Below are 71,939 nucleotides of genomic sequence, written 5' to 3' on the forward strand. Positions count from 1 at the left end.
AGGATCAGTCATTTTCTCATTTCTCCCTTTTCCTTTTAGTTGAGTCTTGTCATTTTTGTCCCTTCCCTAAACATAACTTGTAATAAGGTGACATAGCAAAGTGATGAAAGTATAGATGGTTTGTTTTAATCCTGGGTTTTTGCCATCTACTTACTGTGCGACATTGGACAGGCTCTTTAACCTCTCTGGGCCTCAGTTTCAAAAAAATAAGTCAGTATTATAAATAATACCTACCTAAGATTGCAATTGTGAGGATTAAATGGGCTTAAGCACTTGCTAAGCACTTAAAATAGTACTTGTTGTAGTGTAAGCACTGTAATTGTGCTTGCTAATAATCATAAGTGCAATTCCCAGCACATAACTTACTCAACTTTCTGTCATCACTTTGAGGTATGTATTTGATGAAATCAGTAAAATCATTCTGTTTCAAGGGGAACAGAAAAGTATTTTTGAGCAATTGTCCATGTGGCTATTTCACCACATTTAGTGTTTTCAGATTTCTGTACAACAGCCTGGGCTAGTCCAGCAGCAAATTAAAAATGGACAGAGCTTATGTTTTGCACCCTTTATCTCACTGTCCCCCCGCCTCCCCCACACACATCCCCATCTCTTTGGACATAAGCTTTCATTTTTCCTCCATGTTCTGAAAACCTACTTCTAAGAAAGTGTCTCGGTTCATCCATGTCGCCACAAAGTAGCATTGGCATATAGACACTATCACGTGTGAAATAGCTACTAGTGGGAAGCTGCCGGATAACCCGGAGAGCCCAGCCTGGTACTCTGTGATGGCCTGGAGGGGAGTGAGGGGAGGGCTGAGGTAGGCTCAAGAGGAAGGGGAGATACAGATATAGATAATTATATGTTTATATTATATATAACGTATATATTATATATGTATATATAATTATGACTGATTTGCTTTGTTGTATGGCATAAACCAACACAACATTGTAAAACAAGTATCTGCCAGTTTAAAAACCAAAGGTGTGTGATCTCCAACTTAGCGTGAATTTAAGACAATAGTGCCACTTGTCTCAGAGAGACAACTTTTCAAGCCTGGTTCTGTTTCTCAAGCTTGTTCTGTTTTTCTGTCTCTCCTAGCCTTTCCACCTTGGGCAAATACGGGAGGTCCACATTGTGGCTCCAACACTTAGCACCCGCGGCGTTCTCCAGGCCTGAGAGGAGCGTCTGAGGGCGGCACCCCTGTCCCGGGGCTGCTGAGGGACCGCGCCCGGCTCCGTCTCACGTGAGGCGTCAGCTGCTGCTCAGGCAGCCCCTCGCCTCTCGTCACCCTGGGTGACGGCAGCGCCCGGTCCAGGGAGGGCCTGGGTGGGCTCAGCATAGGCAAGGGTGTTTCTGGATCTCTGAGAAGAAAATATCGGCGACAAGAAAGACATGCATTCATGAGTCTGGGATTCTCAAATCTTCCACAAGCCGCCTGCTAATTCTTGAGAGGTATATGTGGGGAAAATGCCCTGCTTGATAATAACGAGAGTTTTAGCCTGAAGTTCCACACAAAATTTCTAATCTTAAGAAATGTAAGAGGCCCTAGGTGAGATCTCACTCGTGGCCTAGACCAGTATTGGGCACAGTATGGAATAAGGACTACCTGGCTCATAATGACCTGAAGTACTGGTTGAAATCCAGATTGTTAACTCTCCCACAAGGCAAGGAAATTAGGAGTGATGGGGCCAGAATTATGCCGTTTTCATGATCAGTAACTAGTGGTTATTTCCAGTCTAACCTGAAAGCAATTTGGTCTCTTTTCTTTCAGGGTCTTATGCTTCCTTTGGTCTTAGAGCTTCAAACTGAGGAGGGGGAGGGGCAAGGGTTCTGAAAGAGGAGGGGATCCAGGCAAGGAAACAGTGTTGCCTTTGAACATTTTAAAAATAGTTTATTCTGGGGAAATGGTTCAAGAGAACAAAAGAAGGTGGGTCAGATTTTAGGAGAAGTGATGACATTTTGTGAGAAAATAGCAGTTGAAGGAAAAAGCAAACTGAAATACAGCATGAGTTTAAACAGTTGATGATAGAGACAGAAGTAGGAGCATCATGCCTACAGAGAGGGAAATACAGTTCTACCATTCTGTTGTCCCCAGGACCGAGCAGAACTTAGTTAATTTAACTTACTGGTTTTCAACCCATAGCATCAACCTGTAAATAAAACACAGGACACTTTGTTGTGTTTGCATAACAAATTATAAATATTATCATCACAGGTAAAGCAAACATGCTATTGCCCAAAGGTGAGCTGTACAAGGGGAAAGACAGAACTGGGGGCACAAGCAGTCTCAGGCATAAAGAAAATGATGAGATTAGAGTGAAAGTGAGTACTGTAGCTATGTCCTATAGCTAATATTTCTTGAGAGCTTCCGTGTGTTGGACATTGAAGGCTGCAGATGTGTTATTATTTGCATCATCACGAGCAACTCCACGCAGTGGTGGTTATCATCCAGTTCCTCATCATACAGGTGAGGAAACAGAGGCCCAGGAAGGTTGAGTAAATTGCTCAGGATTGCAGAGCTAATAATATACTGAAGAACAAAGCTTCCAAGCCAAGTGGTCCATCTCCAGAACCAAGGCTTTTAGCCACTAGACTACTACTTCTCCCTTCAATAAAAGCCAGCAAAAATTGCATGGCATTACAGAAGAGAGGCAGCAGAAGTGATGAAATGAATATGATGTATTGGAGGGAAGAGGGATGAGAAGTAGTGGGGGTAGGAGTTTATCTTCCTGCCTCATGCTAGGGTGCTAAAATGGATCTACAATGGATACAGCAGATAAACATAATGTCTAGAATTATGGGGGCAACATTCCTGTGGCCAAAAACTGTCTCTGGAGAGGGGAACTGGGGTTAGAAAAGTTGAATTTCTGTATTTGAGATGCTATCATGTCCACATAGTATTTTCATAACAATATTTCCATTTATTTAGATGTAGCTTCAACTGTGTAAATGCATTAAAACATGAAATTCAAAAAAAAAAAAAAAACATGAAATTCAAAATCATCTTTATATCTCATACATTTGCTAAGTGCTTGCCTTATCAGAATTGTTGTTTTCAGCTTTGAAGGATTTTTGTTTTTTAATGAAAAGCATTATAAATTTTAAAAGTTAAAAATTGTCCCTGGTGATGTTGTCCTGCATGGCCGAGAGAAGGTGTGGAACTATTAGAAGCAAAGTGTATTTCAGCCCTGCTTCTGGTAGGGAAGGAGAGTGTCTGAAGTCAGGCAACAGGAGCTTTGATCCTCTGGAGTCGGAAGGAACAACTTGGAGTAAATGAATCAGGCGGCAGGGTGCCGGGAGGAGGCTGTCGGCCTCTCTGTGATGGTGTTCTTTGTTTTGCAGGACTAATCTCAGAAATGTTGCATTAGGCTCAGTGCTGTGCATTTTTAGGCTGCAGTATTTTTCCATCTGTATACTTCATGAAAGCAAGCACTTTTATTCCTTTAAAATGGGAATCTCCTATTTGAATTGCCTGGTGAGGACATTTGAAGTAATTCATTAAGCATACATACGCATGCTCTATCTCCATCTATGTAGCTATCAGTTATCCTTTCCCTACTCACCTGCCTGTATTAGTCTGCTCAGGCTGCTATAACAGAATAGCATAGACTAAGTGGCTTAAACAAGAGACATTTCACACTTCTGGGAAGTCTTAAGAGCAAGGTAGAAACACTTCCAGGTGAGTCCTCCATTTTTGGCTTGTAGATGGCCATCTCCTTGCTGTGTCCTCCTCACATGGTGGAGAGAGAAAGCTTTCGTGTTTTTTCTGTTTCTTATAAGAGCTAATCCTATCATGACAGCTCTACCCTCATGGCCTCTTCTAAACCTAGTTACCTCCTAAAAACTCCATCTCCTAATTCCATCACACATAAGGGGATAGGGCTTCAATATATGAATCTGTGGAGGGGGACAAAAAAATTGTCTTAACTCTCTATATCTGTCTGTCTATCTGTCTTTATGTGTAGAATAATAACAGTGGCTTATAATTCATTTCCCTGTGTTATTTTATACTTCCAAACTCGTGTGAGGTAAATTGGCCATAGGAAAATCACTGATTTCACTGAAACGTTTGAAGGTTGGATTAACTTTGTGATCACACAATCAATAAATGATGATGCCACAATTCAATCCACATCTTCTCCATCCTCCTTTCCTCTTCTCTTCTCCCTTCCCACTTTCTGACTTTCTTCCAGCCGCATTATTTACTAGCTTTTCCCTTAGGGCATTGGTGTCCTTCTTCTGGGCTTTGGAGAGGTTATTCCCATTATCTGGAATGCTTTTTCCTCAGGTATCTGACTCAGTTCCCTCCCGCTACACTGTTCAAACTCCACCTTCCCAGTAAGACTTATCCTGTTCTACTGTTTAACTGGAACACCTTGTTTCTCTGCCCATACACTGCTCAATCTCTGTTGCGTTTGTTACTAGGCTTCCCTGGAGGCTCAGTCAGTAAAGAATCCACCTGTAATGCAGGAGACCTGGCCCGATCTCTGGGTCAGGAAGACCCCCTGGAGAAGGAAATGGCAACCCACTCCAGTATCCTTGCCTGGAAAATCCTGTGGACAGAGGAGCCTACAGGTGGGCTACAGTCCCTGGGGTTGCAAAGAGTCTGACACAACTTAGCAACTAAACCACACCACCAGCTTGTCAGATAATTTACACTGATTTCTGTTCTCCCCTCTGACTACAGGATAGGCTACAGAGAGTCAGGAGTTTTGCCTTTATTGAACCTCCTGGAGGCCCAGCAAAACTCTAGGGTCTGCAAGAACTGGACACAGTTATACCTCTTATATTTGGTATTTTAGCAGCCTATCTCAGAGCCAAGCCAGTTATTGAAGAGAATCTTTTCTGATACTTTAAGCAGTATGATCAACTTGAAGTAAACTTAAATTTTCAACAATTACAGAGCAGGCATGGACTCTTCCTTTGTTTCTCCAGACACATGAACCTGGATACAAAGTCCATCCTCTCTGGGTGAAGTGGGAACATACAAAGATGACTGGCCTAAGTTTCAATTGGATCAGAAGATGCACAAAAGAGACATTTAAACGTTTTCAAAAACGAAAACCATAAAGTGTGTTTCCTCTTCACACATCAGGGATTGTCTGGCCTCTGGTGTGGTTCGAGTGGTGCAGGGGGAGAGAGAGAGACATAGAGAAGTAAGGATGAGCTGCCCTGTCTCTGCCTCCTCTGGACCTTAGTTCTTCCTGGACTGTCACTCCTTACACTCAAAGCAGATTTCAGAAGTCAGCACACATGGTCATAATGTATGCCTAGCTCCACAACCCAGTCACTGGGACCCAGAAAATTTTGCAACCTTAAGTCTGCCTCAACACATCATGACTCATATATATCAATGGGTAAAGACACACAAACAGTAGTAGATTAACAGGAATAAGTTTTTACTTATATATAAATTACCTATATACATATTTGCCCATAAAGCTGGGAAAGATAAGTGTCCATTGAGGCAAATGGGTAGGGGGAGAGGAAGCAGCTAAAGACAGCTGTAGAACTTGCCAGTTCCAAGTGTAGGGAAAATATCCAGAAGTTTGGGTCGGCCAAGTTTACAGTCAAACCAGGGATGGCATAGTGGATGATACATGCAGATTACTTTCCATCCTCCACATGGAACTTCTCAATTCTGGTATGTAGTTCTGAACTGGGCTCAGATACTTCTCAGCCTGCACGACACACACACCCACCTTCCTCACCCATGCACATACAACACACACCTACCCGTGCATATCGCTGAGCGTGTGGTCCTTTGGCTCATTGCTGCTAAAGGCAACATCGTGCTCCTCCAAAGTCAGAGGGGTGCCCTGAGTTGGGGTCCCAGGAGTTCTGAGTGCAGACGTTCCTCTCTAAATATATATGGTGCTATCCCCCATCGTACTACGTGGGTTTGGGCTGGGGAGGCCTGGGTGCTTTGTGTGAATGGGACAGCAGAAGTGTACCCAGTCACAGCGGGTGAGGTGCTGGCCCCCGTCACCTGCTCTGTGCTTTGCATATATGAGTTCCGAGCCCAGTGGCAGGTGCTGACACTGGGGCCTCCCATCCGAGATGAGATGTGGCTCCTTCCATGTGTTCACCCATGGTGTATTGGCCAGGTGGGTCCCAGTTGTACTGATGGGAAGTGTGGCTACCAGGTCCTCCATTCCTGGGAATGATGACGTTCCCTCCTATACCACCACCACTTGGATGTTGGACAGGTGGACCCCTTGTGTTTGGAAGTCAGGTGGAACTTCTAGTGGGTTTCAAGCCAGGGGTGGGTCTCACAGTTGCAAATCCAATGGATGCAGTGTTGTTCTAGTGAAAAGTTGAAATTGACTTGTCCCTTGACACAAATTTCTTCTTCATGGTGATGGGATTTGTAACTGTAGATTGTCTACACTCATGTGGGTCCTGGGTGCAGTGATGGGAAGTGGTAACACCCCGACCTCTAACCATAAGGATGGTGGTTTCCCCTGCCGTGACTCTACCACCTGGACTTGGCTGAAGGAGACCCCAGGCGTTTGGATTCAAGTTGGAACCAGATACGTGCCCGGATGCTGGGATGGGGGCTTGCTGTTCCTACTGCAGCAGCCAGCTGCAATGAGATGAGCCCAAGGTGATCTGGCCACAGTAGGAACACAGGTGGTGCTGGGTGTCCCACACAGTTCTGTGCAAAAGTGAGGTGGGCCAGATGCTTCTGAATAAGTGAGGCCTAGGGCATTCACACCAACCCAAAACTCCCACCAGCCATAGAGGCTGCAGCCCCATCAACAGTGGGCCTCATGTGGTACTAGCAAGACAGCAAGCTACTGTCTCCAGGACTGGGCACTGTGGTATCCATTCCAAAACCAGAAGTAGCAGATACATCCCTGGGGAAAATACCTGAGCTGTAGACAGAGGGCGGCTGCATGTTGATGGTGGTGGTGGAAGACAGGGGATCTGGTAAACCCGAATCCATTATCCTTCCTCTGGGTGGCTGGACTGCAGAAGAGGTTAGCTTTTCATCTTGTGCTAGGGCTAATGGGTTTCCCAGTGGAATAGACTTGTTAGGCTTCTTCCTATTGTTGGCCCCAGATGTGGGTTCAATGGTGAGTTCTGGGTTTCAAGCTTCACTTGAAACATGGGTACCTCTGTTGACCACGTCCACAGGTAAATAAGTCGAGGCTCGGGTCCAGGCATCGCTGCCACTGGGTGCTGTGTTCTCAGAACCAGGAAGAGCCATGTGGTATGAGTAGTGGTTGTCCTTGGAGTCAGAGGTAGACTAGAAAGTAAAGTCTGAGGAGGAGGTGCATCCATAGCTTTGATGTCAAAGACTGGTTTGACATCTGTAGAGATGCTGACTGCTGAAGCATAGATAACTGCCGAAGCCATAGGTGGGGGGCTGGGGGAGGCAGGAGCCGAAGCCATAGATGGGGTTTGGGGAAAACAGGAGCTGAAGCAATAGATGGGGGGCTGGGGGAGGCAGGACCTAAAGCCATAATTTGGGGACTGAGGGAAAGAGCCAAAGCCCTAGAGAGGGGGCCAGGGAAGACAGGACCAAAAGCTGTAGATGGGGGGCTAGGGGAGAGAGTGGGCAGAACCCTAGATGGAGGGATGGGGAAGACACTGGCTGGAGTCCTACACAGTGGGGCCGGGGAAGACAGGACCCAAGGCCGTAGATGGGGTTCCAAGGGAGACATTAACCAGAGTCCCAGGTGGGGGCCCGGGGAAGGCGCCAGCCGGAGCCCCAGATGAGGGCCCGGGAAAGGTAGCAGCCTGACCCCCAGGTGGGGGCCCGGGAAAGGCGGCAGCCGGAGGCCCAGGTGGGGGCCCGGGAAAGGCGGCAGCCTGATACCCAGGTGGGGGCCCGGGGAAGGCGCCAGCCGGAGCCCCAGGTGGGGGCCTGGGAAAGGCAGCAGCCTGATACCCAGGTGGGGGCCCGGGGAAGGCGCCAGCCGGAGCCCCAGATGAGGGCCTGGGAAAGGCAGCAGCCTGATACCCAGGTGGTGGCCCGGGGAAGGCGGCAGCCGGAGCCCCAGGTGGGGGCCCGGGGAAGGCGCTAGCCGGAGCCCCAGATGAGGGCCCGGGAAAGGCAGCAGCCTGACCCCCAGGTGGGGGCCCGGGGAAGGCGCCAGCCGGAGCCCCAGATGAGGTCCCGGGAACCGCAGCAGCCTGACCCCCAGGTGGGGGCCCGGGGAAGGCGGCAGCCGGAGCCCCAGATGGGGGCCCGGGAAAGGCGGCAGCCTGACCTCCGAGTGGGGGCCCGGGGAAGACGACAGCCTGACCCCCAGGTGCGGGCCCGGGGAGGGCGCCAGCGGGAGCCCCAGATGAGGGCCTGGGAAAGGCAGCAGCCTGACCCCCAGGTGGGGTCCCGGGGAAGGCGGCAGCCGGAGCCCCAGATGGGGGCCCGGGAAAGGCGGCAGCCTGATATCCAGGTGATGGCCCGGGGAAGACGGCAGCCGGAGCCCCAGATGAGGGCCCGGGAAAGGCGGCAGCCTGATAACCATGTGGGGGCCCAGGGAAGGCGGCAGCCGGAGCCCCAGATGAGGGCTCGGGAATGGCGGCAGCCTGACCTCCGGGTGGGGGCCCGCGGAAGACGACAGCCTGACCCCCAGGTGGGGGCCCGGGGAAGACAGCAGCCGGAGCCCCAGATGGGGGCTTGGGAAAAACAGAGGCTCTCTGCTGCCCATCAGTGGCTGCAGATGTAGGGTGAGGGTTGGTTTGGGAGTGAAAGGCATAGTTAAAGATTGAAGCAGGGCAGGAGACCGTTGGCACAAATGGCGCTGGTGGTGTCTGGTCTCCCTGCAGTGCGTGTCTGCTCCACCCCAATACCTGGGGGAGACTGAAAGGTTACAGCATGAGCCGGGGGAGTAGTGTCCATGTCAGTGACGTCCTGATCTGAAGGAGACAGGAAGGTTACACTTGGAGATGCTGTGACTGTGGTGGTAAAAGGGACTCCAGTAGAAGTTGTAGCAGGGGGAGCGATGGGGCGGTCTGGAAGAGGGGTGAGTAAGTATGAGGGAGGGGGAGAATCTACACACATGGGTGTTGGGGGTTCATTTTTGTCGGAGGGTGGCTGGAAGGGGAGGGTTGGGGTGCTCAGGGGTGTGGAGAGGTCAGAAATAGAAGGTGGTGTTGCTCTGACTGCACACGCAGTGCCCGCATCCTCCTTGAGGGCAGTTCCCACAGTGGGATTGGAAACTGGAGGCAGAGCATCTGCAGGACTAGCAGAATGAGAGTCCACGGGGGCTGTGTGTCTTGCCACCCGATCCACATAAGGTGTCAGGCAAGGTGGAAGGCCAGCCAGATTGGGGAATCTGGAGGACAGGTCGGCCAAGTTGGTGGTGGTAGGGAGGGACCTGCAACGTGTGACTGACCGGAGGCAGGGAGCCTGTGGTCCCTGGGGCAGGCGGGGCGGCGCTGCGGCGTCGCATGGCCTTCCTTGCATCCCTCAGGATTCTGTTCCTCTGACGGTCCCTGTTTTGTTTCAGGGTGCCCCGGGTTTTGGCGCGAGTCATGGCTGGAAGCTTCGGAGGCGGGGGAAGGTCACTGCGACCCCAGAGCAGCGGCAGCGGGGGCGGCAGTGGCGGCGGCGGTGGCGGCAGTGGCAGAAAAAGCGGCGGGGGCATCGTCCTCTTGCGGGGGCGCCCACTGCCGGCGGCTCCCAGGGGAGAAGAGCTTCTCCGCGGGGTGTCTGAAGGTGGCTCACGCTGCAGCGCCTTCCCGGACATCGGTGACTCTGGGCAGCCGGGTTGGTGGTCTTCACCCAGCACCACTTCTCCTGGCCTCTCAGGCAGCAGGCTGCAGCGCGGACTTGGGGCAGAGAGCACCGTGGCCACGGGGCCAGGCTGCGAGGGAGGCCGGCCGTCTCCAGCAGTGCCGTCTGAGCAGATGGCGGGGCTTTGGGAGGAAGGCTTCGTCCGAGACACCTGGGCTTTCTCACTGAAGTTGCCTCCTGGGTGCCCCGGAAGGAGGTTTGGAGGCTCGGGAGGGCAGTGGAGGGGCGGGAGGAACCCGCCGGTCTCCTGGGGCCTAGGTGTCATTGTCATAGCCCCGCTGGGGTCCGGACTCATCTTTCCGTTGTCCTCTCCTTCGGCCTCTGTGTGACCTTCCTCCTCTGTCACGCCTTCCCTTTGATCTTCCTGGACCATGGCCTTACTCTCCTTTGCGCGAGGAAGTGGGCGGTGACTGGTTGGTACCGGCTTCCCAGCCTTGGCTACCTGAACAGGTAGCTCAGGGAGTGAACGCAGGAGAGTAATTTTGCGCCCCGGTGGAGGAATTCTGACGGTTCTCGAAGGTCCGAACATCATGGAATTACGAGTGGACAGGACGGGCTGCTGCTTCGGCCGCTCCCTCAAGTTCGCCAGGGGTAGCCCGCCCACACGGGAGTACCCAGCCTGCTGGATTGGGTACCACCTTTTCGGCATGCTGTAAAACCCGGACGATGAGGGCACTGGATCCTGGTTGAGCAGCCTGCGACCAGGTTGTAAAGCAGGAGCTGGGGCGGCGGGGTGACCCCGGCCAGATGTGGTGGCACCCCGAGGGCGCAAAACCAGCGAGCGCCGGCCCAGCGGGCGCCGGCGCCGGCGGCGGAGCCCAGAAAGAAGTTTACACAGTAAATTGCCCGTATAGGACAGATTGTGCGCCAAATAACCCGAGAATAGAATGTGAAACTGGGAGAGCGTCTCCCTAGCTTCTTACTCCTCTCGCGGTCAAACACGCCCTGGAGGGAGGAGGACTCAGCCTGGCAATTGTGACGCGTCCATGGTATACGTGTCACAGAGAAACTGCAAATTCCGGGGCAAAGGGCGGGGCCCAGTGCACGACCCCTCCCGGGCTCTCTAGCCGCTGAGACCTCCCCCTGTGGGTGGCAGGTGTTTGGCACCAGATGGGCCACCGTGCAGAGACTCTTCAGGACCGTGGGGGCCTCCTTCTCCAGAGCTCATCCCATCTAGCTCCTCATCATGCAGCCCCCTTGGTGCCTGCGTGTGTATCTGCCGGCCCTTCCCTGCCTGGGTCTCAGAGACCTGTGCAAAGCTGACTGCAGGAGCCACCCACCCTCCCGGGGGTGGTCCAGCACCTGTGGGGACCTCTCCAGCTTCTCTGCGAGGCCAGGAGCCAGGAGCAGCTTCTCCGCCGCGGCTCCTCTGCCATCATCACCAGCCGGAATGCAGAGCCCTCACCTGGCCAGGTGCTGCACCCCACCACGTCCTTTTCTGGCGGGTAAGCCTCTTTCTTCACTTCTTTTTAGAAATTTGGTACAACAGTTAAATCTTAGACTGTTCTTCAGGGTGTGCAGATGGTAATGGCTTAGCCAGGATGTGACCCAAACCTGCTCTGGGCTGTGGTGCCTCCCCGCCATACATGCTTCACGTGTTACTGTTCTTTTCTTGTCCTCCTTATGGCACTTAGCCCTAAGTGTCATACCTATAATGAGTCTATATCCTACCCTGTAGGTTTTCTTTTGCTCAATTCATGAATTGATCACCTGCTGCGTTGGGTTCTGATCTCAGAAGAGGCAGGTTAAGGACCACCAGTTGTCAGCATAGCACCAGCGGAGGTTTTCCCTTTGGGATAGTTTGAAGGATCCAGATATGTAAAGATGATAGTCTAGATAAATCATGGGCTTTCCTGAAAGAAATTTACCAGTGCATTATTCTGTATGGATTAGAAGCCTGTTTCTGTGGCCTTCCTGGAGTGTGTTCAGTAAGGCAGCTCATTCATGTTGAGAAAGCAAACACATCACTTATTGCAGCTTCATAGTGGAGCCCTGTGTCAGCTTCAGTCAGTCAGTACAGTTTGGTCACTGTGAGCATGTCAGCTGGGTCCACTCTTTACTACCATATATAATTCTAAAGATTCTTATGCCCAGGAGAGAAGTCACACTCTTGGGTGTCTAGGACAAGGGAGACATGTTATTATTCACAAAGTAGAAGCTTCAAAAGAATAGGATAGGACTGAAAACTCCTAGTCTAACATGGCTTTATCGAGTTTGAATCTTGTTTCTTTGGCTTACTTCATTGGAGTGTTTTCTTTCTCCTGGGCTGACATTGTGTGTTACACAGCAGGCATGTGACATGTAGAGGTTTCAGAACCCAGAATTGTATTGATCAGTGAAACTTTATTTATATATTTTAGTTTAAAATCTATTTAAAATAACACTGGACATAATTCATATATTATAAATTAGTTTGCCCTCTGCTCTTGAGATTCTTTTTATAGTATGTCAGAGTAAATTTGGACTTCCATCCCCAAGAAGATTTGAGATTGGAGGACACAAAAGGTTTTTCTCAGACCTAAATTATGTCTGAAAAAAGCGAGAAATATCATAAGCCCTATCTGACCTCTCTAGGAGCAGAAATGATTTACAGCTGTGGCATTTAACCATAATTCCTTGATCTCATTTGAGAAGAGTTCAGTAAGGAACAATCTCTTCATTTTTGTTTCTTCCTTATTTTCTTGTCTTGCTTACCAACAATCCATTGTAATCCATGGATTGATATGGCAGCAGGCTGAGTGGTCTCTGGAGCTCATACAAGTAACTTTTTTCCCTAAAATAACTTTAATTTCCTTGTTTTTCAGCCCCTCTTCTTTCCTTGCCCTTTGCTATAACCAGAACTCACCGAAAGCTAACTGGCTTTGTGCAGACCCTCCTTAGGACAGTCTTTCCTTAGTTATTTTATTCATCACTCGGTTTCATTTTTTGCCTTCTCGAAATATGTTGAAATCTTTCTGTAGTTGATGACTTCCACAACCTCTTGGCTTTTACTGGCTTATTAATTTTGGTATTTCTACACTTTTATTTAAGTATGGTTTCAGAAGGAACAGAAAGTAAATGTGTCCTAGTCTGCCATCTTGAGCTGAAAATCCCTGTCAGTTTTAGCATCCAGCATTCCCATGGGGTGGGGCGGGGACCTTGGCATTAATAGGTGTAACACTCAAGATTTCAGCTTTTCTTGGGCAGTCACTAAGGACATAGTATGTGGTAATTTCTAATGGGAAAATAATAACTATTTCATGGAATTTATTTGAGGATTACATTAGATAATGAACATACAAATGCTTTCTAAAGTTTCAAAGTCCATAAAAATGTTTCTTGTTATTGATTTGGTGCTACTTCAGTTTTACTTGACAGTGATTCATGACCTTGCTTATGTGAGAAGATGCCTTCTGAAACAATTATGATCATTTAAAATATTTGTTTATTTTAAATGTTTACTTGTGTAAGGAGCTGTGCAGAATGAACTGGGCATCCCCTGCCCCCTAGTGGCTAAAAAGCTGCACACAAAACACTTTTAACATTTCCAGAGTGACTTGGAAAGGGCTGAGAGCTGGGAGACGCTGCTCTAAGGGACTTGCATTTGTGTACTGCAGTCTGTAATTGCCTGTGCCGAAAGTTTTAGCCCCTCTTTTTTTTCTGGCATGTTATCTAAAGCTGGCTAATTAGCATTCTTAAGAGTAGATCATTTGTTACTTTGAATTAGGTGTGTTTTGTTCAAGGACAAGTTAACATATGTCAAGTCATGCTGAATGTAGATTCTCATTTTCATACAAAATAATGAATATCTAAAACACTTGGAATTTGTGTTTTAAAGCGTGTCCTGTGAATTGTTGAAAATCAGTAACTTTGTTTCGAGGTTTATTTAAGGGTAAAATTATTTTTTTCATTTTATCTCTCGATCTCAAGATTTATGTAAAATCCCATATGCTGAGTCTGTTCTTTCCAGAAAGTGAACTGAAACATTTATCTAGAAAGCATCTCAGTTCTGACCTCCTGGTCTTTTGTTTTGAAGCAGGAAGACAGCTGAAATTTTTGTAGTTTTACACAGCCATGATGTTGTTCTTACTATACAGATATTGAGAAAGTTTCTATTAGCTGATCCTTAGAAATTTTATAAACACATGTGAAAAATTTTTACAGAGAGAAATGGAAAGTTCAGTTAATATTTTCATTGCCCAAAATAAATTATGAATTGTAGATGCATTTTTAAAATTTCAATTGGAAGTTATTTGGAGGAAAACACAAAACATAACAAAGATAGAAAGAACAAAAATAACAGAAGAAGGTGTTACCTGGGAAAAAAAGGAAAGCAAATTGTTCCTCATGTGTCCTGAATTATAAGCATTATTGTATTAGAGCAACAGTTATCCCAGGTAGAGAAAAAAAAGAGGTTAGGCTTGTACACGTGTTTCGTTTCCGGTTTTATATTTGTTTTATAGTTTAATTATGTTTTGGGAAAGTGTGACTAAAGCCTGTTTTAACACAAGTCAATAAATTAGACTGCATGCTTTTGTTATAATAGACATGTTAACATATGCGGTTCTTCATAAAAATAAGTTTTTTTTTCATATATTTTGAATCATTTTTTTCCTATTTTTCAGCATCTAAATGTGACCTGTGCTTATAACTGACCTTACCTGTAAGTACAATGCTGTTGTCCTTCCTAGTTTTTTACTACTTTATTTTTAATTTTTACCCTCTTTTAAGAATCTGTTCCAAGTGGAGAAAATCAGAGTGTGACAGGAGGTGAGGAAGAGGCAGTGGATGAATGCCAAGAGTTAAATGCAAGAGAAGAGCGGGATATTGAGATAATGATGGAAGGCTGTGAATATGCAATTTCTAGCACCGAGGCCTTTGCAGAAAGGTTATCCAGAGAGCTGCAGGTGTTAGATGGGGTCAGCCTTTCTTGTAACGTGTGGCTAGTGATGTGTGGTAAGCTGAGGAGACTGGTGATGTTCATATTCTGCTGCCGCTGCCTTTGAGCCTAGACGGTGGGATCGTTGCTGTCTTTCCCTAGAAGCGCATCACCAGCTGCCTCCCTCTGTCTTTCACTGTTCTTGGTCCAGAGACAGAACCATTCTTATTAGGCCAGTGAAGGCAGTTGGCTGAGGTTCTGGATTTGGGGAGGTTCTTGATATGAAGTGATGGAAGTAGAAAGTAGCCAACCTGAAACCACCCTGGGGGTTGATTCCCCCAGCCTCTGGAACACTTCAGAATAGTTCAAGGCTAGAGAATATAATTTTTGTGGTTTGGGGGGAAAAACATAGGTACAAGTTAGAAGGAGAGAGAGTGAGCTGAAAGAAGCGAATCCTTTACCCAAAGAGAGCAAAATAGTGTAGTGAAAACAGGAGAGCCAGGGCAAAAGGATGTTTGACGACTCCTCTGAACTGCTGTGGAATAGATGCTGTTTATTTGTATGCACATATCTGAGCTTGTACCTACATGTACATCTTTAGGAAGTAAAAAGCTACAAGTAGCACCTGTCTTACGAGAAAAATCTAAAATGAGAGTGTTTTGTGAGGGGGGTGTCATTTTGTTAGGCAAAGTATGAATTTAAGAAAAACTCTGAGAATAAGGAATGTTTTTAAGACTTAAAAGAGTGTTGGCATTTTATACATGAAAGGTACAGAAGTTGTAAGGTTGAACTGAGGTCCAGAGATTACACCAATAGCCCAAGCTTACAAATTTGTAGAACTCTCTGGAAGTAAAGCCTAGAAGAGACTTCAAGATGTTGAAGTGAAAATTGTCCTGGATCAGTTCAAGTCACAGCTCTGCTGCTTAAGATTCAGTGGGTCAGAGCTCTGCTGCTTTACAGTTGGGCTGCATCTCCATGGGAGTTATTATGAATAGTATATAAAATAACGTGAAATTTTAGCATCACCCATACAATGATATTATTTTAATTCTTTATCCAAATTTTTTCCTCATATCATGTTATCTGCCTTCTTAATGTGGCTTTGTGGTTTGTATTTTCTAGTTAATGTTGCATCTGTGTTTCAAGTCATCATATTACTTTGCAGTTTAATTTTGGGTATGAAAGCTTCCATATTTCAGGGAATTGAGAATCAATAGAGTCTTTAGAAAATATTAATAAGGGGTCGGTGGTTTGTTGCTACTTTGTCTGGGAAAGAAAAGTAGTTGCAAATGAAAGAGAAAAGAAAGAATATTGTAGAAGGAGCTATCTTATGGCAATAGACTCTTCCACATCCTATTAGTACAAATCATGCTACAGTTATAAATTAGTTCCATGTATCTGTTAAAGACTGGCATGCTACTGCTACCCTCTTAACTAAGGTATTAGCATAGGTGATTATTATGCTTTTGTTTAGGGTTTTACATAAATGTTGCAGATTATAGAAAATGTCTATAGTTGATAGAGCTGGAAGCAGCGTCAGAGATGGTATAACCTAACGGCACTAATGAGAGTCCACCATTGCTGATGATACATCATGGCGCATGCCCTAAATATGCAGTATTGAGATCTGGTCCCTAACCTCCACATAAGGGGACGTGTGCTTCCCTGAAATACTGTGTGAAAAAGTGGAGTGTAAACACAAAGCAGCCTATTAAAGTAGACGTGTAGATGTAGATGTGTGTGTCAGCCTTTGTTGCCGCTGTTGCTGAGTCACGCTGCTGTCAAAGATTTATGGATATTTCATTTGAAGAATATGAAGTATTACTTCTCTTTTTAACTGTGTAGGCCAACATCCAGTGTATCATGGCCTCTGAAAAGCAAGTCAACATCCTAATGAAGTTACTGGATGAGGCTCTCAAGGTGGTGGATCTGATTGAATTGAAACTGAGCAGTTATGAGGAAATGCTCCAAAGTGTAAAAGAACAGATGGATCAGATCTCCGAAAGCAACCACCTCATTCATCTCAGTAACACTAATAACGTAAAACTCCTGTCTGAGATAGAGTTTCTTGTGGTAAGCATGGTTATAAACTACTAGCAACAATTAAAAAAAAGCAAAACTAATGATCTCTAAAGCCCATTTGCAAGTATTTTCTAGTTTCCTTAGGAGAGCAAGATTTAAAAATACTGAAGTTTCAAACACCCAGTAATAGGATTGCGTAGCATCTTACCTGTAAACTTCCTAAGAGTACACAGACAAATGGTGTGTTTGTTTACTTTCCAGAGCCACATGGACCTGGCCAAAGGTCATATAAAGGCACTTCAGGAAGGAGATCTTTCTTCTTCCAGGAGCATTGAGGCCTGCACCAATGCTGCAGATGCCCTGCTGCAGTGCGTGAATGTAGCTCTTCGACCAGGTATGACCATAAAATCTGCCCAAGAACCTGGGACTAAGCTTCTGACTTAGTGTAAAGCTTTTGACAAGAAGTCCATGAGGCAGGTGGTTTAGGGTTAGATTATTAGCTATTGAAACAAGTTTCACTTACTCTCAAACATAATTTATATCGGCACGAAGAACTTGTTCATTTCAGTACCTTCTGATTGACCATCAGTGACTCTACGTTAACACCAGCATTTTTCTTCAGCGCTGTTCACAGGACCTAGCACAAAGTAGATGCCGTAAGGCTTTGCTAGACCAGCGGTTCCTAAACTTGAGCTTGCATCGGGATCACGGCTAGGGGCCAGCGAATAAGCAGTAGGTCTGCTCTGAGGCCTTAGAATCCATGTTTCTGACCGTTCCCAGGTGAGGCTGAGGCAAGACCGCAGCGTGAGGATCGCTGAGTTACACTGTTTTTCCCCCTTACCTTTCTTTTATAAACACACGCATAAACCAGCAAAAGGTTGAGTTCTTCAGAACTGAAATACGGCTTCTGTTATGAATGCACTCCTTAGACATCCGGGAGCTCTTTAACCCGTTGAATAAGCTGTCACGATTTCAGGCCATGACGTGCTTCTGGCAGTTCAGCAGCAGCAGCAGCAGCGTTTCAGTGATTTGCGAGAGAATTTTGCCCGGAGACTGGCCAGTCACCTCAACAATGTTTTTGTTCGACAGGTAATTTTATCTTATTATAGTACTGGCATGTTCCTGTAGCTTGAAATGAAATGGTCACAGAAAAAAAATTTTAATGTATTTAATTGGGAGCACAATATGTTCCTTTCTATATTTATTTGATTTTAATATTTTTAGATATGTATGTATTTGCTCATAGATGTTTTGGGGGCCTCAGTGGTCTCCTATGAAGACAGTTCCTTTTAGCCAAAATTCCCTAAGTTTTAAATAATTGTGCTTGCATGTTACATATACCCCATTTAGACAATCTTGTTTCTAAAAATAAGTCCAAACTTGTTACGTTTTTAATGTTTGGCCTGTTTTATTTTTCAGTATTTTCAAGTGAGAACAGGGACTTGATTCCATGTTTTCAGTATTTCATTGGCTCCATATACTTATAAATATGAGAAAAATGACTAACTCAATTGTAAATTCTAGTTGATTTAATCTTATAGAAAACCTTTATCTCTATTTCTATGTGGAAAGGGTGTTATAATTAAGGTTGTGGCAATGATATAAATGTTACTGTTAAGTATACCTTAGAGGGATTTGACTAGAAGGTGCTTTTTTTAATAAATAATAAATTAGACTTAATATTTCTTGAATAAATTAGGTGTCATAAATTAGATTTTGTGTATTTATGATCTCTTTAATAGGGATTTGGGGCCAAAAAAAGTTGAGTGAAATTTTGTTCATCAAGAAATGCTGACTGATATTCCAGGTTCTTATTTTGTTTTCACTTTGTAGTATTCTGAAACAATTGTATTTACTCTATTTTATTTCTGATTAGTTTACTCAGGCCCTCCTTCAACTCTATAACAGGTCCTACTTTCTTTCCGTGCCTGTGGGTACATCAACTTTGGCTCCAGCTTCTCCGATTCTTTTTTTTCCCCTGTAAGGTTTACTAAGCTTAATAGCAGCAGAATCTTTATAGTTATAATTTACTGATTTGAGCTACCTGTTAACCATATTTGTGGCAGTTTTTTTAATGTCCCATAACAGAAAGTTTATTTAGATCCAAAGGCATTTAATCTCATTCTGCTTGCCTTTCTTTCTGTCATTCTTTCATTCACTCACTCACTCCTTTATTTGGAAGTCATTTGCCAAGTGATTAAAGATGCATTCCAGACGTTTCATTGGAATAGATGAGAGGCTGATTCTTTGCTCTAGTTGCTCACGATCTAGAGAAGGGCGACAAACAGACTGAGGGAGGGTGTATGTTATGGTGGTACCATGGGAGTAAAGGAAGACCAGCTAACTAACCGTGCAAGGGGGAACCAGGGGAAGACTCTCTTAACATTCCACTTGACTTGAAAAGCTTCAGGAAAAAAGTAAACATAGGAATCACATAGGAAATACTAATGCACATTTTTCTTACACTATTATTTCAATAATATCTATTTTTACACAATTCCCTAGTTTTTTTAAATTATCCTGTTGACAGGCTATAGTCCACATTTGTAAATGGTATGGAAAATACCAGTCATTAAATGATAATCCTTTCTCCACCCTTAATTGTTTGTTATAACATGCTATTATTTGTGATTTTTGCTTCCTTGCCTTATAAACTAATGGCTTTGTTTAAAATGAATGCATCCCAGTTCTGAAAATCTAATATGCATTGTTACATGTGAGTAATGCATGTTAAAAACCAGAATGTTGCAACAACCTGGAATGTGCTGATGAAGTTCATGAAAGACAGTGTCCCAAGTGCAGAAAAGAGATTTTCTGTGTGTTAAATTGAATACTTCGTGTCACCTAGCAAAGAGTTGGGAAACAAGGGGATTTCTGTTCCTGGTTGTGGGACACACTGGGAAGATTCGATTACCGCACTGGGTTACATGTCTTTGTTCACCATCAAATTTTGATTGTGTGTCTGATTTGTGTGTTACATTGTGTGACAGGACTCACTGTCCTCCATATGTAAGAGTAAGAAATGGCTGCTACCCTCAAGATGCTTGTGAGGATGTGGTAAAGGTAATGTACTTAAAACTCTACAGCAGTGTATAGGGGCTACCTTAGGGACACCACAATGAAGTGAATGTGTCAGTAAAGCAAGTCACACAAATTTTTTGGTTTCCCAGTGCATAAAAAAGCTATGTTTACACAGTATTGTAGCCTATTGTGTGCAATAGCATTATGTCTAACAGAAGAATGTACACATTTATTTTAAAAATACTTCATTGCTAAAAATTGCTAAGCACCCTCTGAGCCTACCATCTGAGTCATCATCTTTTTGCTGGTGGAGGGTCTTTCCTCAATGTTGAAGGTGCTGGAGGACCAAGGCAGTGATTGCTGAAGATTGGGGTAGCTATGTCAATTTTTAAAAATAAGACAAGAGTGAAGTTTGCTGTAATGATCAACTTTTCCTTTCTCAGACAATTTCTCTGTGGCATGCAATGCTGTTTGATAGCATTTTACCCACAGTAGAACTTCTTCCAAAATTGGAGTCAGTCTTCTCAAATCCTGCCACTTGTTTTATCAACTTAGTTTATGTATTAATTATAGTCTAAATCCTTTGTTGTCATTTCAGTAGCCTTCACAGCATCTTCATCAGGAGTAGATTCTCTTTCAAGAGACCAGTTTCTTTGTTCATCCGTAAGAAGCAACTTCTCATCCATTAAATATCTGTTAAATGAGATTATAACAGTTCAGTCACATCTTTAGACTCCACTTCTAATTCTAGTTCTGCTTTCTACCACATCTATAGTTACTTCCTGTACTGAAGTCATACCCCTCAAAGTCATTCATGAGGGTTGGAATCAGCTTCTTCCAAAACTCCTGTTAATGTTGATATTTTGACCTCTTCTCATGAATCATGGTGTTCTTAAAGGCATCTAGAATGGCCAGTCCTTTTCAAAAGGTTTTCAGTCATCATTACTAATTTATTTATCTCTAATAAGAAACTTTAAACAATGTCTTAATTTTTAAAGTATATAAAGAGTAAAATTCTTAGCACGATTGAATTCTAGATATGATAGTTATCTATATTATTGATTGAATTAAGCAATTTAAGTATTTTTTCTCCTTCCTATATATTTTGAAACCAGTTTCTCTTAAAATCTTTCTGTTAACACTAACAATATTTAATATATCCTAATAGTCTGAAGGTAATAATGTTTTTATATCAGTGAATTTTCACATGATGATGATCTGGAAATGCTACTTACAGTAGAAAGTTTTGAATAGTAATATATGTAGAAGAGCTTTGTAAACCATAAAATTCTCTATAAATGTTGGTTCTTCCATTTTGCAGGAGAGATGAAGGTTTTTAATTGAAGAGTTTTCCTGACATTAAATTAAATAGTACAACTTAACATGCAGTGACCTGAGTAAACAGCTATAGAAGAACATAAACCATGATTTTGAGTCTTGAATTATTGAAAAAATTAATGAGGAAGGATAATGGAAATATATCTAATGTTATTATTAATAAGGGTAAAATATTTGGAAAACATTTATCAGCAATAACAAGTTTGTCAAATACTCCTTCCTTTTAGTTAGTGTAACTTAATTAAGGCACAATTTGGAGACATTAGCAGACTTAAAACTAATCTCTCTCTGTGTACAGTATCTAATATCTGTGAGTCAGTGGAATCTCAGTCATCCTTCTGATGTGGTAAACATTTCTGAAATGTAATGTTTGTAATGACCTTCAGCAGTTTTTGAGTCTGGTTAGAATGGTTTTGTTTGGCATGTTTTTAAAAGAAAACAGAAGTGAGACTCACATGGCTGAGGTTCAGATTCTAGCCTTCCGCCTGTGTGGCCTGTGTGGATCACTTAGCCCTTTGAATTTCAGTTTGTTCCGTTGGGTCAGCTGATCTACTGGATCCATATACTCTAGAACAAAAGTCAGGATGCATCGTCTGCCTCAGGCTGATTGAAAACGTGCTCATTTATATAAGTCATGTCAAGGATTAAAAACAAAATTATATAGTTGCTTCTGTAGAAAATTAATGGAAAAATTAAAATTACATTATTATTAGGGGTTATCCTGGAAAGGGCTTCCCAGGTGGCTCAGTGGTAAAGAATCCGCCTGCAGTGCAGAAGACATAGGTTCAGTCCCTGGGTGGGGAAGATCCCCTGGAGGAGGAAATGGCAACCTACACCAGTACTCTTGCTGGGAACTCCCATGGACAGAGGAGCCCGGCAGGCTACAGACAATCTATTGGGTTGGCCAAGAATAGGATATGATCCAGCAACTGAGCACTGAGCGCTGTCCTGGAAAGCCCAGGAAGCAGTCATCTGCAGTCCTTCCTAGTTCTGACATTCTGTGTCCTGTGCATTTTCACCTGCTGTTTAAATATCGTAGACTCTAATGGAGATATCATAGATGGAGACAATTTGTTTTGAATGACTTCCCCTGTTCGGTGTGTGTTTCTTAGTAACAGTTTATATCATGATATTTATTTGCTTAGTCAATTGTAAAATGTTATGGGAGAGGTAAAGTTGATTAAACTATTCATTCTCAACTACTCTAAAAGATAAAATGAGTCGATTTATCAGAGAGTCATTCTTGTGTGTTTATGACTATTTTATGGTGGTGGTGTTCAGTTTGTATACACAGGATGATTAAAAAAAGACAAGTAAGTACTCAGTTCTTATATTTCTATGTTCTGTTGTTTTTGCTTGGCCATGCTTGATCATTATTAAGGATATTTAGTTACAACAATGTTTCTTTATACTGTCAGTGATAGTTATGTCCTTATTTATTCACTCTAGGGTCATGATCAGAGTTCAACTCTTGCTCAGCGCTCTATTGAACTGACTTTACCTAATCATCATGCATTTCATAGAGACTTACTCCGATATGCCAAGCTGATGGAGTGGCTAGAGAGTACGGATTATCGAAAATATGAGGGACTAACAAAGGTATGGATTTGACGTCAGTTACTCACTGAGTATAGAGCATTATCTTTTAGAATCGAGAGGTCGTGTGTTCAGTTCCGCAAGTGACATTTGAAGCACTGTTGTATGTTCTTAAAAAAGCAGCAAGTAGTTGAATTTCTTAGTGCTCATTAGCTATGGAGAACATTTTTTTTCTTTTTCATTTATTTTTATTCGTTGGAGGCTAATTACTTTACAATATTGTAGTGGTTTTTGCCGTACACTGACATGAATCAGCCATGGATTTACATGTGTTCCCCATCCTGATCCCCCCTCCCGCCTCCCTCTCCATCCCATCCCTCTGGGTCTTCCCAGTGCACCAGCCCTGAGCACCCGTCTCATGCATCCAGCCTGGGCTGGTGATCTCTTTCACCCTTGATAGTATACTTGTTTCAATGCTCTTCTCTCTGATCATCCCACCCTCGCCTTCTCCCACAGAGTCTAAAATTCTGGAGAACATTTATTTTATGTACTTAGATGGAGAATAGCTAAATTTTGAACTTCAATATAGTATTAGGCCATACTGTAGCTTGAAGCATCATTTAGTTTAGTTAGTTAAATAATTATTTCCTGAGTTGCTTTATGTGCAATATAAAAACTAGAGAGTATGAAGTTATATTTTCAATGAGGCATTTGCTTTATAAGAACCTGTAATCTGTTCTTTTAAGCACATGCAGTGTGCCTCTTTATTAAGCAGACATTCCATTGTTCCAGGCACAGAGGAACATGGGTATTTCTGTTCCTGATTGTGGGACACACTAGCTGGAAAAATTGGATTATCATATTATGGTACATTTCTTTGTCACTCACCAGATTTTCACTGTGTGCCTCTTTTGTACTCACTAATCCATATGTAAGAATAAGAAGTGGCTCCCACACATGCTCCTACTTCCAGAGAGCGTCAGGTCTGCCCGGGAAGAGCAACTATCCTTAGCAGCCGGCCAGAGTTAAGTGCTGAACTGGATATGAGTTTAAATGTATAGCATGTTAGAGAAAGGAAATTCATGACCTGTAGCCACAGGAGAAAACTTCATAGAAAACATTGGACTTGACTCTTTTCCCGGGACTTTAAGAAGACCAGCCTGACTGAAGCTGAAATTCCATATTCTAGAAGAGTGAGAAGTTAGGTTGAAAAATCTGAGTCGTGAGTCCTAGCAGCATTCTTCAGACACAGGAAGAGACTTGATAGGGGAAACTAAGAACCTAATACAATAATGAACTGAAATGAAATCTTGGACGAAGAAGATGATAGTAGGAATGGAGATTATAAGTCACAAGAGAGAATCCCAAAACAAGGGACAGGATGGTGCCAGACTTGTGAGACGCAGAGATTAAAACAGTGATAAATACCACTTGGGCTTCCCAGGTGGCGCAATGATAAAAAAAAAATCCACCTGTCAATGTAGAAAATGCAGGCTTGATCCCTGGGTTGGAAAGATCCCCTGGAGAAGGAAATGGCAACCGACTGCAGTACCATTGCCTGGAGAATCCCGTGGAGAGAGGAGCCTGGTGGCCACAGTCCGTGGGGTCGCAGAGTGGGACACGACTGAGTGGCTGAGCACACACACACACGGATGGCCACAGCTGGACAAGAAAGAGCCATTCACACGTTCCCTTAGCAAACGCGCTGAGCATCTGCTGTGTGCTGACACTGTTGTATGCACGAAAGAGAACGGCGCTGAAGGAGACAGGCGAACACTTGCCTGTTCAGAGTACATATTCCAGTGGAGAAGGACCAACATAAAAGTCAACTTCATAGTCTGCTGGAAGGTACTGCTGAGAGCTCTAGAGAAAATAAAGCAGGGAATGCTAGGACATCAGAAAGGTTGCGGTTTCAAAAAGGGTGGTCCGAGAAGGCAACATTTGAGCACAAATTTTAAAGATAAGCAGGGGTGCGCAGTGGGAATTTCCGAGGAAAGCTTTCCCAGCACAGCACAAGTGCCCCAAGGCAAGAGCAACCTGGAGCACTGGAGGAGCAACCAGGCCGTGGTGGTGGGAGCACGGCGAGTCAGGTTCAGGATGGGAGGGCGGGCGTGAGAGGTGCGGTGGGGGGCGGGGGGCGGGGCAGGGCAGATCTGGAAGGGACTGGGCACCGGTGTTGGAATTTGGTTTTTACTTGCAGAGAGATGAGGGAGGGGTGTTGATGGGCTTTGAGTAGCAGAATGACATGCTCTCATTTAGTAAACGGCCATTGTAGCAGGAACCCTTGGGCTCAGGACTCTACTGTTGTGTTGTATTCTGATTAGTTTTGAGTCAGCAGAATTCTGATTTGGAGATAGTTTACAGAAGAATATTTGCATGACTGGAATCTTTGCCTTCTGAAGTTTTAAGAGGATTAATACTGTATTTTGAATGATTAAATATTGTTACATCTTAGGAGTTTTGTGCCAACAAGTGCTTTGTCCCCTAGTGAATATTCAAATGAGTAAAATAATCAATAAGCTTTTTGCCTGATTGTGTTCTCAGTGAGTATTATTGCCGTATCTTTATATATATGTAGCTTCATGAATGTAATTTAAAGTGAAGAAGCAAGCCAGTAGCCAGTCTAGTGCTGAAGTATGGAATCATTCTCTGCTCATGGTATATTTTCAATTGACAGTATTGATGTGCTTTTTTAAATGAAATTATCTTATTTCCAAAGAATCTTGCTTTATCTTGTGTTTGAACTTGTGACAGACCATGCAGTTTTATGCCTGATAATCTAATTTGGTTGCTCAAGTGTTTTCAAAAATAGGAATCTTATTAATATGACCAAGAAAGGAATGAAAGGAAATGGAAGGAAAGGAATGAAAAAAGGAACCTGACAAATCAGTGTTTCTTTGGTAAGAAATAATAATTAAATCCAGATGCTATTTGTACTTGATCCTTTCCACGTAGTGTGTGCTAGTGGTAAAGAACCCGCCTGCCAATGCAGGAGACAGGAGATTCAGCTTCAGTGTCTGGCTCAGGAAGGTCCCCTGGAGAAGGAAATGGCAACCCACTCCAGTATTCTTGCCTGGAGAATTCCATGGACAGAGGAGCCTGGTGAGCTCTAGTCCGTAGGGCTGCAAAGAGTTGAACCTGATTGAAGTGACGTAGCACTCACCTTTGTACTTGGTTATTTGTACCCAGCTCACACTTTTTGGCAGGACCAGGAAAAGCTTGTCTTCATTTCTTTAGGGAAAAGAATAACTAGGCCCTGCCCCAACTCTACTTACGGCTGAATCTAAGCAAACCCCTGATTTGGGGGTGTATGTAATTTAGAGCCTAAGGAAAATAGAGGTGCGTTGGGCATGTAATAAGCTCGGCTGCCCAGAATCCCTTCTGCCTAGCTGGGGCAGTAGAGCATGTAGAGCAGTTGAGCAGGGAGATGGTTTATCCTTGTTTAGGTAGGAACAATCTTTCCTCTCCCAATAGCCCCTTGAGGCCGACAGTCTTTAAGACTGCTCACACATTGTCTCAGCCTCAGTCCTATATTTGTAAATATAGAAAATAAAACATGGTGTTATCTGTAAGACTCTAAAGTGAGCACAAGAAAAAGTTGGAAATACTGCCTGAGATAACAGTATTTAAGCTCAAGATAGTTGGATTTTAAGTTAGGTGCTGTATACAAGATGCTAAGAGAAATACTCCCAGTGAGAAGCTTCTCTCTGAATTCAGTAAGTGAATGAGCTGGGAGTCACGCCTGTCTGTGGGCTTCCCCACCTGTGGGTTCTGTTGAGCACCTGGGGGAAGGTGTTCAGTCATTTCAATTGTATTGAAAAAGAAGGTGATTTTCAGTAGTCTGCTCAAATCACTGTTTTAGAAATAGCGACTGTTTAAATTGCTTGGGTAGTAGTGTGCACTTAGTTTGGGTATTGGAATGCAGTCTGTTATATTGAGTGAGTTGAGTAGAAATCTAATGAAGATTTTATGAATTATAAGTTGGTCAGCCATTTACATTGATTTCCAGTGATCAGTGTTTTTGTGATAATTTAAAATTCAACGAATGAGATGCTGAAAAGTGAAATAGCTGAATGAAATAGGAATAATTTTAGTGTCTTTTTAGCTTTAGATTTGCTTTTAAAGTTACACACAAAGATCACAGGAAAAAATTTCCTATTTAACTTTCCTTACGGAGAATCTGTGGGAAATGTATGTGGCATGCAAATTGGAAAAAAGAAGGTTCTATATTATGTTTCATCCAAAAATTTTTTGTAAGGACATATCTATCAATAAAATATCTAAATATATATAAATATATCTAATATATTTTTATATACTTATAAAAAACTTAAAAAAATCAATAATGAACTATGAGTCAGTATACAAATAATTTAAGTGATATACCTTTGAAAGTTACATCTGATGTTTAAAGCAAAGTAAACTGTTCTAAAACTGGATGTGTTTGAAATTGAAGTGTAGATTTCATGATAAATTTAAAAGAATAACTAGGCATAGGAGTTTTTCTGCTGTGGATTTATTTAAATTTAGTGAAACTCTACATAAGGCATTTAACATAGGATTTGGAAAAATACATGGCCTCCCGCTGTTGACTCTTTCATCAGGGTATAAAATATTTTTGTATGATAATAAGCATAGATGATGAGGGAATGAGTTTGCATGTTAAATAATAGATGTTTTCATTTGAACTAGAATAAATTTTGTTTTTTAAAAAGAAATCATTTGATTATGAAAACTGTAAGATGTGGTAATTAAATTCTTATGAGAGTAACCTATTTGGGGCTAATTTACTACCCCATGCTGGCAAGGTATGGTAAAACTCAGTGTCCTGCTTCAGTGTCATTGATCCTGTCTGTTGGTATAATAATTTTTGAAACAGCATGGCATTATGGAAGAAGAGTTAAAAGATTCCCTTATTCTTTAGCACTGTAATTTTACCCTTAGGAAATTATTCCAAGAAAGCAGTTCATTAGAGATGAAAAGCTTGTTGTAACATTGTCTATCACAGCAAAACATCAAAACCAATTATGTAGTCTGTGTTAGGAGGTTGGTTTACTAAACTAAACATCAGCAGAGCATAATACTGTGCAGTCATTAGCATATGACCTGGAAAAGCGTGATTGTGCTGCCCCAAACACCCAGTATCGTATGAATGCAGCTATGTTTAAAATACATGAAAGGTAATGTGTAAATTACCATCGGATCATTGAAAAAGCAAGAGAGTTCCAGAAAAACATCTACTGCTGCTTTACTGACTACGCCAAAGCCTTTGACTGTGTGGATTACCAAACTGTGAAAAATTCTTCAGAAGATAGGAGTAGCAGACCACGTTATTTGCCTCTCAAGAAATCTGTATGCAGGTCAGGAAGCAACGGTTAGAACTGAACATGGAACAACAGACTGGTTCCAAATCAGGAAAGGAGTATATCAAGGTTGTATACTGTCACCCTGCTTATTTAACTTATATGCAGAGTACATCGTTTGAAATGCTGGGCTTCGTGAAGCACAAACTGGCATCAGGATTGCCAGGAGAAATATCAAAATCCTCAGATAAGCAGATGACACCAGCCTTATGGCAGAAAGTGAAGAACTAAAGAGCCTCTTGATGAAAGTGAAAGAGGAGAGTGAAAAAGTTGGCTTAAAACTCAACATTCAGAAAACTAAGATCATGGCATCTGGTCCCATCACTTCATGGCAAATAAATGGGGAGACAATGGAAGCAGTGAGAGACTTTATTTTGGGGGGCTCCAAAATCACTGCAGGTGGTGATTACAGCCATGAAATTAAAAGAGGCTTGCTCCTTGGGAGAAAAGCTATGACCAACCTAGACAGCATATTAAAAAACTGAGACATTACTTTGCCAACAAAGGTCCATTTAGTCAAGGCTATGACTTTTCCAGTAGTTATGTATGGGTGTGAGAGTTGGACTGTAAAGAAAGCTGAGCACCGAAGAATTGATGCCTTTGAACTGTGGTGTTGGAGAGGATTCTTGAGAGTCCCTCGTACAGCAAGGAGATACAACCAGTCAATCCTAAAGGAAATCAGTCCTGAATATTCATTGAAACAACTGATATTGAAGCTGAAACTCCAATACTTTGGCCACCTGATGCGTAGAAGTGACTCATTTGAAAAGACCCTGATGCTGGGAAAGATTGAAGACTGGAGGAGAAGGGGACAACAGAAGATGAGACGGCTGGATGGCATCACCGACTCAATGGACATGAGTTTGAGCAGGCTTCGGGAGTTGGTGATGGACAGGGAGGCCTGGCATGCTGCAGTCCATGGGGTTGCAAAGAGTCGTACTTGACTGAGCAACTGAACTGAACTGAAAGTATAAAAGTGAAAATGTGAGTGTGATTATTCAACTTCATATTTTTACAAACTGTTAATATTATGATGCCAGTTCAGTTTTTTTAAAAGATGGAAAATAGCCTTCTTGTGTCCTATGAAATGCATCAAATATTTTCAGACCACAAAATTGAAAACAAGCACAAAGGATATGGGGGGATTGAGAAATGGAAATTGTTATACTTGTTTTATTAATGAGTATGTGTTGTTTTCACTTTTAAGAATTGCATGGATTGTTTGTCATGACTCTGTGAGAGAGAAATTAAAGATGTCTTTGAAGTTGCAAAGATCAAGATGACTGGCACAACTAAAGAAAGCAAGAAGCTTGGTAAGCTTAGGCACCTCAGTCCCCTTGTTTTCTCTTCTACTAAAAATTATTTATCTGTGACACATAATTTTAAGACTTTTTAGGCAAGGTGGAAGGAGATACAATAGAATTAGTAAAAGAATAAATCTAATGCATTGGTTTGATTTATAGGTTTTTCATGGAACAAGTATGTCTCTAAAGCCTTATTTTTACTAATTAAAATTCTGCAGTATGTGAACTTGACAGCAATTGTATATACATGCCGTGTCTAATAAAAGTACAGCGCAGACGCGGAACCCGTGAATACGGAGGACCAACCATGGGACTTGAGCATCCATGGATTTTGGTGTCCACCACTGGTGCTGGAACCAACCCTGCACAGATACCAGGGACAGCTGTGTATAGTCACAGCAGCAGCAGTTGGCCAGAGAATGAAGTGCAGTCTGGAGAGAAAGTACTAGATTAAGAGACAGATGTTGGAAGTTCAGTTTCTGATTTCCTAAAAGACCTTTTGTACCAGTTGGAGGCAAGTCTGTGATCTCTTAAGTCATTGCACTCCACAGGGAAGTGAAGTGATGCCTGGCTTCTTACTTGTCACTGGCTATTTTGAATCAAAAAGAAAGTTGCTAAGTGTTTTCTCCCCTGTGAAGGGGCTGTAAAAATGTCACCAAAATTTCTCCTGTAATTATACTTTATTTTTCCAAAGAGTTATTTTTGAAACAAGAGGGGTTTTTGTTGCTTCTAAATATGTTAAATAAACAAAAAACTTGATTTAAAAGGATAACCAGTGAAAGTATCAAGTTGCAAGGAAATGATTTGCCGAGGCCACGTTCTGCTCTTGCATGTACCCATCTCTGGGCTTTTTGGATGGAGTTCTGTGCCTGTCGGAGTCAGAACCTGGCCTTAAATGGCTACAGTGTGTCCTCTGTGTCTGCATAGCTCCCCTTTAGAACCATGAGTGTAGCATTTGCTTGTTGAAAGGAGCCTGTGCCCTGATTGAAATTGATAACTCGTCTTTCCATTCTTTTCTTTAGGACAAAGAAGACTATCTTTAGTAGTGGGTAATTATTTTGTGATTCACTGGTTTGTGGTTTGTTTTTGTTTTTAATACAACACTAATATATTGGTGATACTAGTTCCGATTTTTTAAATGGTTTGAATCTGTGTATTACACTTTGGTAAAGATACTGATAAAAATATTGGGACAATAGGCTTTTGGAAACAGAAATGCTAACTCATCCTAAAGGTTACTTGTTCTTAAACGGTGTGTTTATATCCTTGTTAATGTTTCACCATGGATATGTTAAATTGAAGAAGGAATTCATAGGGCCTGGACTCCCATCTCAGGCCTGTCCGTGCTGATCGTGCTCGGCTGCCTCTCCAGTGGACTCTGAACTCTCTGCTTAGTGCCTGTGGGAACGACAATGGAAGGATAAGACCCCCTCCAGACAGGGGAATCTTGAAGATCACATCCAGGTTGCTCATTGCCTAAGAGGAAGCATACCGTAATCACCCCTGTCTCCGGACAGGTCATAAACTTTTCCTGTATCTATCAGGATGTAATCACAGGCTTATCGATTATTAACTGGTTGGAATGTAACTCCGGGCTTATTGACTATTGACTGTTTGAACACACAACACTTGAATGATGGGGTTATTGTAGTTGTATTTACCCTACCTTTGTTTATGTAAGTCTCAACGGAATTGAGGTGGTGGGTTTGGACACGTACACATGGGGTAGGTGGTGGGGTTTGGACACGTACACATGGGGTAGGTTGTGGATTTGGACACGTACACATGGGGTATAAAAGATTTTCACAAATGCTGGACGGGGTCCTTGGCTAAGAGGAGACTCTGCCTTGGGCCCGCCGGTGTAATAAACTGCACTCCACTATCTGCATTGTCCTTCTGAGTGAGTCTGTTTCCCGGAAAGCGTGGCTATAACAAAATCAGTTTTTCTTTTTAGTAAACAACATATTAATACAGTTACATGTTTAATGTTTTCATTTAGTATATTTGTCATCACTTGCTACTGCAGTAAAAGGGAAATCTTTCTAAAACTACCTCCTTGGGAGGTTATTAATGCCCCTGTCATAATATTAATTTATCAAGCTTAAGATTCTCATTGAGATAAATGACATAATTGGAATATAATTTAAATCAAATACAATACTATCTTAATGGTATCATTGCATTAACCTAAAACCTTAATTTTTTTTTCTTATTTTTTGAAGTTCTTAAATTATCTTGTTAAAAAATTTTTAATTAACCTAAGACAAGTTTAGAAGATACTTTTAAAACAGGGTTAAGATTACATCTCTCGTATGTATCCATTAAGTAGTAAGAAATAGGAGAGTAACCAAAAAATTATAGTTTCTATTACTTTGATGTTATCAGTTACAAGAAAGGAAAAACTAAATAATAAACAGAATTCAGAGGATAAAAACTATTTTGTTCATCTTTGAAAAATTAGCTTGTTGGTCAACATTTAAAAATAAATTTCAAGTTAAATACAAATGACTTCAGAAGTTCTAAGTAGATAGAATGTAAACTTTTTAAAGATACCTTTTCAAGGATTCGAATTATGTTTAAATCAGTTCTTAATAGTAATTACAGTTAAAAGAGAAACCTAAAATTTGGGGAAGGTAAATTTTCAATGGCTCAAAATTAAGGAATTATGAATAAAATTTTAAATTTGTTTTGTTTTTTCCTTGCTCTGAAAATGCTGCATCCGAGATACTAATAAAAATAGAAAGTCAGCGGCGGGCAGTTAAAAAAAAAAAGAATAGAAAGTCAGATTGAATGTATTTTACAAAAGGAAATTGTGTATAGTCATAGAGATTCAGGGGAATTCTCTCTTTTTGAACCATTCTTTACTCAAGTCTTTAACATCTACTTAGTTTAGATAATTTAAAACAACGTTAAAATGCCAGTAAAGCACTTTTTCTTTGTGGTAAGGTTTTTATAAAACCTTTGCCTTTCTAAGGTCAGAAGGTTACCCTGATACTCTCAGAGGTGTGGGATTGTCCTCCCGAGATTGATACTTTGGTGTTTTGTTTTTCTTCTGTATTCCTCAGATGTACTGAATGAAAAGACAGGCAAAGGATATCTAGTAATAATTTTTTAAATTGCCCATTTTTTTTCTTTTTACTACTAAGATAAGACACACAAGTATTAGTTGAGTCCATTTACATAATAACTTCCTTATCTTTAGTAATCCAAAACTTAAAAAATGATATGCCAAGCACATTTTTTCCAGTGTTTGTCCACTGAAATTAAGAAATCTTGTTGACTCCAAAGGGAGTCTTGAACACAAGACTACATTCAGTCCTGAGTGGATGATTCATTCAGTAAATGTTTATTAATTACCTATTACATGATAATCGCTGCTCGATACTGAGAATGCAGCAATGAGCAAAGACCCTACCCTCTTGGTGCTTGTACTCTAGCAGAAATTGTTTAAGGATATTTAAAATTTACCAGAATATTGTTACTTCTTGCTGATAAATAATATAGACTTTTTTATGAGCCCAAATAGGGCACTAGTAGTATTTATTAACTACTTTAAAAAAAGAAAACTATATGCAGAATTAGGCTTTGCTCTGAAACTGGTGAACTTAGTAGAGTGACACCTTAAGATCGCCAGCAGGTACTGTTCAGATTGACAAGCTAGTGGCTCCAGTGCATCCCCCGCTCCTGGTTGCTGTGTGTCCAGCCTTATCATTTCATATTCCTTTAAACTTCAGGCAGACAAGGCTAGGAAGATTGACATGTTTTTGGTGTGGCAAATTACTAGTTTATACTCGAGCTTTTGCCTAGCAATAGCAACTATCACTATCCCTGTTTGGCAGGAGTTGACACCTTGTTTTCCGTTTCTTAAATATTTCTAGAGTTATATTCATTAATTTTCTGTTTTATTCTATAATTTCTTTCTTTGCCATTCAAGTTAGATTCTCATTTGGGTTTAGAATGTTTCACAAAACGATCTCTACAATTGATCGAACAAATACTAAAGAGAGGTTTTAGATAAAGGAAATGCCAAATGACCCTGAAAGAACTCCAATTCCCACATTAGACCTGTCTCTCAGCTTTACCCTTCTACCTACCCATCTCCCAATAATTAGTGTTTTGATACATGTGTTTTATTCTCAGTGTTCACAGAGCCAGCTAAGTTACTAAACAGTTTAGCTTATTATTTCTAAAATGGTTTTAAAACTCCACTCATAATTTTTTTTATCAGAGGGAGTATAAAATTATTTAGTACAGTGGAGATTCCTTCCAAGAGCTTTCAGTGAATACAGGATTGTTAATGCATTTAATGTATAAATGTGCAAGTTCATTCTATTAAATTTTCACTGTATTAAATTATTTACTTGAACTCTGTTTTCTTCAGAAATCAGAACTTGGAAGTGTAGTCTTTAAATTTAAGTACATCAGCTTAGGAGACTTAAAAGTGTGGGGGAGGTTTACACATGTAGATATTTTTACCTGAATATTTGCATTAAATAGTACATTAAAAGACTAGTAAAGGTTTTTCTGTCATGTAATTTCTCAAGCAGTAGCTGACCAACTAAACATATGTTGCCTCTCTCGTTGCTTGATGCTCCTGGTTCTTTGCATGTGTCTTTTCAACTAGAGCTTTAACTTCCTCTTGTGCGCGGTTTGTGCAGATTGCAGCTTGCTAACTTGTCTTTGTCTGTGACGCTTGCAGCCTAACCCGTGGCAGCCACACTGCCTGGAAAGGCAGTGCTGTCAGACGGGAAGCCGAGAGTGGGCGTGCTCGGCGTGTCAGCAGGTGCTCTCAGTGCGTGTGTGTGTCTAGGAGCCAGTCGTTCATCCTGGAGAAGCTGCGCCAGAAACACTGCTTGCTCTGGGTTGCCAGGGCTTGGCCAGAAAGAAAACCAACAGAAAGGAAGTGGGATGACTGCATCCAAGAAATGTGTGGCATGGTTAAACATGTATGGTGGGTAGTCAGAAACTTATAAAAAGTCTTAACCGTTATACTTTTGTTTTCAGGCTGTGTTTAGAAACTATAAAATTTCTTGTACGTATGGTCAGATTTTGCATAATGAAACCAAAGTTTGTCTCTAACTAACTGTATATCATATTTGTTGTTGTTATTTTTTACTTTACATATACAAATATGATTTGTATATCATATTTTTTATCACTTATTATTTGTCCCTTCTGACCATCAGTGAATAATACAGGTTTAGCTGAGAAATAGTCAAGAAGAATAAAAATGTTTTACTGTTTAAATTTAATTCTGAATAGAAACATCACATTTTCTTGTAAAAATAGAATCCTTTAATAGTTTGGTGTATGTAGGATATTGTGCAGACATATTGTTCTCATTTTTCCTCATAGCTATGATAGATACCTATGTTTATACCTAAACTCAGATGTCCCATATTAATATAGTTAACTATGTATGTGTTATGTTAGTTGTATTTTAAATACAACAAATATTCAGGGTTTTGTTTTTGTTGTTAGTTTTTCTCTTTTCGTTTTGTTTAGTTTTTAAAAGAACTTTAATCAATTCACTTGCTGAAAAAACAGGAATGTCTGAGTTCAGGAATGTATTAAGTTGAGTCATGTGTAATTGACGTTTTTAGTAGGACAAGATTAATTGAGTGTTGGTAGTTTCATTTGGTTCAGCCTAATATGTTGATTCAATGTAGAGGCAAATAATATTGGAATATGGCAGTTTTTTTCTAGAAATACAATCATTATGTTAGCTAGTATTCTAGGGGGTCAGTGACTTTCATCCATAGTCATGTCTTCTGAGTGGAAAAGAACTCCTCATCTACTTTTGAAAAATCATCAGACAACTGTGATGAGACTGGGCAGGGCACAGTGTGATCTCTAAGATCCCTTTCAGTCTTATTCTGTGATTCTGTATGATTTCACCTGTCTTTACATAGGCTCAGAAGTAGAACACAAATCTTAATGAAAGAGGAAGACACTCTACATCCTCTTCATGTGGCAGAGTTGTGCCCTAACCCATATGAGCCCCAGAAGAGCAGGACAGCAGAAGGGAGCCCTGATGGATGCCATGAACCTTTCATTCGTGAAGGTCACAGCTTTTAAAGGTTTATCATTTCCCAGGTCTTCACGGGAGTTCCGGGAAATTAACCGGGTCTACTTCCAGTCTAAATAAGCTCAGTGTTCAGAGCTCCGGGAACCACCGGTCTCAGTCATCTTCCTTGCTGGACATGGGAAACATGTCGGCCTCTGATCTCGATGTCGCCGACAGAGCCAGGTTTGATAAGGTAAGATAAAATGACGCATGTTTCTTAAACATTACTGTCAGTTTTCTAGCACCAGTTTGTTACTGCTTTAATTGTGTTCAAAGATTTGGGCTCTATTGACTCTTTTAATTAACCGTGTCTTACTTTCCATTTCTGAATCTAAAAAAAAAAAATAAATAACTGGTCAAATGGCAACTGAAATGTGATTCATCAATTAAATGACATAACAGCTTTATTAAAATTTGTTATAAATCATAAAGAGCTTGCATTGTCAATCCAGTTATTTGAGTGACTACAAAGAGGAAACAACTTTTATGAAGCTAAATTGTTTAAATAAAGTTTTATCACTCTGTTCCTCTTTCCAGATTCCAAGTGAGTAATTGTTGTCAGTTTTGTTTTAGGTATGTTCTGACCCTGTTATGCCTCATCAATACTGCATTGTCTTGTCAATCTTGGAAGTATTTGTTTGGGGGATTCTATTAAGATTATAGATAAAGCTTCCCTGGTTGCTGCAGAAAAGTGATTAAATGTGGAATGTTATTTTAAGCGTTTTGTTCAGTTCTTTGTAGAATCATTTTGGTTTTCTTCAGATCTTTGAACAGGTACTGAGTGAACTGGAGCCCCTGTGTCTGGCAGAACAAGACTTCATAAGTAAATTTTTCAAACTACAGCGACATCAGAGTATGCCTGGAACTGTGGTATGGGTGACATTTATTTACTAGCTCATATTTGTGATCTATATCATAATTAGCCTAATCATTATGTTGTCATAATTTCAATATCAGAACAGAAAGAATTTACATTGTAAGGATTTTTTAAGTAATTTTTATCATATAAGATAATAAAAAAAAAGGATAGTGTTTGAGCATCTAATCTAATATTCTAGACTATCTTAGGCCTAAACATTCTCCAAATTGATGAGTGGGGGAAATGTCTGAGTTTACTTGGCAAAAAATATTTTTAAAAAGCAAATTTATTGTTTTAGTGATCAAGAAAAAGTAAATAGAATTAAAAAATTACAATGATGTTTTAATGTATATTTGTTGTTATTTAGTCACTAAGTCGTGTCTGACTCTTTGCAACCCCGTGGACTGTAGCCCACCAGGTTTCTCTCTCCATGGGATTCCCCAGGCAAGAATACTGGAGTGGATTGCCAGTTCCTTCACCAGGGGATCTTCCCAACCCAGGGATTGAACCCGTGGCTCCTGCATTGGCAGGCAGATTTCTTTCCTGCTGAGCCACCAGGGAAGCCCCCATGGTCTTAAAAAATAAATGAAAGCAAGCAAGAGAAAAATGGAGAGCCTCAAATCAGAATCTTTCTTATGGCTTTCTTACTATGAGACTGAGAGAGTAACAGGCGGGAAGGCCAGGGGTCTCCAAATGGAGGAATGAGGCTGTAAGTGCCAGACATTTTTATCTCTCCTAACTGGCAGAAAAGAACAAACCAGCGATCTGTTTTTCCTTCTCTATACAAAATTAAAAGGAGGTTTCTCCTAACATTCTGTGTGGCCATGACACCTGGTCTCACCTAAAGCTAACTACTCCCAAACCTTGAGTTAACCAATACATTTCTTTTTCGTATGGAAATGTTGTCTTAAGCTATGTTAATGAACCCCAGACTCCATCTTCAAGTTGGTTCCGCCAAAGGGCCTAACTTACTTGTTCAGGTGTTGTTCCCCTAATCTATGTAAACGAAACTATTTGTTGGTACAAGATGCAAGTCAATAGTTTTATGGCCTGGGATGAATTATCTGGTGCCATTCTAGATTTTATGACATTCCTTTCTTTTCATTAACAGACTGTGAGTGACTATATACCATACAGCTAAAGACTAGGAGGGGGGTACTCTTTTGCCCCCTTCTGATGCCTATGTCAGAAGCTTTCTCTATCTCCTTTATACTTTAGTAAAACTTTATTACACAAAAGCTCTGAGCGATCCAGCCTCGTCTCTGGCCCCGGATTGAATTCGTCTCCTCCGGAGGCCAAGAATCCCGCGTCTTATCGTTCAGCAACAACCTTTCAAGACCATAAACTAATTATTTAATCCCTACTTTTCCTCATCTATGTAATGGGTATAATAATGCCTATTGAACATGGCTCTCTGGTGGCATAAATGTAAGAAAATAAAATGAGCCATTTGCTAGAGTATTTTAAAGAACTTAAAAACACAATGCAAATCGAGTGATTTTTTTAAAATTAAGATGATCTTTAAAAGAACTAACATATAAAAACAGTGCTCAAAATTAAGTCTTTCAGATGGTTAGGGGGTTTGTTCTTGTAGATGGTAATTGCTAGTAAATTTGTTAGTTTCTGTAAGAACTTCTGACAGCATTTTTTATGCTCAAGTTTTATTAGGATGATTAATTTTATTAGAATGATTTTAATTTTCAAAATTCTCCCTTGAACATGTCCCTAGATATTTTCAGCTTTTTATTAAATTGTCCCCTCGTTCCTGCACTCCCTCTGAGTCTCCTCTACCTTTCTCTCCCGCCCCACCCCCCCCCCAAATGTGCTCACAAGCAAACACAGCTTCTCATTCTCAGATAAAATCTGAAAACAAAGCTTCTCCTGAACATTCTGAAGCAACATGTTAAATTATATAATTTCATTGATAATACTACCTTTAAAAATCATTATTTCTCATCATACATTCTCTCCTAAGAATTTGGAGACTGAGCAGGCTATTGCTATATAAACTAAACTCTTCAATTTGTTAGCCTTTTATTATGTAAAGTATCTGAATAATTTTTGCAGACTGAAGCAGAGGACACAGATGGAGGAACTTTGTCACGGCAACATAATGCTGGCACACCGCTGCCTGTTTCATCTGAGTATGTGTTTGTTACTATCTGTTGTTTATTGTGAAAAAAAAGTAAACTTTCAATTGAGCAGGAAGGAATGCTGCCCAGTGAGGAGTCCAGATTACTGTCCATAGCTGACAACACTCAGAGCACCGATCTGTGTGCCCAGTGTGTTACAGAGCTTCTCAATGAAGTAAACTTGGTCCCCTTTATGGCTCTTTGGCTTTTCTTTGCTCTTGTAATCACACAAATGCAGTCAATTTTGATGTTTGCTGGTAGGAAGTTGCATTTGAATTGTAGTGTATTTCTCAGAAATCACAAAGCACATTTCAGGACCCAGTTCTACAAAGGACGTTATTTTGAGTGATAAAAATGCAACCTCAAAAAAATATGTTTATGTTGGAAACCACTCTAGAATAATTAACTATTTGGACAGTGTTAGTTGATATATCAAATTTTAGTCATTTGTGTATACCGAGTGGATTAAAGTTAAAGGTAAATGCACCTGAAGCTTGTACTAACTATTCTGTTTTGTATTTCTGAACAGGAAAGATATGATCCGCCAGATGATAATTAAAATATTTCGCTGCATTGAGCCAGAACTGAACAACTTGATTGCATTAGGAGACAAAATCGATAGCTTTAACTCCCTTGACATGCTAGTCAAAATGAGTCGCCATGTGTGGACTGCACAGAACGTGGACCCCGCTTCTTTTCTGAGCACTACACTGGGAAATGTTTTGGTGACTGTCAAAAGGAACTTTGACAAATGTATTGTAAGTTGGGTATTTTTTTTTTCAGTAACTTAGAACTCTTAACCATTGCAGAGTATCTGTGTGTGTGTGTGTGTGTGTGTGTGTGTGTGTGTGTGTGTGTGTGTGTGTGTGTGTGTGTGTGTGTGTGTGTGTTTCAAAGACTTCTGGCTTCCCACCAGGGGACCTACTGTTCCTGTCCCCACGCCTTGCAGCAGGGTATTGGCTGCAGTGTCCAGGAGCAGGCTAGTGCCAAGTTGTGTCCCGTCTACACTGTGAACCATGGCCAGTCCTGGAGTGACTGACACAGAGGCAGCAGCGATTACACCCGAGATCCACTAAGTAACTGAAATCCCAGGTGACCAATTAGTGACCATAGATTTAATGAAGCAACTGAAACTTGAATTTATTGTTTTTCTTCTTTTAATATATCACAATAGGGTAATTAATATTTGGGTTATTTTAATTGATTAAAGTATTTTTTTCAGTTCAATAGCTTTAATCATATTGCTTTAAGAATAAATTGTTCTTATGACAACTTTTGGTAGTTATCATTTTTCTCCTAATAGGGAAAAAAATCATTAACTTTATTTTTTCTGTTAGGTTTTGGTAAGCTTATAGATATGAAGAGGATTGGGCCAGGTTCTAAAAAGAGTTTCATTTTATGAATATATTTAGTATTAATATGTAAAAATAGGTATTTATCATCTGAATTATTCTACTATGTAACCTCTAAGTTAAATCCAGTGCTTGAATAGCCATAGAATAATGAGTGAGTGAAAGTCACTCAGTCATGTTTGAGTCTTTGTGACCCCATGGTCTGTAGTTTGCCAGACTCCTCTGTCCATGGAATTATCCAGACAAGAATACTGGAGTGGGTAGCCATTCCCTCCAGGGGATCTTCCCAACCCAGGGATCGAACCGAGGTCTCTCGCTTTGCAGGCAGATTCTTTACCGGCTGAGCCACCAGGGAAGCCCATAGAATAATGAGAGAATAATAAAAATATTAAGGGTGATTAAAATCCACTTCATCTTTTATACTTTTTAAAAATAATGCTTACTGATTTCTGAAAGTTTAAAAGCCATCCGTAGAAACGTAAATGTCACCTCAACAGACTTGTTAACCCTCCTTCCCCACCAAATGATTGCACTGGCATTTGAAATATTATGAAATTTGGCCACTTATCCTCTTCCCTGCCCAGCTTTCTTCAGAAGTGATGATAAACCTGTAAGGTCTGATTGTAAGCTGATTGCCAAAAAGAAAATAAAGAATTACCAAAGTCTAAGATAATGAGTCCTATGTGACATAGAATAAGAATAGCTAGAACATTAACCATGAGAACACTGTACATTTTTAGAATATGAAGATTTTCTTGCTCTTATCAGTGAATAAAGCTAGTATATAAAACTTTAATATAATACCTCTCAATCCAGTTGAATGTAATTGTTAGAAGTGTAAGATATAATAGTGTCAGGGAGATGTAGACATGGGTTCAAATGAAGTGCTTAGCACATTGCCTGGTACAGAATAAGAGCTTGTAACTAATTGCTTGTAATGGTGATGATGATGATGATGATGATGACAGTAATGAAAGTGAAAGTAAAGTCGCTTAGTCGTGACCGACTCTCTGCGACCCCATGGACTGTAGCCTACCATGCTCCTCCGTCCATGGGATTTTCCAGGCCAGAGTACTGGACTGGGTTGCCATTTCCTTCTCCAGGGGATCATCCCGACCCAGGGATCGAACCCAGGTTTCCCACATTGTAGGCAGATGCTTTACCATCTGAGTCACCAGGGAACAATAGTGGTAATTAGTAATAGTTTGCTGAAGAATGTTCGTGTTCCTCTCAAAACTGGGAAGTGAAGAAATTTAGTTAAATTAACCTAGACAAAGGTATAAAGTCGTGTTTTTTCCCTAAATTGCATGTATTTCTAAAAGATGGACCTTGTCACTAAAGGGAAGAGGATGGTTCCTTCTGTTGGTTATCATCAATCTGTTTCTTAATTTAAATCAAGTCTTTTCACAGTGTCGTCAGTTGTGTGTGCTCAGTAAGTGTTACATGTTTTTGGTACTTGGGACAAGATCTGGACCTAAAGCATACCTTGAAAGAGTAGTGAATGGTTCTCTGTGTATTGAGCCAAAGAATGAATGTCAGACAACTGCAGAAAGTGGAATAGATGGTATCTGAGTTTAGTACTTTCATCTGGTGGCCAAGCCCAAAGTGTTCTTCAAGGAACAGGGCTAAAAAGATTAGCCTGCCAAGAACTAGGGATAAAATTAGAAACATATCAAGTACTACCAAGCTGGACACTGCACTCCAGTACATTTCTTACCTGCATTTACTTTGCTTTTCAGGATTCCTCACACTACAGTGATGTGGTTTTGTACCCTTTAACCTTTGAAAATGGTATGATCTGGGTGTCTCTGCCTCATTGTATATTCTTGCCTTCTTTGTCATAGATTAATTAACCGTATAAGGATGGGTTTATTCCTGGGCGCTCTGTTCTGTTAATGTACATGTCTGTTTTTGTACCAGTACCATATTGTTTGATGACTGTAACTTTGTAGTATAGTTTGAAATCAGGGAGCATAATACCTCTGATTTTGTTCTTCTTTCTTGAGCTTGCCTTGGCATTACGATCTTTTGTGTTTCCATACAGGTTTTAGAATGATTTGTCCAATTTGGATTCCTTTTATTTATTTTTCCTGTCTGATTGCTATGTCTAGGACTTCCAATACCATATTGAACAAAAGAACGGTTACTTTTCTAATCTCTACATGTCATATGGTTTTCAGGTTATACCCCCAGAATCTCAGCACAATGAAATTTTAGGTAGGAGTTGAAAATGACTCAACACTTGGGCAGTGTACTTCTTACTGGGAATAGAACTAGATCCCCTGGAAGTACACAGAATCATAATTGATTATTTTGAACCAAAGTGTCTATGTTCTGTCTATATGTCTATTTGTTACTTTGTATCCATCTTACACAAGTACTTTGCTATACTGATTTAGAGTGAATGACTAATAGGTACATGGAAAACTATATAATGCAAATCCACAGTAGAAGTACCTGTTCTCCTCTGTGCTCATACCCCCAAAACATAGAACTTCTCTATCCAAACAAATTTTAGGCTGATGGGATTTGGAAATGGTTGTGGTTCTCAACTTGACTATATAGACACCAACCAGAAATAATCTTGAGAGATCCTGTGTGTGCTCTGGTATCTGCTCTGCCCCAAAGTGGGCAATCATTATATACTTACCTTTTATAAATGATAGAAGTGTTCATTGGTTGTTTTTACTTGAAACAAAGACCTGAGGTTCACAAGCTTTGAGTGCATTTTGTTTTGAATAATTTGGATTTTTCCCCTTGATTTTAGTTCCTTCAATGATATCTATGTACTTTTTAATCTCTAGAAATAGTTTTTCATAGTTATCCATATTGTGTTAATCTTTGATTAGTAAATGTCCGAAATGTTCTAGGTATTAAATTACATCATGCCTTTGTGGTATATATATTTACTTTTAATTGTACGTTGTTTCTAAGTTGCTTAGCTATTTTTCTCCCTTGCTTTCTGCCTAACTTTAGAGTAACCAAATAAGGCAAATGGAAGAAGTAAAGATCTCAAAGAAGAGTAAAGTAGGAATTCTCCCGTTTGTTGCTGAATTTGAAGAATTTGCTGGACTCGCAGAATCAATCTTTAAAAATGCTGAGTGTCGTGGAGATCTAGATAAAGCATATACTAAACTTATCAGAGGAGTATTTGTTAATGGTAAACTTTTGTTACATTATGAAGAAGTTTTTGGTGGTGGTTTTCCTTATTTCTGGTGTTTTTGGTCAGTTGTTTTCATTATTTCTGATTAAGTTAGAAGTTGGGAGACAGATGTGTTCATTATTTTCCATAGTCTCTAGTCTTTTTTAAGTTTTCTGAAATTAAAGATTTCTTAAATTTGGGACTTCTCTGGTGGTCCAGTGGCTAAGACTCCACACTCCCAATGTGGAGAACCTGGGTTCAATCCCTGGTCAGGGAACCAGATCCCACATGCAGCGATGAAGTCCTGGCACAAGTAAATAAAAATATATATATATATTAAAAATAATAATAATAATAAAGATTTCTTAAATTTGAAAAACAGTGTGTAAAACCCTTTTGTATTTACCAGGAACTACTTATATTTTAGGGTTCATATGGGCTATCAGTATGCAAAGTTGAAATTCATTTTTTAAACACAAAAATGACCTTGTGGATTACATTCGCATTTTAGCAGGAGTCTTCTTGAGCTGATCAACAGTGATGTCTGTATGTGTGTGTGCTTAGTCAGTCAGTCATGTCCGACTCTTTGCAACACCATGGACTGTAGCCCACCAGGCTCCTCTGTCCATGGGATTCTCCAGGCAAGAATACTGGCACGGGTTGCCGTGCAATCAGCCAGGGGATCTTCCCAACCCCGGGATCAAACCCAGGCCTCCCACATTGCAGGTGGTTTCTTTACCATCTGAGCCACCGGGGAAGGTCAAGAATACTGCAGTGGGTAGCCTATCCCTTCTCCAGGGGATCTTCCCGAGCCAGTTACTGAATCTGGGTCTCCTGCATTGCAGGCCGATTCTTTACCAGCTGAGCTACCAGGGAAGCCCAAATTAATGCTAAAATAGTGTAATTCATCATCTAGCTATGTCAGATCACACAGTTAAGTTACAGAAACAGTGTGGATGTGTTTAATTTGAAATAAATGATCTGACTGCATCAATTCAGGAATTTTTAAAACTAAAAAAAATGACCAAAGTAGAATTATCTCAACAGTTAGAGATAATACATTTTTGGTGGAAACAGGTTTAGGGGAAAGATGATAAATTACATGATTGAATGTTTATATGGTTGATATTTCTTTTAAAATTCAAAGTAGCTTTGCTTTGTCTGATTGTAAAGTAGTATATGCTCATTACATACCCCCCAAAATCAGCAAACTGACTTTAAAAATCAAGAAGAAACTAAAGGTAATTTGTAATCTCATCATACAAAGGTTAACATTTAATTTTTACCTGTGTGAACTTTTCAGTATATCTCTCTCCCTGACATATCTGTACATGTTGTGTGTTCTGTAATTTGAAATGTTTCTCACACCTTACACCCTGTTTGGAACCTGCTAGACTCTGTGATTCTAGTGTCTGTCCTTGTCTCCTGATACAGATAACCGTAGTCACTTCTGATGATTACATAGAGTTCCATCTGTCATTGTTTACTTAGCAGATCTTCTGTTAACAGGCATTTGGTTTGTTTCCAGTTTTCTGTATATTTCTGTATATTGTCCAATAATTTCCCTAGGATCAGTTATTAGAAATAATTCCTGGGTCAGAAGTTTTGTGTCTGTTGAGTTTCTGCCAAATAACCACACAGAAAGATTATACCTGTTTGGTCCTTTGAGCGTTTAGTGGAAGTTTCTGTCACATCTGCCTCGAGACCCAGTATTTCTCAGTATTATCAGTCTTATTATCCTTTGTTAACCTAGAAGGATATAAATCAGTTTTGCTTACACAGTTTTACTGTGTAAGAGCTTCCAAATTATATGTTAAGTTTATTCGTCTTTCTCTTTATGACTTCTCAGTTTTGGGCCATTCTTAGAAAGTTCATACTACCACAGAATTATTTCTTTAATTAGGTTTATTTTTCTTAGTACTTACAATTGCATTCATTTATTTGCCTTTGACATTTTAAGCACTTGAACAATTTAGGATTTGGTTGGCTAAAAGATGTGAAATAGGAATCCAAATTTAGCCATATATATATAACTGTTTTAGAATGATTGTTTATTTAGGTTTAGGTCGATCCTTCAATACAGTATGTTTTATTTGATTAAGTCCAGAAATGTGCTTACTTCTTAAAGTTATAAATGAAAAAAATCATGTAATTTTTCCATAGCTAAATGTGGTCATATTCATACCAGGTCATCGTTACATTTTTTCCATTTTTGTTTTAGTGGAGAAAGTAGCAAACGAAAGCCAGAAGACCCCCAGGGATGTCCTCATGATGGAAAACTTCCACCATATTTTTGCAACACTTTCTCATTTGAAAATCTCATGTCTAGAAACTGATAAAATAAGAAGCCAAACAAAAAAACACAGATCACCTTCAGTCTTATGTCATATACTCTTTAGGACAACCTCTTGAAAAGCTAAATGTAAGCATATTTTCATTCAGTATATTTTTCTTGGTTTTGAACCTGTGTTTAGACGTGAGTAACACAACAGACATTTAAATTTGCTCATTCACTGGTGCAGGAGGATAAGGAAGGATGGACTGAGATATTGAAGCTGCTCAGACACTGCTAGATGTTTTATATACATTATTTCTTTTAATTCTTGTAAACGATGATGTGGGGTAAGATAGCATTATCCTTGTTTTACAAATGAAGAAACTGGAAGTAAATAAAAAGTTATAGTAATTGACAGGTAGCAAAGCAGGGGGATTAACCATAGATTTAGCCTTTTCCATTATACCAGTCTTCCATTTCTTACCTCATAAATGGCTAACCTTTATCCCTAGCTCAGATGAAGATTTTGAAAATTCTATCAAGATAAAAAGAAAATAAAAAATTGTTTTATTCATTGCCTTTTCTTTATCCTTCCTTTCTTGACTTGTCATTCCCCAGAGCAAATCTGATCTTTAAACATGAGAAATGGTAGTTTTAGAGAACTTTGCAACATAGTAGAAGCTTAAATGGACCCTTCTAACAAATTAGGTCCACAGTGTGATTAGTCATCTTTGTTTTGAAGTTAGAGTCAAATAAAAATTGTCTATCTGTTGTCAGCAATTCAAACGCAGAACCAGTGCCTTGTAAACTGAAGAACAGGCAGATGTTCCTTTAGGGTAAAGGGTCTGTCTCAGACCTAAAGCCTGCATGATGCGTAACTGCAACATAAAGGAACTTCCTTTGAAATCAAATTTAGAGCAGACACATTGATAAATCCTTTATTATGTAACATTGTTAGAGAAGCTCTAGCCAATGCAGTAAGACGGAAACATAAAGATATATGGAAAGAGAATCGTACTGGAGTGGACTGCTGCTTCCTTCTCCAGGGAATCCTACCACCCAGGGGTCAGATCTGGGCCTCTTGTGTCTCCTGCTGGCAGGCGGAGTCTGTGACTGCGCCACCCGGGGAGCCCTCGGACTTACAGTCACCTGTGTGTGACCTGTGGGGGTTGTCTCATCTGGTGAAGGAAAGTAGGTTTTTTAACCTAGTCAAGGTATATATATATATCAAAAAACAATTTGTTTCCTATATGTTATAATAACCAATTAAAAATCTGTGTAAAATAGAAAAATAAATACATTAATTAAAATCTGTGTAGAAAAAAAATTTAAATATCTGGAACAGATTTGTCTAGAAAATTATTATTAAAAATGTAATAATTTAATGAAGAATAAATAAATAATTGCTAAGAAAATTTTAGAGAATAGTAGAGAGGGGATTTGACTTGTCAGTATTAAATCATGTTGTGCTCAAGTAAAGACTTGCCAATATACATGTTAAAAAACCAATTACACTTTAAAGGCAACCTGAGAAGAATGTTTATAACAGCACAACAGTCAGTATGCTAAATATAAAAGATCTTTTTAAAATCAATCAGGAAAGCACTAGGATCCCAATATATAAATGGGTATGGGTTCTGAATGTACTTACTGAGCATATGAAAAGCAGATAAACTTCATTTCTAGCTGAAGAATATTGAAATAAAATGACAAATAAACCTTTCTTACCTTTTTTTTTTGGCTACACCACTTGGCATGTGGGATCTTAGTTCCACATCCCCGTCCGTCCACCGGGGATCCAATCCATGCCGTCTGCATTGGAAGGGCAGAGTCTTAACCACTGGACTGCCAGGAAAGTCCCCCTTTTTCACTTTTCAAAATGACAAAGATTTTTCTTTAGTTATGATAATGCTGATGATAGTATGATAAGATTAAATAGTGTCATATACTGCTGACAGAAATATAAAGTAACTGAACTTTTCTGGGAAGCAATTTGTGTATATGAAGAGTCTTCAGAATGCTTAACAATTACACTCCTCAACTGAGGAATTATAGTCCTAGAAATTTATGCTGGACAGTCATCAAAAATGTGGGTAAATACCTATGTATGAAAGTTATTTATAGCTGTATTTATAATAGATTTTGTTTTTGATGAGTAGATTTTGCCAACTTCAAGAGAAAAAGTAAAAAATATTAAATACTTAATACTGAAGGAATGAATAAACATAGTATAGTCATTGGACGGAACATGATGCAGCCATTAAAATTTATACTTTGGGAAAAACTTAAAATATTAAATGAAAAATATAGCATACAAAATTAATCTCATTTTCATACTCACACATCAAACGACTAGAGGGAATTCTAGTCTTTTGACAGTGCTTATCTCTGAGTAGTGTGATAATAGCTGATTATTATTTTATCCTTTATATTTTCACACACTGTCTGATTTTTACACAGTGGATATATACTATTTTATAGTCAGATTTTTTTTTTTTTTAATTTAAGTGGTAGTGAGAGCCGTTCTTAGCCGTTGTTTCTTTTCATTTCCTTGAAGCACTTCTTTGAAGGTGTGGAAGCTCGGGTGGCACAGGGTATAAGAGAGGAGGAAGTGAGCTATCAACTTGCGTTTAACAAGCAAGAACTCCGAAAAGTTATTAAAGAGTATCCTGGAAAAGAAGTGAAAAAAGGCCTCGATAACCTCTACGAGAAGGTTGATAAACATTTATGTGAAGAGGAGAACTTACTCCAGGTATGCTTTAGTTCTCTTAACCTACCTAGATTGCACATCCTTATATATATCTATTTTCCCCTAAATATTCCTCTAGAAATGCTATACATTTTCTAATTTTAGTGCAGGAGGAAAGCGCCATATAAAATGCAGACAAGATTAGTAAATTGTGAGGAAAAAAGGAATATTTATACAAGTTTATATGGCTCTCTCTGTGTATTTTATCTTTCTGTTGTATCATTTTGAGACATTAAGTTGTTTTGCTTTTGTTTGGGGATGGGTTTTTCATGACTTTCTGTGTTTTGTTTTAGTTTGGAAGGTAGTAAGGGAATGGAATGTGGAGTGATTGTGAGCATGGGAGCCTGGATATGGGTTCATAATCTGCCTCCAGGTAAAACTGCCTGGTTTGGAGCAAGTTAGTTCACCTCTCTGAGCCTCAGTTTCCTTATTTGAAAAGCAGAAATAATACCTGTACTCTCTAGGTGGGCACTAATATTATTGCCATTGCCATTTTATACATGTGAAAATCAGAGCTTGGAGAGGTAGAGTAATGTGACCACGATCCCATAGCTAATGTATGATAGAGTCAGGTTTAAACCTCAGTTAGAGATGAGTAAGAATTACTCTTGATTTTAGCATCATGGAAGGCTTCATGAAGGAAAGCATTTATGTTAGTCTATGGCAGTCAGATACTAACTTAACAGATAAAATAGAAGTGGCATTCCCAGTGGAAGAAATACTGTGAGCTAAAAGATGAGAAGCAAAAAGTGTAAGTAAAGCTGTTTAGTAAAATAGTCTTAAGCTGACTATTAGGAATTTAAGATTTGTGACATTTAGGATTTACAAGGAAAAATCCTAGAAGAAGGCACTCTTTGAACTGGCAGATAGAAATGGTGTTCGTTCATAGTACCCACCCTCACCAGGTTGTCATGAGATTTAAATAGAATAATACGTGCATAAAGCCCTTTGCACTGTGCTGATGTGAAACAAGTCGAGTAAGTGTAGCCTATTGACAGCGCTGCCGTGTCAGTGTGTGTGTGTCAGGTTCTGCCTTGATAGTTGTCTAAGGTTTATTTTCTGATGGGACTGTTCATTTGTTTACTTTTTCTTGACTGAAGTACAGTTGATTTACAGTGTCGTATTGATTTCTGCTTATATCTGTCAGCAATTTAGTTTCCACTTCTAGACTATAGATCCCTTTGACTGCTCATGATTAGTCTGACTCATCTTGGTGTTCTCCATGTCATCAAGAAGTGTTTTGCATCCTTAATTTTAGATAAATTAAACTTTCATCTGCTGTGAAGTTTCATTTAATCCTTAGTCTTATTTCATACATAGTAGTGCATAGCCACATCTGTGTTGGCTATTGGAACAGATACAATAACAGCTGAAATGTAATAAACATTACTGTGTCAAACACTGTTCTGAGCACTTTACATACATTCACTCATTTAATCTCATTTGAACCTGTGGGGAAGGTATTATTATCACGACCCAGTTTACAGATAAGGAGGGCCTTGAGGCACAGAAGAGTGGTGTAACATACTCAAGGTCACTCGAGGAGTTACGAATCTTCCTTCAGGATGTACATTCTTAACTGTTGTTGTTCAGTCGTTCAGACGTGACTCTGTGACCCTGTGGACTGCAGCACGCCAGGCTTCCCTGTCCTTCACTCTCTCCCAGTTCAGCTCCGTCGCTCAGTCGTGTCCGACTCTTTGCGACCCCATGGACTGCCCAGAGTTTGCTCACATTCATGTCCACTGAGTCGATGATGTTACCTAACCATCTCATCCTCTGCCACCTTCTCCTCTTCCCACCTTCAATCTTTCCCAGCATCAGGGTCTTTTCCAGTGAGTCGGCTCTTCACATCAGGTGTCCAAAATATTGGAGCTTTAACTTCAGCATCAATCCTTCCAATGAATATTCAGGGTTGATTTCCTTTAGGACTGACTGGTTGGATCTCCTTGCAGTCCAAGGGACTCAAGAATCTTCCCCAGCACAGTTCGAAAGCATCAGTTTTTTGGCACTCAGCCCTCTTTATGGTCCAAGTCTCACATCTCTACATGACTACTGGAAAAACCATAGTTTTGACTCTACAGACCTTTGTCAGCAAAGTGAAGTTTTTGCTGTTTAATATGTTGTCTAGGTTTGTCATAGCTTTTCTTCCAAGGAGCAAGCATCTTTTAATTTCATGGCTGCAGTCACCATCCACAGTGATTAACTATTATGCTATCCTGCTGCTAAGTCACTTCAGTCCTGTCCGACCCTGTGCGACCCCATAGACGGCGGCCCACCAGGCTCCCCCGTCCCTGGGATCTCAAGGCAAGAACACTGGAGTGGGTTGCCATTGCCTTCTCCAATGTGTGAAAGTGAATTATGCTATCCTAAATGCTTAGAATATGTCTTGACAGTATTTCTACATTCTTGTTATGTATTGTTTCCTCTTGCAGTTTAGCGACTCTCATTTTCATTTTGTAGGTGGTGTGGCACTCCATGCAGGATGAATTCATTCGCCAGTACAAGCATTTTGAAGGTTTGATAGCTCGCTGTTATCCTGGATCTGGTGTTACAATGGAATTCACTATTCAGGACATTCTGGACTATTGCTCCAGCATTGCACAGTCCCACTAAACCTTATAAAAGAAGAAAAGATAAATGAAAAGGAACACTCTGAGTACACCAGACACTATTCAAAAATACCGAGCAACCGTTTTGAGAACTCCGACTTGAAATTTTACGTATTACTTAATGTCAGATAATTGGGTAATGTGTGCATGCTCAGTTGAGTCTGACTCTTTGCAACCCCATGGACTGTAGCCCACCAGGTTCCTCTGTCCATGGAATTTTCCACGCAAGAATACTGGAGTGGGTTGCCGTTTTCTTCTCCAAAATGGATGATGCCATACCACATATATTCAAGAGGAAAACTACCAACGAGTGTGGCAGTTTTATTCGCCCAGTAGGTTGTGTACTAACTTAAAGCATTTATCTCATCATAAATGCCTTTATCATTTTTCTACGACTGAACAGAAAATTTTCCTTTATTGTCTCGCTTCTTGTATTTGAGAATGGTTATCCTGTATGGAATTCATTGAGAGTTCTTCAGCTTTCAGTAATTCAGTATTGGTTACAAATCATGTAACTACTAAAATACTGTATCGAATTTTTCCTTCTGAATAACTATTGTGTATATGGATAAGGGTCTTGTGAAGATCAGTTGTAAACTTGAATTTTGAGGATCATGTGATTCTGTGTAACAGTCTGAAATACATTTTCCAAAAAGTTGAAATGTGGTAATATTATTCTTAAATTTATCATGTGCTGTCATTTGTATGAAAGCAAGTCCTTATACAATCAATATAGAAGAATTATTACATGTCATTTATCGTAAAACATAGTCAGTCAGTGGTACTCAGTGAGGACTGAATCACTGCCATAAAGAGACTCGTGTCCTTAATGCATAAACACAAAGACCCTGTCAGTGCAGCGGCTTCACTTTTCTGACATTTATTTTACTTTTGGTTACGTCAGGATCCTCACTGCAGCCTGTGGGCTTCTCTCTAGTTGTGGCGCTCAGGCTCAGGTCCCATGGCCTATGGGATCCCAGTTCCTGGGCTAGGGATCAACCCACATTCCCTGCATTGGAAGGCGGATTCTTAGCCACTAGGCTGCTGGGAAAGTCCCTCAGTACAGTTGTAATAGCAAAAAATTGCAAATAATCCAACTTTCCATTAGTAGTAGATGGATAAATTAAGGTGTATTCAGTATTTGCCAATAGAGTAGTGAGAATTAGTGAATTTTATCTACAAAAATTACTGCAGATGAATACCAGGAAAATAATGTCAGGTTTAAAAAAAAAAAGTCACAGAATATATATCATATGATTCTATTAATATGAAATTTCAAAATAAACAGTATTTAGAGTTACAAGTGTTGTATAACTGAGAAAAAGCAAGGAAATGATCATAAAATTCTAGAGTGATTAGGGAGCAGGAAGGGAAGATTATGGTATCTAGCAGGGGCAGGATTTTAAAGGTATGTTATGTTACTTAAACTGGGCAGTGGCTACATGGATTTCATTGTACTATGATACTTGATACCTTACACATACCTTATAAATCTTATTTTATATTAGCTCAACGTTTAATTTAAAAACAAAATCAAACTCATATGTGTGTGTATATTCTTTATTGACATAGGAAAAAACCTTAACATTTGTAGATGATCTGGAGACAAAGAAGATCCAAGGTTGGTTGGATTGCTCGAGGTTCAAGCCAAGTATTTTCAGAGCTGATATTCCACACAACAGTGACCTCCCTCTCCAGAATGTTACAGATATAAATATATTTAAACATCTAAAGACCAAACACTGTCTAATGTTTGTGTTAACAGACCAAGGTTAATTTTACCTGAGGTGGTATGGCTCTTATTTAAAGAAAAGGCAGATAGCAAAATACTTCTTAGAAAAGAATCTAGAAAAGTAAGCACGTCACATAACAAAATTATCTAAATAACTGGATAGAAATTTTGAGAAAGTAAGATGTACATGATTCCTATTAAAGATAAACATTGGTTAATTAATATGTCTCAGTTTATATTTGTGTTAGTATCTGTTTATTCTAAGGAATTAGAAACTAAGTTTAATACAGCTTTTCAAAATTAAATAAGATATTTTGAATGAAGACAGAAAAGGCAGTGGATGACTGATCAGCTACAATTTTCTAGATCTTAGAGATATGTAATATTTTGTGCTACAGATGGAATGAAAAAAGAGCAACATATGATAACTTAGAGAATATAAAGAAATGAAAAAGTGCTGAGAAAGCAAAAATGGCTATGCCAGGAAGGTTAAATATACAATGGTGTCTAGGAAGTAAGATTATTAATTCTCATAACTTTATGTTCTAGGATTCTCTGCATCTGCAAGTCCCCAATTTTAATGTACGTATGAAACAACCAGGAATCTTGTTGAAATGCAGGTTTTGTATGATCTAAGACTCTGCATTTCTAGCAAGATCCCAGGTAATATCAATGCTACAGGCCTATAACCCACAGCTGAAATTGCAAAGTTTTACAGTGGTGTCAGTTCAATTCAGTCGCTCAGTCATGTCTGACTCTGCGACCCCATGGACTGCAGCACACCAGGCCTCCCTGTCCATCTCTTTTGTTTCTTTAGGTAGATATACTCCTAAGTATTTTATTCTTTTTGTTGCAATGGTGAATGGTATTGTTTCCTTAATTTCTCTTTGTATTTTTTCGTTGTTAGTATATAGGAATGCAAGAGATTTCTGTTGTTAATTGTATATCCTGCAACTTTACTATATTCATTGATTAGCTCTAGTACTTTTCTGGAAGAGTCTTCAGGGTTTTCTGTGTAGAGGATCATGTCATCTGCAAACAGTGAGAGTTTCACTTCTTCTTTTCCAATCTGGATTCCTTTTACTTCCTTTTCTGCTCTGATTGCTGTGGCCAAAACTTCCAACACTATGTTGAATAGTAGTGGTGAGAGTGGGCACCCTTGTCTTGTTCCTGATTTTAGGGGAAATGCTTTCAATTTTTCACCATTGAGGGTGATGCTTGCTATGGGTTTGTCATATATAGCTTTTATTATGTTGAGGTATGTTCCTTCTATTCCTGCTTTCTGGAGAGTTTTAATCATAAATGAGTGTTGAATTTTGTCAAAGGCTTTCTCTGCATCTATTGAGATAATCATCTGGTTTTTATCTTTCAATTTGTTAATGTGGTGTATTACATTGATTGATTTGTGGATATTAAAGAATCCTTGCATTCCTGGGATAAAACCCACTAGGTCATGGTGTATGATTTTTTAAATATGTTGTTGGATTCTGTTTGCTAGAATTTTGTTAAGGATTTTTGCATCTATGTTCATCAGTGATATTGGCCTGTAGTTTTCTTTTTTTGTGGCATCTTTGTCTGGTTTTGGAATTAGGGTGATGGTGGCCTCATAGAATGAGTTTGGAAGTTTACCTTCTTCTGCAATTTTCTGGAAGAGTTTGAGTAAGATGGGTGTTAGCTCTTCTCTAAATTTTTGGTAGAATTCAGCTGTGAAGCCATCTGGTCCTGGGCTTTTGTTTGCTGGAAGATTTCTGATTACAGTTTCGATTTCCGTGCTTGTGATGGGTCTGTTAAGATCTTCTATTTCTTCCTGGTTCACCAGTTTTGGAAAGTTATACTTTTCTAAGAATTTGTCCATTTCTTCCAAGTTGTCCATTTTATTGGCATAGAGCTGCTGGTACTAGTCTCTTATGATCCTTTGTATTTCAGTGTTGTCTGTTGTGATCTCTCCATTTTCTTTCTTTTTTTTTTAATCTCTCCATTTTCATTTCTAATTTTGTTGATTTGGTTCTTCTCCCTTTGTTTCTTGATGAGTCTGGCTAACGGTTTGTCAATTTTGTTTACCTTTTCAAAAAACCAGCTTTTAGCTTTGTTGATTTTTTCTATGGTCTCTTTTGTTTCTTTTGCATTTATTTCTGCCCTAAGTTTTAAGATTTCTTTCCTTCTACTAACCCTGGGGTTCTTCATTTCTTCCTTCTCTAGTTGCTTTAGGTGTAGAGTTAGGTTAGTTATTTGACTTTTTTCTTGTTTCTTGAGGTAAGCTTGTAATGCTGTGAACCTTCCCCTTAGCACTGCTATTACAGTGTCCCATAAGTTTTGGGTTGTTGTGTTTTCATTTTCATTCGTTTCTATATCAAGAGGCCTTTTAGTTCCTCCCTGCTTTCTGCCATAAGGGTGGTGTCATCTGCATATCTGAGGTTATTGATATTTCTCCCAGCAATCTTGATTCCAGCTTGTGCTTCATCCACCCCAGCAATTCTCATGATGTACTCTGCATATAAGTTAATAAGCACAGTGACAAAATACAGCCTTGACGTAGTCCTTTCCCTATTTGGAACCAGTCTGTTGTTCCATGTGCAGTTCTAACTGTTGCTTCCTGATCTGCATACAGATTTGTCAAGAGGCAGGTCAGGTGGTCTGGTATTCCCATCTCTTTCAGAATTTTCCACAGTTTATTGTTATCCACACAGTCAAAGGCTTTGGCATAGTCAATTACAATGGTGTAGGCTACATCATTCATACCTCTGAACAAATTAACATAATTTGGGGTTTTTATTGTTGTTGTTTTGTCTTTTGGAAGACAGCTCACGTGTGTGCTTGTGGCTTTAAGAGTTCTCAGCTTTTAATATTTGGCAGCACCATGATATGGTATGCTGGTATGCATAGGTGCTGAGTTGTGTCCATCTCTTTGCAACCCCATGGGCTGTAGCCTACCAGGCTTCTCTGTCCAAGGGATTTTCCAGGCAAGAATACTGGAGTGGGTTGCCATTTCCTTCTCCGGTGCGTGAAAGTGAAAAGTGAAAGTGAAGTTGCTCAGTCGTGTCCAGCTCAGCGACCCCATGGACTGCAGCCTACCAGGCTCCTCTGTCCATGGGATTTTCCAGGCAAGAGTACTGGAGTGGGGTGCCATTGCCTTCTCCAAGTACTAAGTGCATTTAGGTGCAATTCATATTTTGAAAAGAGGAAGAAAAAAGACAGTGGGGCAGATGAAAGTGGGGAGAGGAATATATGAAAAAAAGGGAGATCAGGTGATAAGAAACAATGGAGAATATAGCAAGCAAGACAAACATGAGTCTATGAGCACATGTCTTGCCCAAAAAGTCTTGAGAAAGCAGCTTCTCTGAGATAACATCTCGATCAATTTCACTGGCAAGATGGTGAGTCTTTCAAGAAGTTCCAGGTAGTCAGCTAGAAGAGAAGGTAGTAAAAAAGAAATTAAGAAATGGAAGGAATGTGCTTTAATCTGAATTTAAATTTGTCTCCATCTCACTTTAAACAGTTAGCCTTTCTGGATCTCCTTTCATTTCAATTATGTTGCCCTGTAACTCTCTCATAAGAGCCTATTCTTTTCCTTCATGGCACTTAACTATAATATACTACTTCTTTAGTATATCTCCCCTATATCTAAGCCTGCAGTCTTTATGACTAGGATTATTTTGTGTAACAGTATCTGTCTAGAACATGTACGTACTTAAATATTGAGTTTAAACAGTAGAAAGTGAACAGGCAGCCTTGAATTGTTAGCTCATGGAAGGAGGAAACCATTGCATGAATTTCTTTACAATTCTCTTCAATGTTTAGAGCACAACTGTATTCTTGAAAGTAAGTCGCATTAGGGCAGAATCTCTGTTCTCTGCTTGAACCTAGCACCTAATGTAACTAGATGTGAATCTCATTCTAGGTGCTCAGTGAAGGTTGTTACAAGGAAATTGGACTTACAAGATAAAGTATACTCTACTCCCAGTTTTTACCTTATACATATACAGGGTCTCCACAGTGGTATACATTCTATAAAGATTGACGAATTAAATTCATGAAGGGCCTAAATGAACAATGTCTTCTGTAGATTTCAGATATGCTCTCTTGGGGAGGCCGTGTACCTGATCTACTGTCAGCTCCTCTGGTAGACACTGTGAGCTGTGGGGTCTGCCTGCTCCTCCTGCTAACAGAGCTCTGCTTTTTACAGAGTAGGAACAGGCCAGACAAAAGTGAAACACCAAAGCTGGCATAGACTCTTGGATCCCGACCTGCTGCATATTAGAGTTGTGGAAATGTTTAAAACTCCTGATATCTGCACCCTACTCTAGCCAAATAAATATGAATCTCTGAAGATGAGGCCCAGGTTCTTACAAGCCTCCCAAACCATAATGGGCAGCATGCTTGGCCTGTTCTCAGCAGGCCATGACAGTCCAGCTCTCCTTTGCCTAGGTTTGATTGAGGAGTACATATTTGTGTAAACCCAGCTCTAGTCAGTGAGATCTAGGAGGAAGTCTGCTAAGAGATCTCGAAAGAGATTGTCCATCCTGAAAAAAAAAGAAAGTTCATAAGACATACAGGGTCTTTAGCCTCTATATCTTCTTCCTTCTTGGTATGTTGTGATAGGAGATGAGAGCCATGGCTGCTGTGATCATGAAGTAGGATTACCAGAGCCATCAAAGAAAAAGGTAAAGCATGCAATGATATATGTGTATTAAAACATGCAAGCATGTCAAAAAAATATGTATATAAACAGAGTAGGTGCAATTGTTTGAAAATTTAGGGTATTGAATGTAATTTCTTTAATGATTATCCATATGTTACTATTAATCTTTAGAGGTTTCTATTGAATTTTCATTACACAACCATGATCCTTATGGTTTTGCAGATGATTTTAAAATATGTGCAGAGAGATCTGAGAGTTGTTTGGAAGAAATTTTGTATTGTTTTGTTAGAATATATGCATTTGCTATAGTTTAAAAGAACACTTTATCGTGGGTTGTTTTTCTGGACCAACAGCTCTTATCTTACCTCCCAGTCTTTGCCAAGCTGTAGCTAAGCCAACATTGATCCTCTGCAACTTCTTTGAGGTCAGGTTGACCAGTCAATACTGTAGCACTTAGGGAAAGAGAACTTTCTAAAAGGATTTCTACGTAGTGGAATAATACAAAATTTAATCCAAAACACCACCTGCTTTCCTAAGGCAGTTTGTAGGCCCAACCTAAATTTAAATTTGAAAAAAAAAAAATCTTGAAGTGGTTTGTATTAAAATTCACTCATTATAATTTTACTTAGCTTTTTTAAAGCCAAGTTTATTTAGCTACAGCTATAAATGAAATGAACTACATCTAACTTGTGTTCATAAAAATTCATTTCCATATTTGTTTATTCAGGAGGAATAATCTGCTGTAAGATTGCTCAAACCATAAAATTTATCACAGGGAGCAGTTCTGAAAGTAGAAGAGAGCAGAGGAACAGCTAAGAGTATAATAGATGAATACTTTAACTTTTACTGATGGAGGCTGAAATTATGTGCCTCTTCCTAGGGCATCATCATTCTAAGAATTTCTCTGCTTATTCTCTGGGTCCTTTGTCTTAATAATTTCCTGCCTCTTAGCCTTGTCTTTGTACCATAGATTGTCTTTTCTGCCTGAAAAATTATAGTATTGCATCAGGGGATATAAAATTAATCACAATAATCTAGACATGGATTGTGTCTCTTCCCATGTCACAGTAGGATCATTTGGATCCTGAAAGATTATCCATCACAGTCCCCATGCTCTGCAAAGACTAGGCAGATGATTGGTCTAACTAGGCCAATCAGACTCTCCATCTCTGCCAGGAGTGTGAATCTTGGGCAGGCGACACTGCTTGAATGAAGGTACTTAGAGTTAAATCATCCCTGTTTCACACCAATAGAGAACACCCATAAATGTCTTCTATAAAGATCTCCAAAGTTGCCCTTGTTTGTGATCTTCCCAAGATGAAGTGGTTCTTTTTTCTTCTGATTTTGTGAATCACCCGATATTCTTCCCATATTGCAGTCGGGGAGTAGTAGGGAGCCCTTAAGTTAGTTGAAGTTAGTTTCTGTAGCTTGCAACCGAAGATCCCCAATTAATGCAAACTAAAATATGTTTATACACAGAATCAAATAAACTGTATAAGACAATAAATGGTATTTGCCAAATGAATGATACAGACAGTGTTGTAATAGCTCAGAGGAGTTAGATGTATCTGTAGTCTGATAAAGTCAAGGAATTGAGACATGCATCATTGAGTTGCTGCCACCCACCCATTGGGCAGCACCCGTGAAGATCAGTTAACAGTGTAACCTGAGCTGAGAGTTCAGACTCTGAAGTTAGCACAGGCCTCACACCCTGCCTCTCTCGGGCTGTCTGATCTTGTGCAGGTAAGTTAGTTCTGGGCCTCAGGATCCTAATTTGTAAAAGGGAAAGAGTAGTGCTTCTCTCATAGGTTCATTGTAAGGATTAAATCAGATGGTGTTTGTAAAATGTTTAGCACGGTGCTAATAAGCATTCAATTTTAAGAAGAAATGGATCAACGAGGCATTTCTGAGCAACGGTTGAGCAATCAGACTCTGCTCTCCAGGGTGAGTGGATGAAATGGAGCAACATCCTTGGGCCGAAAGATGACAACACCTCACTGGGGTCCGTTCCTCACCCTGACCCAGTCACCCACCGGGCAGGCGCACCTGCGTCTTCCCAGGACAGAGGAAGTCTCTCCAGGCCTTTGTCTGCGAAGCCATTACCCACAAAGTCCTTAGAAACTTGCTAATGTTGTTTCATTAGCCTTTCCAAATCCTGTGAGGCAAAGCAGAGAAGAAGGCTTCAAGCCTCAACCAGCCTTCTGAGAAATGTTAATAAGGTTAATATCTTAGACATCTTCCACAAATTCTGCTAAATGACCTGGGAAAGAACGTCATTCACTGAACCTGAAAACTAGATATGACCTGGGTCCTGTTTCTTACTCATAACACCAGTAATCTATTCACTAGGTTGGTCTGTCTCGTCCTTCATTTTAATCAGACTGCCAACGTTATGTCTTTTTTAATTTAGAATTATGTTACTAATTTTTAAAACATTGACAAATCCAAATGATCATTCAGCGCAGTTCATTTCACTTGAGCACATTAGGTAGCAGAATATGTATTGACTATGCTTTAAACATATCGAAAGTAAAGTAAGCCGTGAAAATTCTGGGCGTTACTGCTACGAGATCAGATAGTCACGTAAAAACACAAAAGCCTTGATGAATTGCCTTGTCATCATCCAAACTTCTCATTCCGTGCTCCCCGGCGCGTGCTCTGGAGCTGCGTCCCCCAAGCTCCCAAGCTCCAAGACGTGGGCTCGGAAGCTGCGGCTTCTAGGCTCCAAGGCTCCGAAAGGCAGGCTCGCGAGCTGCCTCCTCCAGGTTCACAGGCTCCCGGGCGTGGGCTCGGGAGCTGCGGACCCCAGGCTCACAGGCTACCAGGCGCGGGCTCGGGAGCTGGGGCCCCCAGGCTCACAGGCTACCAGGCGCGCGCTCGGGAGCTGGGGCCCAAAGGCTCACAGGCTACCAGGCGCGGGCTCGGGAGCTGCCTCCCCCAGGTTCAAAGGCTCCCGGGCGAGGGCTCGGGAGCTGCGACCCCCAGGCTCCCAGGCTCCCAGGCGAAGACTCGAGAGCTGCTGTAAAGCAGTCTTCGGGCTCCCGGGCGTTTGCTCAGGACCTGCGGCCACCAGGGTCAAGGGCGCGGGCTCGGGAGCTGCGGGCCCCAGGCTCCCAGGCGCGGGCTCGTGAGCTGCATCTCCCAGGCTCCGAGGGGCAGGGTCGGGAGCTGCCTCCCCCAGGTTCACAGGTTCCCGTGCGCGGGCTCGGTAGCTGCGGCCCCCAGACTCCCAGGTTCAGGGGCGCGGGCTCGGGAGCTGCGGACACCAGGCTCCCAGGCTCCAAGACGCGAGCCAAGAAGCTACGGCCCCCAGGCTCCCAGGCTCCGAGGGGCAGCCTCGGGAGCTGCCTCTCCCAGATTCACAGGCTCGCAGGCGCAGGCTCGGGAGCTGCGGCCCCCAGGCTCCCAGGCTCCGAGGGGCAGGCTCGGGATCTGCGGCCCCCAGGCTCCCAGGGTAACGGGCGGGGGCTCGGGAATTGTGGACCCCAGGCTCCCAGGCTCCCAGGCTCCCAGGCACGGGCTCGGGTGCTGCGGACCCCAGGCTCCCAGGCGCGGGCTCGTGAGCTGCATCTCCCAGGCTCCGAGGGGCAGGGTCGGGAGCTGCCTCCCCCAGGTTACCAGGTTCCCGTGCGCGGGCTCGTGAGCTGCGGCCCCCAGGGTCCCAGGCTCCCAGGGGCAGACTCGTTAGCTACTCTACACAGGCTCCCGGGCTCCCGGGCGTGGGCTCGGGAGCTGCGGACCCCGGGCTCCCGGGCCCCCAGGCTCACAGGCTCCCTGGCTCTCGGGCGCGGGCTCGGGAGCTGGGGCCCCAAGGCTCACAGGCTACCAGGCGAGGGCTCGGCAGCTGGGGCCCCAAGGCTCACAGGCTACCAGGCGCGGGCTCGGCAGCTGGGGCCCCAAGGCTCACAGGCTACCAGGCGCGGGCTCGGGAGCTGGGGCCACCAGGCTCACAGGCTACCAGGCGCGGGCTCGGGAGCTGGGGCCCCAGACTCCCAGGCTCCCAGGCGAAGACTCGAGAGCTGCTGTAAACTAGTCTCCGGGCTCCCGGGCGTTTGCTCGGGAGCTGCGGGCCCCAGGCTCCCAGGCTCCCAGGCTCCCAGGCGCGGGCTCGGGTGCTGCGGACACCAGGCTCCCAGGCGCGGGCTCGTGAGCTGCATCTCCCAGGCTCCGAGGGGCAGGGCCGGGAGCTGCCTCCCCCAGGTTACCAGGTTCCCGTGTGCGGGCTCGTGAAATGCGGCCCCCAGGGTCCCAGGCTCCCAGGGGCAGACTCGTTAGCTACTGTACACAGGCTTCTGGGCTCCCGGACGCGGGCTCGTGAGCTGCGGACACCAGGCTCCCGGGCGCGGGCTCGGGAGCTGGTGCCCCCAGGCCCCCAGGCTCCCAGGCTCCCGGACGCGGGCTCAGGAGCCTTGGTCCACGTGTTCCGGGGCGCGGGCTCGGGAGCTGAGGCCCACAGGCTCCCAGGCACCCCGGCGCGGGCTCGGGAGCTGCGTCCCCCAGGCTCACAGGCTACCAGGCGCAGGTTCGTGAGCTGCCGCACCCAGGTTCCCAGGCTCCCGGGCGCGGGCTCGGGATCTGCGGCCCCCAGGGTCCCAGGCTCACAGGGGCAGAACTTGAGCTGCCGCACCCAGGTTCCCAGGCTCCCCGGCGCGGGCTCGGGAGCTGCCGCACCCAGGTTCCCAGGCTCCAGGGTGCGAGCTCGGGAGGTGCCTCCCCCAGGTTCCCAGGCACACGGGCGCAGGCTCGGTAGCTGCGGCCCCCAGACTCCCAGGCTCCCAGGCGAAGACTCGAGAGCTGCTGTAAAGCAGTCTCCGGGCTCCCGTGCGTTTGCTCGGGAGCTGCGGCCCCCAGGCTCCCAGGCTCCCAGGCGCGGGCTCGTGTGCTGCGGACCCCAGGCTCCCAGGCGCGGGCTCGTGAGTTGCATCTCCCAGGCTCCGAGGGGCAGGCTCGGGAGCTGCCTCCCCCAGGTTCACAGGTTCCCGTGCGCGGGCTCGGGAGCTGCTTCCCCCAGACTCCCAGGCTCCCAGGCGAAGACTCGAGAGCTGCTGTAAAGCAGTCTCCGGGCTCCCGGGCGTTTGCTCGGGACCTGCGGCCCCCAGGCTCCCAGGTTCAAGGGCGCGGGCTCGGGAGCTGCGGACACCAGGCTCCCAGGCTCCAAGACGCGAGCTAGGAAGCTACGGCCCCCAGGCTCCCAGGCTCCGAAGGGCAGGCTCGGGATCTGCAGCCCCCAGGCTCCCAGGGTAACGTGCGAGGGCTCGGGAGCTGTGGACACCAGGCTCCCAGGCGCGGGCTCGGGTGCTGCGTAACCCAGGCTCCCAGGCGCGGGCTCGTGAGCTAGATCTCCCAGGCTCCGAGGGGAAGGCACGGGAGCTGCCGCCCACAGGTTACCAGGTTCCCGTGCGCAGCTCCCGAGCCTGCGCCTACGAGCCTGTGAACCTGGGGGAGGCAGCTCCCGAGCCTGCCCCTTGGAGCCTGGGAGCCTGGGGGCCGCAGCTCCCGAGCAAACGCACGGGAGCCCGGAGACTGCTTTACAGCAGCTCTCGAGTCTTCGCCTGGGAGCCTGGGAGTCTGGGGACCGCAGCTACCGAGCCTGCGCCCGTGTGCCTGGGAACCTGGGGGAGGCACCTCCCGAGCTCGCACCCTGGAGCCTGGGAACCTGGGTGCGGCAGCTCCCGAGCCTGCGCCTGGCAGCCTGTGAGCCTGGGGGCCGCAGCTCCCGAGCCCGCGCCGGGGTGCCTGGGAGCCTGTGGGCCCAAGCTCCCGAGCCCGCGCCTGGGAGCCTGTGTGCCTGGGGGCCGCAGCTCCCGAGCCTGCCCCTTGGAGCCTGGGAGCTTGGGGCCGCAGCGCTCGAGGAAACGCCCAGGAGCCCGGAGACTGATTTACACCAGCTCTCGAGTCTTCGCCTGGGAGCCTGGGAGGCGACGGAGGAGTCTCATGGTTTTTCTAGAGTTGCGGTGGGAACCTGGGGTATATTCTCGAGTTAGGCCTGAGATGGCCCTTCCAAACACGGGTGTGTTCAGCGACGTCCGGACTCCTGTCTAGTTGGGAGGGACCCCCTCAGGAGTCTCCTCGCGGCTTGAAAGGGCCATAAGAACACCTCTCGAATTGAGGCGGCAGACCCAGGGTCCCTTTCCTGTTGCCACTGGGATCCTGGAATTCCTGTCCATTTTCCAGAGAAGTCAGGCATCGTCTCCTTTGGAATCATTGAACTCAATGTTCCTCTCGAGCTGTGCAATGGATGGGAGGCCGCCTGTCGAGAAGGGGCAGCGAGCTAGGGCTTTCTCTAGTGTCTCCCCAGGGGCTTCAGAGATCCCTTCAACTTGTGAGATGAAATCCAGCTTGCATTCAAGTCACTGCAGGAATTCTGGCCTGATTTCGAGTCAGGGCATCTCGGGGTCGATTCCATTGGAGGCCGCATGTTCAACGTCCCTCTCACAGACGTACAGCTGAGAGAAGCCTCCTCTTGTGGTGCTTGTGGACAGTTGGCATTCCTCTTGATTTGAAGCCAGGAAATCAGGTCTCACCTCGAGATGATTTTGGGTACACGGAGATTTTTCCGGTTGGTGCAGTGACCTCAGGATCCCTCTAGACTTGAGACAGTGTTCCTGGGGTTTCTCTGGAGTGACATCAAGGAAATCAGGCTCCTTTCGGGTTTGATCGGGAGCACGGAATTGCTCTGCACGCAATGCAGGGGAATCGGGCCTCATCTCGCCGCAAGGTGGGAGTCTCATGGTTTTCCTCGAATTGCGGTGGGTACCTGGGGTATATTCTCGAGTTGCGATGGGGATGGCCCTTCCAAACACGGGTGTGTTCAGTGACGTCAGGACTCCTGTCTAGTTGCGAGGGACCCCCTCAGGAGTCTCCTCGCGGCTTGAAAAGGCCATAAGAACACCTCTCGAATTGAGGCGGCAGACCCAGGGTCCCTTTCCTGTTGCCACTGGGATCTTGGGATTCCTGTCCATTTTCCAGAGGAGTCAGGGATCGTCTCCTTTGGAATCATTGAACTCCGTGTTCCTCTCGAGCTGTCAAATGGATGGGAGGCCGCCTGTCGAGAAGGGTCAGGGAGCTAGGGCTTTCTCTAGTGTCTCCACAGGGGCTTCAGACATCCCTTCATCTTGTGAGATCAAATCCAGCTTGCCTTCAGGTCACTGCAAGAATTCCGTCGTGAATTCGAGTCAGGGCATCTCGGGGTGGATTTCATTGGAGGCCGCAAGTTCAATGCTCCTCTCAAAGACGTACAGCTGAGAGAAACCTCCTGTTGTGGTTCATGTGGACATTTGGCATTCCTCTTGATTTGAAGCCAGGAAATCAGCTGTCACCTCGAGATGATTTTGGTAAACGGAGCTCTTTCTGGTTGCTGCAGTGACCTAAGGATCCCTCTAGACTTGAGACAGTGTTCTTGGAGTTTCTATGGAGTGCAATCAAGGAAATCAAGGCTCCTTTCGGGTTTGATGGGGAGCACGGAATTGCTCTGCACGCAGTGCAGGGGAATCGGGCCTCATCTCGCGGCGAGGGGGGAGTTTAATGGTTTTTCTCGAGTTGCGGCGGGATCCGGGGGAATATTCTCGAGTCACGACGGGGATGGCCCTTCCAAACACGGGTGTGTTCAGCGACGTCAGGACACCTGTCTAGTTGCGAGGGACCCCTCGGGAGTCTCCTCGCGGCTTGAAAGGTCCATAGGAACACCTCTCGAGGTGAGGCGGCCGATCAAGGGTCCCTTTCCTGTTTCCACTGGGATCCTGGGATTCCTGTCCATTTTCCAGAGGAGTCAGGCATCGTCTCCTTTGGAATCATTGAACTGCGTCTTCCTCTCCAGCTGTTCAATGGATGGGAGGCCGACTGTCGAGAAGCAGCAGGGAGCTAGGGCTTTCTATAATGTCTCCCCAGGGGCTTCAGACATTCCTTCATCTTGTGAGATGAAATCCAGCTTGCACTCAAGTCACTGCAGGAATTCCGGCCTGATTTCGAGTCAGGGCATTTCGGGGTCGATTCCATTGGAGGCCGCAAGTTCAACGTCCCTCTCACAGACGTACAGCTGAGAGAAGCCTCCTCTTGTGGTGCTTGTGGACAGTTGGCATTCCTCTTGATTTGAAGCCAGGAAATCAGCTCTCACCTCGAGATGATTTGGGGTACTCGGAGCTATTTCTAGTTGCTGCAGTGACCTCCAGATCCCTCTAGACTTGAGACAGTGTTACTGGGGTTTCTCTGGCGAGCCATCAAAGAAATCAAGGCTTCTTTCAGGTTTGATGAGGAGCACCGAATTGCTCTGCACTCAGTGCAGGGGAATCGGGCCTCAACTCGCGGCGAGGGGGGAGTCTCATGGTTTTTCTCGAGTTGCGGCGAGAACCTGGGTTATATTCTCGAGTTACGACGGGGATGGCCCTTCCAAACACGGGTGTGTTCAGCAACGTCAGGACTCCTGTCTAGTTGCGAGGGACACTTCGGGAGTCTCCTCGCGGCTTGAAAGGGCCATAGGAACACCTCTCGAGGTGAGGCGGCAGACCCAGGGTCCCTTTCTTGTTGCCACTGGGATCCTGGGATTCCTGTCCATTTTCCAGAGGAGTCAGGCATCCTCTCCTTTGGAATCATTGAACTCCGTGTTCCTCTCGAGCTGTCCAATGGATGAGAAGGCACCTGTCGAGAAGGGGCAGGGAGCTATGCCTTTCTCTAGTGTCTCCCCAGGGGCTTCAGACAGCCCTTCATCTTGTGAGAGGAAATCCAGCTTCCACTCAAGTCACTGCAGGAATTCCGGCTTGATTTCGAGTCAGGTCATCTCGGGTCGATTCCATTGGAGGCCGCAAATTCAACGTCCCTCTCACAGACGTACAGCTGAGAGCAGCCTCCTCTTGTGGTGCTTGTGGACAGTTGGCATTCCACTTGATTTGAAGCCAGGAGATCAGCTCTTACCTCGAGATGATTTGGGGTACACGGAGCTCTTTCTGGTTGCTGCAGTTACCTCAGGATCCCTCTAGATTGAGACAGTGTTCCTGGGGTTTCTCTGGAGTGCCATCAAGGAAATCAAGGCTCCTTTCGGGTTGAATGGGGAGGACGGAATTGCTCTGCACACAGTGCAGGGGAATCGGGCCTCATCTCACGGCGAGGGGGGAGACTCATGGTATTTCTTGAGTTGCGACGGGAACCTGGGGTATATTCTCGAGTTACGACGGGGATGGCCCTTCCAAACACGGTTGTGTTCAGCGGCATCAGGACTCCTCTCTAGTTGCGAGGGACCCCTCGGGAGCCTCCTCGCGGCTTGAAAGGGCCATAGGAACACCTCTCGAGGTGAGGCGGCAGACTCAGGGTCCCTTTTCTGTTGTCACTGGGATCCTGGGATTCCTGACCATTTTCCAGAGGAGTCAGGCATCATCTTCTTTGGAATCATTGAACTCCGTGTTCCTCTCGATCTGTCCAATGGATGGGAGGCCGCCTGTCGAGAAGGGGCAGGGAGCTAGGGCTTACTCTTTTGTCTCCACAGGGGCTTCAGACATCCCTTTATCTTTTGAAATGAAATACAGCTTGCACTCAAGTCACTGCAGGAATTACGGCCTGATTTCGAGTCAGGGCATCTCGGGATCGATTCCATTGGAGCCCGCAAGTTCAACGTCCCTCTCAAAGACGTACAGCTGAGAGAATGCTCCTCTTGTGGTGCTTGTGGACAGTTGGCATTCCACTTGATTTGAAGCCAGTAGATCAGATCTCACCTCGAGATGATTTGCGGTACACGGAGCTCTTTCTTGTTGCTGCAGTGACCCCAGGATCCCTCTAGACTTGAGACAGTGTTCCTGTGGTTTCTCTGGAATGCCATCAAGGAAATCAAGGCTCCTTTCGGGTTTGATCGGGAGCACGCAATTGCTCTGCATGCAGTGCAGGGGAATCGGGCCTCATCTCGCTGCGATGGGAGAGTCTCATGGTTTTTCTCGAGTGGCGCGGGAACCTGTGGTCTATTCTCGAGTTACGACGGGGATGGCCCTTCCAAACACGGGTGTGTTCAGCGACGTCAGGACTCCTGTCTAGTTGCGAGGGACCCCTCGGGAGTCTCCTCGCGGCTTGAAAGGGCCATAGGAACACCTGTTGAGGTGAGGCCGCAGACCCAGTGTTCCTTTCCTGTTGCCACTGGGATCCTGGGATTCCTGTCCATTTTCCAGAGGAGTCAGGCATCATCTCCTTTGGAATCATTGAACTCCGTGTTCCTCTCGAGCTGTCCAATGGACGGGAGGCCGGCAGTCGAGAAGGGGAAGGGAGCTAGGGCTTTGTCTAGTGTATCCCCAGGGGCTTCAGACATCCCTTCAACTTGTGAGATGAAATCCAGCTTGCACTCAAGTCCCTGCAGGAATTCCGGCCTGATTTCGAGTCAGGACATCTCGAGGTCGATTCCATTGGAGGCCGCAAATTCAGCGTCCCTCTCACAGACGTACAGCTGAGAGAAGCCTCCTCTTGTGGTGCCTGTGGACAGTTGGCATTCCTCTTGATCTGAAGCCAGGAAATCAGCTCCCACGTCGATGTGATTTGTGGTGCACTGAGCTCTTTCGGGTTGCTGCAGTGACCTCAAGATGCCTCTAGACTTGACACAGTGTTCCTGGGTTTTCTTGGAGTGCCATCAAGGAAATCAAGGCCTTTTTGGGTTTGAAGGGGAACACGAAATTGCTCGGCACGCAATGCAGGGGAATCTGGCCTCATCTCGCGGCGAGCGGTAGTCTCTTGGTTTTTCTCGAGTTGCGGCGGGAACCTGGGGTATATTCTCGAGTTACGATGGGGATGGCTCTTCCAAACACGTGTTTGTTCAGCAACGTCAGGACTCCTGTCTAGTTGCGAGGGACACCTCGGGATTCTCCTCGCGGTTTTAAAGGGCCATAGGAAGACCTCTCGAGGTGAGGCGGCAGACCCAGGTTCCCTTTCCTGTTGCCAGTGCCAGTGGGATAGTGGTATTCCTGTCAATTTTCAAGTGGAGTCTGGCATCTTCTCCTTTTGAATTATTGAACTCCGTGTTTCTCTCAAGTTGTCAAATTGATGTCAGGCCGCCTGTCGAGAAGGGGCAGCGAGCTAGGGCTTTCTCTAGTGTCTCCCCAGGGGCTTCAGACATCCCTTCATCTTGTGAGATGAAATCCACCTTGCATTCAAGTCACTGCAGGGTTTCTGGCCTGATTTCGAGTCAGGGCATCTCGGGGTTGATTCCATTTGAGGCCGCAAATTCAACATCCCTCTCACATACGTATAGCTGAGAGAAGCCTCCGCTTGAGCTGCTTGTGGATAGTTGGTATTCCTCTTGAGTCGAAGCCAGGGACTATGCTCTCATCTTGAGTTGATTTGGGGTACATGGAGCTCTTTCGTGTTGCTATAGTGACCTCAGGATCCCTCTAGACTTGAGACAGCTTTCTTGGGGATTCTCTGGAGTGCCATCAAGGAAATCAAGGCACCTTTCATGTGTGATGTGGAGCACGGAATTTCTCTGCACGCAGTGCATCGGAATTGGGCCTCATCTCGCGGCCAGGGGGAAGTCTCATTGTTTTTCTCGAGTTGCGGTGGGAACCTGGGTTATATTCTCGACTTACAACAGGGATGGCCCTTCCAAACACGTGTTTGTTCAGCGACGTCAGGACTCCTGTCTAGTTTCGAGGGATACCTCGGGATTCTCCTCGTGTCTTGGCAGGGCAATTGGGACACCTCTCCAGGTGAGGTGGGAGACACAGTGTCCCTTTCCACGTGCCACAGGCATACTGGGATTCCTCTCAGTTTTCAAGTGGAGTCAGGCATCGTCTCCTTTTGAAGCATTGATCTCCACGTACCTCTCGAGTTTTCAGAGGATGTTAGGCCTCCGGTAACGATTCGGCGTGGAACTAGGTCTATCTCTATGGTCTCCACAGGGTATTCAGACATCCTTTCGTCTTGGGAGATGAAAGACGAGCCTGCACTCAAGCCACTGCAGGGATATCTGGCCTTATTTCGAGTCAGGGCATCTCGGTGTCCATTCCACTTCAGGCCGCAAACTCAGGGTCCTCCTCACATACATATAGCTGAGAGAAGCCTCCTCTTGAGGTGCTTGTGGAATGTTGGTATTCCTCTTGAGTCGAAGCCAGGGACTCTGCTCTCATCTCTAGTTGATTTGTGGTACATGGAGCTCTTTCATGTTGCTACAGTTACCTCAGGATCCCTCTACACTTGAGACAGCTTTCTTGGGGATTCTCTGGAGTGCCATCAAGGGAATCAAGGCTCCTTTCGTGTTTGATGTGGAGCACGGAATTTCTCTGCACTCAGTGCAGGGGAATCGGGCCTCATCTCTCGGCGAGGGGGAAGTCTCATGGTTTTTCTCGAGTTGCGGCGGGAACCTGGGGTATATTCTCGACTTACGATGGGGATGGCCCTTCCAAACATGTGTTTGTTCAGCCACGTCAGGACTCCTGTCTAGTTGCGAGAGAGACCTCAGGATTCTCCTACAGGCATGGCAAGGCAATAGGGACTCCTCTCAAAATGAGGCGGGAAACCCAGCATCCCTTTCCAGTTGTCACAGGGATATTGGTATCCCTATCAATTTTCAAGAGGAATCAGGCATTGTCTCCTTTTCAAGCATTCAACTAGGGGTACCTCTCGAGTTGTCAAGAGGTTTTATGAGGCCTCCTGTCGAGACGAGGTGGAGAACTTGGTCTTTCTCTAGGGTCTCCACAGGGGATTTAAACACCCCTTCATCTTGGGAGATGAAAGACGAGCCTGAATTCAAATCACTGCAGGGAAATCCAGCCATATTCTGAGTCAGGGCATCTTGGAGTCCATTCCACTTTATGCCACAAACTCAGGGTCCCTCTCACATACCTATAGCTGAGAGAAGCCTCCTCTTGAGGTGCTTGTGGAAAGTTGGTATTCCTCTTGAGTCGAATCCAGGGAATCAGCTCTCATCTCGAGTTGATTTGTTGTACATGGAGCTCTTTCGTGTTGCTGTGGTGACCTCAGAGTCCCTCTAGACTTGTGAGAGTGTTCTTGGGCTCTCTCTGTAGGCCATCAGGAAGTCATGGCTCCTTTCCTGTTTGATGTGGAACACAGAATTTTTCTGCTCGCAATGCAGGGGAAATGGGTCTCATCTCACGGTCAGAGATGAGGTTCGATTACCCTGCATTGGCCCCAGAGCCATCCAGCATTCCCCATCAAACACGACAAGTGGCTTGACTTCGCTTAGGCAACTCCAGACATTCCCTGAGAACACTGTCCCAAGTCTAGAGGAACACCAAGTTCAGCACAGCAACTCGAGAAAAACTCCGTGTACCCCAAATCATCTAACAAAATATGAGAACTGATTCCCTGACTTCGACTCAACAGGAATGCCAAATTTCCACAAGCACCTCAAGAGGAGGCTTCTCTCAGCTATAGGTATATGACAGGGACCCTGAGTTTGCTGCCTCAAATGGAATGGACACCGACATACCCTGACTCAAAATAAGCCCAGATTTCCCTGCAGTGACTTGAACGCAGGCTCGTCCTTCATCTCAGAAGATGAAGGGATGTAGTAATCCCCTGTGGATACCCTAGAGACAGCCCTAGTTCCACGCCTCATTTCGTCAGGAGGCCTCACATCCCTTTGAAAACACGAGAGACACACGGAGTTCAATGCTTCAAAAGGAGACAATGCCTGATTCCTCTTGAAAATTGATAGGAATCCCAATATCCCTGTGGCAACTGGAAAGGGACCCTGGGTCTCCTGCCTCACCTCCAGAGACGTCCCTATTGCCCGGCCAAGCCTCAAGGAGAATTCTGAGGTGTCCCGCTCAACTTGACAGGAGTCCTGTAGACGCTGAAGAAACACGAGTTTTGAAGGGCCATCCCCGCCACAACTCGAGAACATGCTGCAGGTTCCTGCCGCAACTCGAGAAAAATTATGAGACTTCCCCCTCGCCACGAGATGAGGCCCGATTCTCCTGCATTGCATGCAGAGCAATTCCGTGTTCCCCATCAAACAGGAAAGCAAACTTGACTTCCTTGAGGAACTCCAAAGAGTCCCCAAGAACACTGTCACATGTCTAGAGGGACCCTGAGGTCACTGCAGCAACATGAAAGAGTACCGTGTCCCCCAAATCAACTTGAGATGAGTCCCGATTCCCATCCATTGGCTCCAGAGCCATCCCGCGTTCGCCAACAAAAACAATAAGTGGCTTGACTTCCTTTAGGGAACTCTAGAGATTCCCCAGGAACACTGTCCCAAGTTTACAGGAACACTAAGTTCAGCAGAGCAACTCGGGAAAAGTTCCATGTACCCCAAATCATCTTGAGATGAGACCTGATTCCCTGGCTTCGACTCAAGAGGAAGGCCCTGTTTCCACAAACACCTTAGGAGGAGGCTTCTCTCAGCTATAAGTATGTGAGAGGGACCCTGATTTTCCTGCCTCAAGTGGAATGGACACCAAGATGCCCTGACTCGAAATAAGGCCACATTTCCCTGCAGTGACTGGAATGCAGGCTCGTCTTTCATCTCACAAGAGGAAGGGATGTCGGAATCCCCTGTGGAGACCTTAGAGAAAGCCCTAGTTCTCCACCTCATCTCAACAGGAGGCCTCACATCCCTTTGACAACTCGAGAGGAACGCAGAGTTCAATGCTTCAAAAGGAGACGAATTCTGACTACTCCTGAAAATTGATAGGAATACCAATATTACTGTGGCAACTGGCAAGGGACACTAGGTCTCCCGCCTCACGTCCAGTGGCATCCCTATTGCCCTGCCAAGCTTCGAGGAGAATCCCAAGTTGTCCTTCACAATTAGACACGAATTCTGATGTCGCTGAACAAAGACGAATTTTGAAGTCCCATTCCTGCCGTTACTCGACATCATATCCCAGGTTCCCACTGCAACTCGAGAAAAACTATGAGACTTCCTCCTCGCCGCGAGATGAGGCCTGATTCCCATTCACTGCATGCAGAGAAATTCCGTGTTCCCCATCTAACACGAAAGGAGCCTTGACTTCCTTGATGGAACTCCAGAGAGTCCCCAAGAACACTGTCACAAGTCTAGAGGGACCCTGAGGTCACCGCACCAACATGAAAGAGCTCTGTGTACCCCAAATCAACTCGAGATGAGGCCCGAATCGCCTGCATTAGCTCCAGAGCCATCCCGTGTTCCCCATCAAACACGACAAGTGGCTTGACTTCCTTTAGGCAACTACAGATATTCCCCGAGAACACCATTCCAAGTCTAGGCGAGCACCAAGTTCAG

The 71,939-nt window shown here is 43.2% G+C and overlaps 2 protein-coding genes and 1 non-coding gene across 3 annotated transcripts; 2 read left to right on the forward strand and 1 right to left on the reverse strand.

Moving 5' to 3' along the window:
* Nucleotides 1-9,197: 9,197 nt before the first annotated feature.
* LOC136148111 (putative UPF0607 protein ENSP00000382826) lies at nucleotides 9,198-10,400 on the reverse strand. Its single transcript, XM_065907578.1, has one exon. The coding sequence runs from the start codon at nucleotides 10,398-10,400 to the stop codon at nucleotides 9,198-9,200; it is 1,203 nt and encodes a 400-aa protein (XP_065763650.1).
* LOC136148079 (exocyst complex component 1-like) lies at nucleotides 10,081-52,340 on the forward strand. The gene is given in 16 exon segments (XM_065907553.1): nucleotides 10,081-11,196; nucleotides 14,356-14,393; nucleotides 16,455-16,682; nucleotides 16,893-17,025; nucleotides 17,608-17,720; nucleotides 22,440-22,589; nucleotides 29,097-29,202; nucleotides 35,290-35,453; nucleotides 36,023-36,130; nucleotides 38,187-38,263; nucleotides 38,781-39,009; nucleotides 42,580-42,763; nucleotides 44,967-45,088; nucleotides 45,090-45,167; nucleotides 47,578-47,772; nucleotides 50,230-52,340. Coding segments are annotated over 14 exon segments (2,022 nt in total). The 5' UTR covers nucleotides 10,081-11,196; nucleotides 14,356-14,393; nucleotides 16,455-16,472; the 3' UTR covers nucleotides 50,383-52,340.
* Nucleotides 42,950-43,022, forward strand: TRNAG-CCC (transfer RNA glycine (anticodon CCC)). The gene has a single exon. It is a non-coding gene; the product is annotated as a tRNA-Gly (tRNA).
* Nucleotides 52,341-71,939: the final 19,599 nt, after the last annotated feature.

Source organism: Muntiacus reevesi, chromosome 16 (assembly GCF_963930625.1).
Source record: "Muntiacus reevesi chromosome 16, mMunRee1.1, whole genome shotgun sequence".
NCBI classification, from domain to species: Eukaryota; Metazoa; Chordata; class Mammalia; order Artiodactyla; family Cervidae; genus Muntiacus; species Muntiacus reevesi.

What these genes read in the sequence shown, in the direction of transcription:
- LOC136148111 (XM_065907578.1), bottom strand. Translation starts at nt 10,400, where the DNA reads ATGCCGAAAAGGTGGTACCCAATCCAGCAGGCTGGGTACTCCCGTGTG.